General features: G+C 35.8%; 9 protein-coding genes, 2 non-coding genes and 2 pseudogenes across 11 annotated transcripts; 8 read left to right on the top strand and 5 right to left on the bottom strand.

The window, feature by feature from the left end:
• The first annotated feature begins 1,339 nt into the window (after positions 1-1,339).
• Positions 1,340-4,054, top strand: LOC130501409 (glycosyltransferase BC10-like). Its single transcript, XM_056996322.1, has 10 exons — positions 1,340-1,539; positions 1,919-2,319; positions 2,399-2,598; positions 2,682-2,753; positions 2,833-2,923; positions 3,003-3,083; positions 3,159-3,221; positions 3,333-3,455; positions 3,537-3,575; positions 3,656-4,054. The coding sequence occupies exons 2-10, from the start codon at positions 1,996-1,998 to the stop codon at positions 3,791-3,793; spliced, it is 1,131 nt and encodes a 376-aa protein (XP_056852302.1). The 5' UTR covers positions 1,340-1,539; positions 1,919-1,995; the 3' UTR covers positions 3,794-4,054.
• Positions 4,055-4,131: 77 nt separating this feature from the next.
• LOC130501410 ((DL)-glycerol-3-phosphatase 2-like) lies at positions 4,132-5,917 on the bottom strand. Its single transcript, XM_056996323.1, has 6 exons — positions 5,637-5,917; positions 5,169-5,393; positions 5,025-5,085; positions 4,765-4,912; positions 4,585-4,664; positions 4,132-4,464 (listed from the first exon to the last, which is right to left on the bottom strand). The coding sequence occupies exons 1-6, from the start codon at positions 5,887-5,889 to the stop codon at positions 4,332-4,334; spliced, it is 900 nt and encodes a 299-aa protein (XP_056852303.1). The 5' UTR covers positions 5,890-5,917; the 3' UTR covers positions 4,132-4,331.
• A 1,048-nt stretch (positions 5,918-6,965) lies between these two features.
• LOC108852449 (xyloglucan endotransglucosylase/hydrolase protein 14-like) lies at positions 6,966-8,545 on the bottom strand. The gene is made up of 3 exons (XM_018625955.2): positions 8,216-8,545; positions 7,913-8,106; positions 6,966-7,551 (listed from the first exon to the last, which is right to left on the bottom strand). Exons 1-3 carry the CDS (start codon positions 8,492-8,494, stop codon positions 7,164-7,166), a joined length of 861 nt encoding a protein of 286 aa, XP_018481457.1. The 5' UTR covers positions 8,495-8,545; the 3' UTR covers positions 6,966-7,163.
• Positions 8,546-19,711: 11,166 nt separating this feature from the next.
• LOC108849436 (40S ribosomal protein S10-1) lies at positions 19,712-20,939 on the top strand. The gene is made up of 5 exons (XM_018622991.2): positions 19,712-19,825; positions 19,892-19,940; positions 20,092-20,374; positions 20,455-20,584; positions 20,718-20,939. The coding sequence occupies exons 1-5, from the start codon at positions 19,823-19,825 to the stop codon at positions 20,796-20,798; spliced, it is 546 nt and encodes a 181-aa protein (XP_018478493.2). The 5' UTR covers positions 19,712-19,822; the 3' UTR covers positions 20,799-20,939.
• A 520-nt stretch (positions 20,940-21,459) lies between these two features.
• On the top strand, positions 21,460-25,553 carry LOC108854704 (uncharacterized). Its single transcript, XM_018628328.2, has 11 exons — positions 21,460-22,011; positions 22,095-22,142; positions 22,221-22,379; positions 22,466-22,512; positions 22,591-22,747; positions 22,836-22,897; positions 23,093-23,279; positions 23,651-23,734; positions 23,884-24,023; positions 24,145-24,262; positions 24,350-25,553. Exons 1-11 carry the CDS (start codon positions 21,532-21,534, stop codon positions 25,328-25,330), a joined length of 2,463 nt encoding a protein of 820 aa, XP_018483830.2. The 5' UTR covers positions 21,460-21,531; the 3' UTR covers positions 25,331-25,553.
• Positions 25,554-27,511: 1,958 nt separating this feature from the next.
• On the top strand, positions 27,512-29,858 carry LOC108849036 (beta-carotene 3-hydroxylase 1, chloroplastic). The gene is made up of 7 exons (XM_018622533.2): positions 27,512-27,986; positions 28,330-28,389; positions 28,485-28,556; positions 28,643-28,777; positions 29,158-29,283; positions 29,521-29,577; positions 29,652-29,858. Exons 1-7 carry the CDS (start codon positions 27,612-27,614, stop codon positions 29,748-29,750), a joined length of 924 nt encoding a protein of 307 aa, XP_018478035.1. The 5' UTR covers positions 27,512-27,611; the 3' UTR covers positions 29,751-29,858.
• A 6,292-nt stretch (positions 29,859-36,150) lies between these two features.
• LOC108835623 (uncharacterized) lies at positions 36,151-37,196 on the top strand (annotated as a pseudogene).
• Positions 37,197-40,362: 3,166 nt separating this feature from the next.
• On the top strand, positions 40,363-42,843 carry LOC130501408 (protein DETOXIFICATION 35-like). Its single transcript, XM_056996321.1, has 7 exons — positions 40,363-40,761; positions 40,991-41,616; positions 41,688-41,744; positions 41,820-42,058; positions 42,143-42,261; positions 42,351-42,437; positions 42,539-42,843. The coding sequence occupies exons 1-7, from the start codon at positions 40,489-40,491 to the stop codon at positions 42,608-42,610; spliced, it is 1,473 nt and encodes a 490-aa protein (XP_056852301.1). The 5' UTR covers positions 40,363-40,488; the 3' UTR covers positions 42,611-42,843.
• A 198-nt stretch (positions 42,844-43,041) lies between these two features.
• On the top strand, positions 43,042-43,125 carry TRNAL-CAA (transfer RNA leucine (anticodon CAA)). The gene has a single exon. It is a non-coding gene; the product is annotated as a tRNA-Leu (tRNA).
• Positions 43,126-43,662: 537 nt separating this feature from the next.
• LOC108852843 (rRNA 2'-O-methyltransferase fibrillarin 2) lies at positions 43,663-45,903 on the bottom strand. Its single transcript, XM_018626322.2, has 7 exons — positions 45,783-45,903; positions 45,305-45,597; positions 45,127-45,222; positions 44,963-45,040; positions 44,704-44,880; positions 44,113-44,181; positions 43,663-44,020 (listed from the first exon to the last, which is right to left on the bottom strand). Exons 1-7 carry the CDS (start codon positions 45,802-45,804, stop codon positions 43,838-43,840), a joined length of 918 nt encoding a protein of 305 aa, XP_018481824.2. The 5' UTR covers positions 45,805-45,903; the 3' UTR covers positions 43,663-43,837.
• On the bottom strand, positions 44,510-44,582 carry LOC130501412 (small nucleolar RNA snoR60). The gene has a single exon (XR_008939656.1). It is a non-coding gene; the product is annotated as a small nucleolar RNA snoR60 (small nucleolar RNA).
• Positions 45,904-50,177: 4,274 nt separating the features above from the next.
• On the top strand, positions 50,178-52,017 carry LOC130494339 (uncharacterized). Its single transcript, XM_056996324.1, has 2 exons — positions 50,178-50,388; positions 50,604-52,017. Exons 1-2 carry the CDS (start codon positions 50,299-50,301, stop codon positions 51,837-51,839), a joined length of 1,326 nt encoding a protein of 441 aa, XP_056852304.1. The 5' UTR covers positions 50,178-50,298; the 3' UTR covers positions 51,840-52,017.
• LOC130501411 (uncharacterized) lies at positions 52,012-54,072 on the bottom strand (annotated as a pseudogene).
• Between the last annotated feature and the right edge of the window lie 473 nt (positions 54,073-54,545).

Genomic DNA, 54,545 nt, shown 5'->3' with positions numbered 1-54,545 from the left:
TGAATTCGAGAAGAAAAATAATTAAACAAGGAAATCCACACAAGCCATACAAACTACAAAATATCTCTCACATTTTCTTGATTTGCAGGAAGGTGATGTCAATTTGAAACCTGAGACGTGACGAGTCGGCTAATCTCGTTTCGGTGTAAAACTGGTTTTAGATTACTGGTGACTTTTAATACTAGCTACTTCTTAACCTTCCTTTCGGATTTTTTTTTCATGATTTCATAAAATTTCAATGATGCTAACAGATAAGAGACATCTACTAGGCTGTAAAGCGCACAATTAAATTAAGCTTAGAACTAATTTATAAAAAAAAACATATTTGCCCTGATATAGTTTATTACAAGTACATGTTTGGTAAGAATTGACGAGATTCATGAGAAATGGGAAATGAAATATGACGGGAAAAAAAAAGAAGTATGACAGAAAATTTTGATAGGAAACAAGATAATATTTAGGATTCTAAAAAAGGGCTTCCAATACCATATATATAACCCATATAACTAAATAATTTTTTTTCTTTAATTAAGAAAATGCATAATGTGGGAGTATATACAAACCCAATCACATAACCAAAGCTTTAAACCAAAACAAAAAGACTCAAATTACACTGATTTACTACTTTTTTTTGGGTCAAACACTGATTTACTACTATATCACAATGACAAAGCCTATACACATGACTCTCTCGTACATGACTAAAGTTATATACATGACTCCACATCACAATATATCGATTATAAATATCATCATATTCACTTGCGTCTCGTATGTTGTTGGGCAGAGTCAAAAGCTCTACATGTAGTATGGTCGTATGGACCATCCATCACCTTCCAGAGAGAGAGAGAGAGAGAGNGAGTGCGGCTCATGATCTCAGGTTCGAGTTTAGCTGCTAATAAAACAAAACAAAATCAAATCAATTAATTAGTGTCCGTAAGCAAGCAGGTCTTCCGGCGTCGTGGTAGGACTGTCCTAAGTGCGATGACAGAACTTAATTCGTTATTTAGACCATCCACTTGGAAACATTTATGTTCCATTACCGATTCAGAAAAGGGCCAAGAGTCGTGAAGCCAACTCAAATCCAACCCAAAGTAGAAATGTAGATCCTTTTGAACTAAATTTATAATCTAATAACAAAACAATAAGAGAAATTATTGGAGTCAGTGACAAAAAAAAAAAGAAGAGAAATTACTGGAGAAAATGGAATCCCTGTATTTAAAAATATGTTTTCAAACCCAATAGAGAGGAAGTGAATCAAGTATAAAAAGAAATGAAAAAGGCTCTGAAATCGTCTTTCAGTTTACTTGTATGCATGGTTTTAGAAACTTAAAGAATCTTAAAGAAGAAAAAAAAGCTCTCCTTTTCTCTCTCTCTCTCTCTTTCGACCTTATAATCGCAGAATCACTCTTCTGTTTGTTGACCTAGATCTTGAGGATCAAAGTTGAATTTTTGAGATCTGGGTTTTGGACAAAGACTCTGTCTTTCTTCATTCATTCTACCGTTTTTGTTTCAGCTCAGCTCGAAATTTTATTTAAGGTAAATATGCAACTTTGACTCGCTACAGTGTCTCTTTTTAAAGTCTTTGTAACTGCTGGAAAGCGAATCTGAGATTTGTAGCTTTTTGGACTTTAGTTTGGTCGGAGGGGAATGAATGCTCACGAGACTTTCACTTACTTAAAAGGCTTTAAGTTATGTTCCTACGTGTGTGCTTGCTAGAGAGTGATAGTGAGGAACAACGTGCATTTTTTTTTTTTTTTTTTTGCGGTTTTCACAATTCTCCATTTTGCTGATTGGATTCTTCTTCTTTTAAAAGATTAGTTTCGAAACGTTACTTAAATATCTCCGTGTTTTCCGGTCTGAATCCGACTTTTGTTTGTGTTCTCAATTTATAAAACCTCAAATCTTTCTTCTTCAGGCAATGGCTAGTATGAAATAAAGATTCCATCTTTTGTATGCGTTTCAACTAGAAGGGAGGCGTGATTCGGTTTCCAAATGGTTGAGGCGCAGCAGAAGAGTTATCAAGTGCCACGTCACCACACATCTCTCAAGAAGCCCTTATGGCTCGTCTTGGCAGTTTCAGTGCTCAGCATGCTTCTCATCTGTACTCACATGATGTCTCCACGACACAGCAAGACCTCCTCCTCGTGGCTACCTATTCACGTCAGGAAACTCACTGACGAAGAGGTAGCAGCACGAGCAGTGGCCAGAGACATACTCAAAACGCCTCCCTCCCTAACCGAAAACTCCAAAATCGCTTTCTTGTTCTTGACTCCTGGTACTTTGCCGTTTGAGAAGCTCTGGGATGACTTCTTCACGGTAAACAAACACACACCTCAACGAAAGAGTGTTCACATATTTATATTCACTAATATGTTTGTGGTTTTAATCTGAAAAGGGTCATGAAGGGAAGTTCTCTATCTACATCCACCCCTCCAAGGAAAGGCCAGTTCATATCAGTAGTCACTTTTCTGATCGAGAGATCCATAGTGATGAGGTCACTTGGGGTAGGATCTCTATGGTTGATGCTGAGAAGAGGCTACTGGTTAGTGCTCTTGAAGATCCTGATAACCAACACTTTGTTCTTCTTTCAGAGAGGTAATGGTTTCAATCTTGCTTTTCAAGTGTCCCAAACTAAGATCTTCTTCTGCACTATGAACTTTTATTTTCTCTATATGCAGTTGTATACCGTTGCATAATTTTGACTACACCTATAGATATTTGATGTACTCCAACGTCAGCTTCATTGAGAGGTAAATGAATCTCTTTAATCAAAAGAATCTTTATTAATGTTCATTGACACAAGCTTCAATTATATTTATGTCTCTCAAGTTTTGTGGATCCTGGTCCTCATGGAACTGGTAGACACATGGAACACATGTTACCTGAGATTGCGAGGGTAGATTTTAGAAAGGGTGCCCAGGTAAAGACAAGCTTTTAGTCTCTAAGAGACTGTCTTAAGTAGTTACTGCTGTTGACTGTTGTTACTTCTTCTGGGCCAGTGGTTCACAATGAAGCGACAACACGCGGTTATAGTGATGGCTGATGGTCTCTACTACTCAAAGTTCCGCCAATATTGTGGAGTAAGTTTGTCCTGCAGCTGAAATAGTTTTGGTTTTTAGTTTTGATTATGACAAGAAAGTTTATATAAATTTCAGCCAGGGATAGAGGCTGACAAGAACTGCATTGCAGATGAACATTACTTGCCAACATTCTTCAGTGTGAGGAGGATATGCTTCTTAACACACACACACACACACACCCCATCTTCTGCAGTCTTCTTAGATGCTGAAACAATTTTTGTTTGTTTGTTTTGCTGGATCTTCTTTCAGATGATTGATCCTATGGGGATCTCTAACTGGTCAGTGACTTATGTTGATTGGTCTGAACGACAGTGGCATCCCAAGACTTACACAGCAAATGAGATATCATTAGATTTCATGAAAAATGTCACAGTACGGTTTCAAACACACAACTCTTGCAAACTGTCATAATTAGCTTCTTATTCTACTTTTTTTTCGTTTCTCCCTTTTCAGACCGAAGAGATGAGTACACATGTCACAAGTGTGGGAGAGGTATATGCTCTAGCAGATCTTTTCTATTGTGGCCTATCTACATCTCTTTGTTTATACTTTTGGACTTGTGGTTTTTGAAGCATGGAGATGAGCTGCATTGGCCATGTACGTGGAACGGGATTACACGGCCTTGTTATCTGTTTGCAAGGAAGTTTCATCCTGATACTCTCGACACATTGGTCAACCTCTTCCCAAACTACACAAGCACACTGGTCTAACCAAGGATTCTTGAGCTGAAACAAGCAATTCTTGAACCAATTTTTTTGTTCCAGATATGGATCTTTTAGATACTGTAAATCTTCTGAAAACCAAAAACTGAAATGACTCGTTGAAGTTGATGTTTCTCGATGAAACTGAAAGCCGTTTATACGAAGTTAGAGCAGAAACTCTTTTTTTATTAATCTAAAAGATCTTTCATATCAATAAGTTACATACCATTGTAACTTATTGACATACCATTCTCTTTGGCCAGGTCTCTCTATCAATAAGTTACATACCATTGTACTAACTTAGGCTAGCATCAATACAAGGGTTTTGGTAATGTCAGAGTCACTCATTACCAATAAAGTATTAGAAATTTATTATCAAATCATAACATATAACAAAAAGACCCCAATAAGAATCAAATCATTTTATTGTCAGTCAAGTGTATGATGAACACAAACATTATTTCCCATACAGCCAGAGTACAGGTCTTCTTCAATCATAAAAGAATCTTATAGCTTGAGGATACTGTTAAACTGAAGCTTTGTGGTCTTAGTTTTGTGAATCCTCGAACGGAGGTAAGCCCCATTCCTCTGGTTTGAAATCTAGAAGAGAGGCTAGAACTTGATCGGCAACACCACAGTAGGACTTGTCCAATCTCGGATCCGGTACCATTATTACATTCCTGGTTGAAAGAAAACACACACACACACACACACATGTTAGCCTTTTAGGGACTCTCAAACTCAACCACAAACTAACTAGCTCATCCTTTGAGAGAATTTGGAACCAGGAACCAACTTACATTCCAGCGTTTTTAGCTGCCATGACACCGGAAGGAGCATCTTCAAACACCAGAGCTTTGCGTGGATCTACAGGCCCGTCCTATGAAATCCGCATACATTATTAGTTTGTTTTACAAGCTCGTAGGTAGCATCAGTGTTTTTTCAATTCTAGAGTATTATGTATAGATAGTATGAACGACCTCAAATCTCCTAGCAGCAGCAAGAAAACCGTCAGGAGCAGGCTTCCCTTGCTTCACCTCTGGATCATCTCCCCGCACTATGTGATGCATCAAGGAGAAAAGCTCCCGGTGTCTTTGCGTTTTCAGATCAAAATGTCGTGTGTGTGTACTGCATTAACATCATTAGCGTCATTACATAACAGATCAGATATGTGCAAAACGATTGAATGCACTATCAGTGTTGTATTATTGATGTGCTGATGCAGAAGAAACAGATATACCCTGTGGCTACACAAATTGGGATTCCTTTCCCATGGAGATGTCTGAGAAGTCTGCTAGCTCCTTGCATTAGAGAAAAGAGATCAATCATGTCAGCAAAAAGTTATAATTTCTAACAATTTGTAATCTCATTGTATTGTTGTAACCTGGCATAAGGTCACTTGTAGGGAAGAGGTCTTGCAGCATTGACTCTCTCTCTACAATGAAGGCTTCTGGTGAAAGAGAGTCGCTGATTCCACATTCTTCGACGAAAAGCGTGGCAGCTTCTATGGCTTTCCTACCCATCATCTTGGCTTTCAAAGACCAGTCAAACGTTTTATTGTATCTAGCAAGTATCTTCTCCTGTACCTCCGTGTAAAACTTCTCAGTGTCTACAAAAAAAAAACAGTACACAGAACATAAATCAACATAAAGCTATACACTCAATAGTGAGAGTTTAGGACCAGCAACACACATCCTTTAAGTAAAGTTTATGTCATACCACTGAAACGAGAGAACACAAATAGCATAAAGTTTACAACTTTAAACACAACTTCTTACAAAACAGCCTCACAGTGACAATAACGCACGAACTACATTAAAGAACCACAGAAGCCAAAAAAAAACGAAGTTACCTAGAAGGAGCCCGTCCATGTCGAATATGACGTGAGTGATGTTACCTCTGCCGGCGTCTGTGACGGCGTTGACGGCGGTGGTGGTGGTGGTGGTCGACATAGCTGCTACGATTCGAGCGTTTAGTGAAGCTTTGGTCAACGATCTCTGCGGGAAACCTCTGGGAAAGGGAGGAAGGAAGATTGTCGGAATCGTATTAGATGGTCGGAATGAGATTCTTTGAGCAACGAATCTAGTTGGAGATGCTGATAACATAGTTCGACAACCAACTAAACTCTCGACCTGTGAGAGCTATATATAAGCGTCACCATTAATTGGGCTTTAATTTTTTTATCGGGTCTTCTTTACAGTGCTTTACTTTAATCATGGGCTGTGGCTGGGTTTAGAACTACGTCGTTTCATGAGCTTTGAGCAACCGAACAGAAAGTTGTGTGTTGAAAAGCAAGGGATGAACCAGCCAAGTCTTAAATGGAGCAGTTCACCGTCAGATACTCTTAAGTATAGTATAGACAGTCTTTTGGTATATTGGTCCGGATTGATGTCGCATAGGATGGGTCCATCAAATGATAAGTTATCTTATCTTACCTTCCAAGGTAGACAAGCCAACTCTTGTTTTACGTTGTATCATTGTGTGTACTTTGCAACCTTCTAATGTAAGTGGAGAACCTTCATGTAAGTTCTCAAGTACTAGTAAGGAAAAGAAAAAGTATGAGTCCAGGTCAGATAAAAATATAATGAAAATTCAAATGAAAGAAAACAAAATGGACCTTATATAAATGTTAATCTAAATTTTTGTTATACGACAAAAGTATATCTTCATACATTTTGAAATTGTATTATATGCAAACCAGATTTAATAATATTTAAATTAAAATAGTTATGTGAAAAACAAAAAAAAACTTATGCTAAATACATTCAAAAATTTTATACTTTTTGTTTAGTAAAAGACATATTTTACATTAAGAAAAATATAGATTTGTCAGATTTGGAATATGTAATAACAAAAATAAATGTAATATTTTTCTTTTGTTGGTGATTAAATCAAGAATATTGAAATAATATGTAAATATTCATGGATGTACATGGCGGTCCATTCATCCTAATGTATCTAAAGAGGTAGACGCTACTCCATTGTCCAATCGTCTGTTTCTCTCATGTCATACGCTGCATACTAAATCTAACAAGTTCAAAGTTGTCTGTTACTATATTTCGGTGTGTATCTTATAGAACATTGATGTTGCGTACACACTGGACGCCAAAAAAACAATCACTGCCAAACATATTAATAAACAGTCAGACCATATATACCTTCGAGATAGAATGAATTATGAATTATCAAGTACAACTTTTTATTTTCTCAGTAACATTATATATGCGTGTATGTATTATCGCATCTCAGAAACACTTGAATAAAAGAGAATAAATCAAAGTAACATCACAAGAATGAAATAACACGAAAGGGAAATAAAATAAAAATTATTGAGGAAAATGCTCGAAAATTCTCAATGTAGGAGGATCAACCAAAGTTTTCAAAGGTAACACTCCTTGGCAAAACCCTGAGGGAACCTCTTGTAATCGGTACAATAGTTGTAGATCATGAATTCTTTTTGCACCCAGTTCATCTGACCGATCTGGCGGTCATTGAGAGTGGTCCACATCCACGAGTTCTTGTTTCCGTCACAAGTCACCCATGTCAAGTTTGATGTCCTGCTACATGAGCTTTTGTCGTCGAAGTTCCTGTAATGTGCTCTGAATGGTGCGTTGCTCCAGTCTGTCTTCACGCGACCGCCCTGCGTGGCCCAGTCATCAGCTTCCCAAAGGCTTGAGTATATCTTCATGGGTTGGGACGTAGGGTATGCCACTCCATTTTTCTCGTTGTTCTTGAACACCCGAATTGGGATCCCATCCACAAGGAAGCTTCAGACACAAGAGAGTTTGTAAGAAAAACATGACAAGTGATTCTAGACGTTTTAAATGCCAAACATCCTTCTTCGTTTTTGTCTCCGTATGTTTAAAACACGATTTGGTCGGTAAAAAAAGTTTATACCAAATAAACAATTCTATCCGACCATGTCTAGTTTACATAGAAAAAACATTACAATGCGAAACATTCTTATTGTCCGCTTATATAACAATAAAATGTGATTAGACGTGTCAAAGCGATCGTAAGCTTTTATATCAAATTAACCAGTAGACTAACTAATATTGCCCGTTGTTATCAATGTAGCATTTCCTAATAGACCTTTTTTTTGTCAGCCCTAGTAGACTATATACTCACATGATGTTAAGAGGGTTCCAGTGGACGGTGTAGGTGTGGAAACCAGCGGTGGGATCGAACCAGAGGCGGAACTGCATCTCGCGGTCACCTTTACCACCGGTGAAGACATTGGTGTGGATAGTGTAAGGCTGTCCTGTGAGATTTCCCAAGAACTCAAAGTCAATCTCATCCCATGTCGCACCTTTAGACGAAAGCTGCCACAAAATGTACAATATTAGGCGACATTTTCATTTATTACCTGACTGGTTTTCATATGAGAAAGAACCCTAATTATCAAATCATTTTCACAAGGAGATCCCTTACGTAGTAGGCGGTTACGGTTCCAGCTGAGTTTCCAGCGACGAGCTTGAGCTTCATGTCGATCTTACCGTACAAGTACTCCCTCTTGGACTGAAACCCTGAGCCGGAGACCTTGTCAAGAGTGCAAGTGAGAAGCTGTCCACTCTCGTATATGTCGGCACGACCATCTCCCCAAGTGATATCAAAGCTCTCGTAGAAGCTTCCGGCAGATGCAACGAGAACAAAGAAGCCAAAGCCGAGGAAAGACAACAACAGAGGCTTTTTTGTCGCGGGAACCGCCATTTTTTGCCAGGTACTCTGTTGTTTCTTGCCTTGGAAGATAAGTGTCGGTCGATGGATTTAGGTGAGTTGCAAATGAGAGTTTATATAAAGAGAGAGTTTCATCATTCGTGGAGGCACAATATCGACCGACGTGGTAGTCTTAAACTTTGTATTTAGTAGTATTTAAATTAAGAATTATTCGACCTTACACGGTTCAACGTTATAGGCAAGTTCATGGACTATTGTCTATCTGTCACAAAAAAAAAAAATTCTTGCATTTTCAAAATATTAGTTTAGATCAACATGCCGTTTTTAAATAGTAGGGTTGAAGAATTCTACCGTTATAGGATTAATTAATAGTCAAATAGCGTTTAAGTTTTTAACTTTTTTTTCCTAAAACTTTTTTTTTTAATTTAACTTATATTTTTTTGCTTGAGGAATCAAAAAGGAATCTAAGAAAACGAGCTTCGGTAACTTTCTAAATTTTTGACTTTTCATATCCAACCAAAATGAAATACGATACTTCTCTAACTAGATATGAAACATCGTTATTGATTAATGGCTAAAGACCATCAGATATCATATAATTATTATTGGGTATATATAGAAAAATGGCGAACCACTTTTAATATAGTGGTTGTGAAATTGAAGAAAATATTGACTGAAGCAGGGTGAAGGGTTGAAACTTGAACTAAGTCAGAACCAAATATATAACAGGATGAAAGGTTGATCAATAACACTTGTCGATAAAAAGTGACATTCCCGCGTTGGATCACGCACAAGCTACATCCAATTAGACACAGTTGTTCTTGTTTAGCAGCTTGCAACGAGGTTCCTGGCCATGCATGAGGCTTTTGAAGGGTTAAGGTCTCAGATCTTCTGTTCTTTTTTTTCAGATTTATTCAATTTTGGACTTGCGATAATCACGGACATTATTCTCTAATAGGACATAACATCTTAGTTTATTCTATCATAACCCACGTTATTCTCTATGACTCTCTTTGAATAAAATATCTAATTTGCCCTTAGTGAATTTATTCTTGAGAAATTGCCAAAAATACCATTTTCATAGTACCACTTTTCATGTTTACACTAACCACTTTTACCACTACTTTTAATGAAGGGTTTAGATTTGAATGTTTAGGATTTAGGGTTTAGATTTTATGTTTTAGGGTTTAGATTTGATGTTTTAGGGTTTAGAGTATAAAGTTTAGGGTTTAGAGTTGATGATTTAGGGTTTATAGTTGAGGTTTCAGGGTTTAGGGTTTAGGATATTGAATTTAGGGTATATAGTTTAAGGTTTAGGGTTTAGAGTTGAAGATTTAGGGTTTATGGTTTAGAATTGGGGGTTTAGGATTTAGAATTTTGGATTAAAATTTTGAAAAGCATATAAAAACAAAGATATAAGAGTCTTTAACATTTTAATAAATAAGGTATTTTTGAAAATGTGTACTTAGTGGTGGTAAAGATGAATAATGGTACCTTTAAAGTGGTATTTTTGAAAATTCCCCTTTATTCTTTTTGTTTTATCTTTTATTTTCCAGCAATCAATTAAAAAAAAATCGGTCTCTTTGTCTTCTTCCGTCTTCTTCACCGTCTTATGTTCGTACTCCTCCAACAGTGCGCGACGTCTCCGATCTTCAACTTTGACGGCAGCACACGGTGTCTCCAGTGTTCTCTGTGAGTCACGACCATCTTCTCCTCTTCAAACTTCGAACACGTCATGGTTTATTGCTCCAACATTCATCAATGTTGTGTTCTATAACTCGTAGGCGAGTACCATCGACTCCACCAAATTGCCATCATCGTTGTAACCTTAGACCCTTACCGCCAACGCCAAGCTTCGATTTCAGTCTACTATGGATGACGATATATATTGAGAAGATCTCAATCAACCATGGATGAGCGATAGATTGAATCTGGTGGAGAAACCAACTTTTCATTATTTGTGTTTTTGGTCTTCAGATTTTTGTTTCTCTTCATTTTGGTTCCAAACTTTCTAATTCACCAGTTTTTTCTGATTTCAGCTTAAACTTTTCAATTACGCACTTTAAACCTTGTTACCTCTACAAATGGACAAATAAATACAATATATATACACCTAAATACGTTTAAGAAGATTAAAATAAGCTAAAACTAATTGCATCATAATTAAAATCATGAAATTGCTAAAGGAGCGGATTGAAGAAGATGTACAACAAGTACAACTCATATAACTAAACATATAACTCATATACTATACATGTAATACTGGTTTAATTAGTACAACTTCATATTAAATACCAGACATGTAATAATGGTACTACTAGTTAAATTTCTTCATTATAGAAGTTTTAAAATTCTATTTGGTTTTCCATACGAAGAAAACAATCAACTAACCAAATTGGTGTATTTATAATGGTCTCTCCTAACTAATTTATTTATTTTTTAAAATTTTGTTAGCAATTATTACACTATCTCATAAGTTTTTATGTTCCACCTTATACTTTAAAGGTTTGTTTACTTGTTTGTCCACTATATTTTTGAAAAACAAACATCGAATGCATTTTAACAAAATTAATGATTCAATTATACGTGATATCAACTAAGTAAACATATAGAAGTAGTACAACTGGAGTATATTTATTTTTTTATGTGGTACAACTAACTTTTTCAATTTTCTTACCAAAATACAACTATGTACAAACTTGTACAACCCAAAATTTGGTACAACTACGTGTTATTAAAAGAATATAGTTGTACCGGTTAAACCAGTAATACATATTTTTCTCGTAGTTATATTAGTTGTACTAATTATACTGGTCATATTAATTTACTTTTCTCTTAATTTTGTGTCTTTAGGCTTTCATTTTCTTGATGTAAGTATATTTCTATTCATAACACAAATACATTTTCATTAATCAAAGGTGTTATGATAATTTGAGATGGCTTTACTAATTTGCAAAACATAAGAATAAAAAGCTATTTGAAATCAAATACGAAAATACAACTAACATTAGTATGCCATTTTTAATATTGAAACATTGGTACTATTACCATAGTTAAAATAAGTGCACAAGCTTGACTATTATTGTTGTAGTACAACTAGCATAACTACTTTATATATACCAGATATAAAATACTGGTGCAACCTGTACAACTTTTTCAATCAATTTTTTTTAAAAATTTCATTTGGCTTTTCATAAGAAAATAACAGAAGACTAGACAAGTCGAAAGACCCTTAGAATCGTCCATCCTATTATTTGAAGTTTAACCAATTTTTTCCGAAATTATTACACAATCGCATAAGTTTCTATGATCTACCTTATACTTTAAAGGTTTGTTTACTTGTTTACTTACTATATTTTTGAAAAACATACAATGACTATATTTTAACAAATTTAATGATTTCATAGTATATGATTCTAGGTATGTAAATATATAAAAGTAGTACAACTGATGTATATTTATTTACTAATTGGTACAACTACATATTTCAATTTCTAGACCAAAATACAACTATCTACAAATTTGTACAACCCAAAAATCGGTACAACTATGTATGTGATTGTACAACTAAAATACTGGTACAACTACATGTTAATAAGTTTATTACGTGGGAAATATTTCTCTTATTTATGTGTTGTGGAACTTATTTATGTGTTAGAGACGCTATTTATGTGTTTTTAAACTTTGTAATAAACAAAATTCGTAATGTTTTTTTTTTGTCAGTATTGGTAAATTTTCATATGATATATCAGTTATATTTCTGTGTTGTAATACTGGTACAACTAGTATAAGTATATATTGTAATACTAGTTCAATTAGTACAACTGCTTTATATATATCAGGCAGGAAATACAAGTACAATGAGTACAAATTTTTTAATTAAGAAATTTAAAACTTCATTTGTCTTTCCATATGAAAAAAAAATCAGAGTGTAGATCAGTTGGGAAGTCTTTAGAATGCTCTCTCCTAATTATTTAAAATTTTACCAAACTTTTTCTACAGTTATTACACAATCACGTAAGTTTCATTATCTACCTTATACTTTAAAGGTTTCTTTACTTGTTTGTTCACTATATTTTTATAAAACACAAACCAAATATATTTTTACAAAATTTATGATTCACAATATGTAAGACAAAGTATGAACACGTAAAAAATGGTACAACTGATGCATTTATATTTTTCATGTAGTAAAACTAAGGAAATTATTTTTTATAGCCAACTATATCAGTCCTATAGCATGTTCGGAACTACGCTAGGCGCTAGTCGGGCGGCGAGTCCAGGCCTAGCGAGTTACCAAAAAATCATGGATTACGTGGGACCTAGTTTTAAGTACAATTTAATATATTTATAATATGTTTAATCAATTTTAACATGATGCACAAGTTCTTAGACATAATTATATAATTTCTAGATACTTTTTTAAACAGACTCCTTTTGATTTGTCGAACATTTTAATTAGGGTGTTTTTGATACGAAAAAAACCCTAAATTCAATATGCATGTGTTTGTTTTGGCTTTGATAATTAATTGTAATTATTTAAAAATAAATAATTATACTAAATCTGTCAATAATTAGTAAAAATAATCAACCGTATTTCAACTTTACGAGAAAAAAAAATTTAGACAGTCAACTCGAAAATTAGGCGGTCAACGTGAGAATTAGGCGGTCAAACACGGATCAACGCGGTTCAACACCTGGATTCACTGATTTGATCAAACTCGCCGTGGTCAACCTCCGAACAGCGCCTAGAGGGCTAGGCGGCCGCGTTTTCAAATAGGGGTCCTATATGATCCAACTTTTTCTCTTTGTTCTACTAATTGTACCAATTATATCAGTCATATATGGTCTATTTTTATAATTTTATGTCTTATATGCTTCATTCCTTTGATGGAAATACAACAAACATATACAAGTTTCACCATATTTTTCTTGTATATGGGTTTACAGTTGGTCTATCTATTATTTTATTTCACGTCTATATAATAAAATGGACACTTGGAGAAGATTAAGACCCAATGTTAAAACAACACAACTTGTCCGGCTCCGCAGCTGTCTTCTTCGGGCTTCAGGAGCAAAAAAATGAAGATGGATTTTTTTTCATAAATGGTACAACTAGTATAACTATTACATTTCATAAAAAAATCATTATCCAAATCAAATATTATTGAAAACAAAGTATTTATGTATTTTGAAAAAGGCAAGCGGGAAAAGATTAGGCCAACATGTCTCATTGGTTATATATCATTTTATTGATAGCATCATTCATACAATGAAAACAAAAACCAAATGTCACCATATTAATTGTAAAGTTGTACTTTTTATACACGTTCTAGTTGTACTAGTTATATTCAACCTAGTTAGACTAGTTAAATTGGTTATACTTAATCTAGTTGTACTAGTTGTACTGGTTCGAGTAGTACTAGTTGTACTAGTTTGAGTTATACTAGTTGTACTAGTAATACTTTGTATTCTTCAATGTCGCGAAATTTTTACAGTGAAGCTAAAATTCGATCCAGATAAAAGGAAATCGATTAAGGAAGATAATAAGTTGATCGACTTGGGATTAGAACAAAAAAATAAGTATAAATCTGGGTTAAGAACAAGAACAACAAAATTGGATTGTGGGAGGTGAAGGAGATTGCTTGATTTGGGGATTTAGGGTTATAAATAGGTTGGGGGTTCTGGATAAAAAAACGGGTCGGATTTTGGGTGGATATTAGTGGCACGGGTTGTAAATAATTTAATGTTTTCTGGTTTTTTAGTTATTTACTTTTATTTTGTATTTAAAATTTAATGTAAACTAAATTTAAATAAGGAGAGGGTTATATTAGAATTTTTGAAACCCAAGTGTGTCACGAGAGAATTTGTTTCGATAATCACTTAATTCGTCTGAGATAAAAGAGATTCCGTTTAATGTGTTCTCATAGTGGTAAGACTTTAATTTGTCTAGGTCTGCATTCCTAAAATTTCTCAAGTAATATATAAAACCCATACGTTTCCTCCACTTATCCAATCAATATTTGAATTGAAAATTTTATATTTAATTATCACTTACATTGTATACATGTACTTACTTACTCCCTCCGTTCCTGAAAATAGAATTTTCTGGATTTTATTTTTGTTCCACAAAGAAAGATTTTCTATATTTTTAAGGTACTTTTGTATACTTTTGAGGTACTTTTGTATACTTTTGAGGATCATTAATTATGAATATTTGAATTGATTAAATTTTATTGGTTGATAGTTATTGGAAATTGTATAAAACATAAATAGTAAACTAAAGTTGGCAAATATTTATTGTAGTCTTAATAAACGTGAAAACTCTAGAAAATCTTACTTTCAGGAACGGAGGGAGTACATAAAAGGAATATAAAATTTGTGACCAAACACAAGATACCTTAGGGCATCAGCATCAGTGAACCTGCAAGGGAGGTTCAAAAATATATTTTTTATTATTATTTTTTCCTATTTGATTTTCTTTTTCTAAAAAAAAAAAATTGAACCAATCGTAGATTGCCACGTGTCGTGGGGCCCACGAAACAGTTATGATATCGTTCCTTTCCAGTTAACTTTAACGACACATGTTCACCAGATATATATTTTTTATTATTTTTTTTTTCTGGAAAAACGTGTAAACCCCTTCCAAGATCTTTCAATGCGGTTGCTGTTATATGATGTTACAAAGAACTAAGTATTATTTTGGATTATTTGGTTTTAAAGCTTCACACAGCTAGACACTCACGTGGAAGACGTCTTACCGCCTGTTCAGTAATTATAGATCATGTAGTTACGCTGCACACATCTCATCCGTTCTTAACCTGTGGATCTTACTCCTGCGCGCGACAACCACGAACCACTACTACTCCCTTGCCTTGATATGAAGCTGTGAAAGGGAGCTGTTTATCCTGAAAGTTTATTAATTTTGTTTTTAGTCAAATAAAGGCTAAATAAATCTAAAGAATATTGTGACAAATTCTTAGTATTAGACTATTAGAGCATCCGCATTAGCGGATCTAAGAGGTTCATGGGCCCGAATTCTTAGGGCTAAATTAATAAAATAAAATAAAAAATGCATTTAATTTGGTGAACCGATCCTTCGGCGTGAACCTGAAGAAAAGAGTTCAAGCCACGCGTCATGTTCTCAGTCGCCTTCTCCTCCAAAAGCACCTCACCCTCTCGCCAGTCTCTCCTTCGTCATCTCCGATCTGTAAGTCACTGCAAATTTGTTTCTCCCTCCCACTGACTTGCTGGATCTCTGGTGTCTCCAATAAACTCCGGCGGAGTAAAACCCTAAATCGGCTCTTTACTTTTTTCGCCTCCGACCAAAGGGAATGAAGGTGTTCCATCTCGACCGCGAAAACACTCTCTCTGTTTCTCTCTTCTCCGATGTCACCAACTCCAAGTACTCTCTCTCTCTTCCTTGCTTCCGTACAAATACTTATGAGAATCTCTGTTTAGTTTAATCTATATTTTAGCTATAAAACCTGCTCAGAAAGCACTTGTCTCCAGTGGGGGTCTAGTTCGGTGGTCTAGATTATTGATTTATAACTGTTGTGAGTTAGGACTGGAGAACAGTTAGTTATGTCTTGAGAGAATGAGAAAAGTATCTCGGCACTAATCTGGCATCTCTGGTTTGGTGAATTGTAATAAGAATAGATATATACAAACAACTTTTCTAATATTGTTCGTTTATTGCTCCAAACTAGATTACAGAATCATTGAAACGATGTGGGATATCTCAAAGCTCTACTTACATTCTAGCTGCCTGGTTCAATGCTTCTCCCCTTGAGGTCATCATCATCATCTAAATAATTCATGTTCTTGCTTTTTTTTAGATTCTGTTTTCTTGGAGATACCAGATCCGAAAACTCGTTTCCCCCTCCTAAGCGTTACAATTATTGTATAAGTTTAGCTTAGGGAGATAAATAGACTTTGTTTCTCAAACTGGCCTTTTCAACTAATGCTTATACGCTTAGGAATATGTGTTTGTGTTTGTAGCTTACTCGGACAGAGCAAGAACGTTTGATTCTTCTTAGTGTTTCCTTCACGGCTTCAACCTCTTTGCAACCTTTTCTTTTAATGTCGTTATTGGCTTTACAAATAGTTTGGCTACGTAGGTGGACATTTAAGTTACTTTCGTTAACAATGCTCATAGATTTCACAAAGTTCTATAAACTTCAGATCGTTAATATATGTAACAGAAGTTAAGTGGGCACTGTTTTTGACTTGAGATCTTGCGTTAGGACTATAGTCTTCTACATGAAAGTTATGAACTCCAATTTCAGGTTTACCAATGGGAGAACACAATTGATAGAGGTTCATCACTATTTATGGTCCCATCATAAAATTATTAAAAAATATCTATGAACCCCAAGAGGGAGTTTACTAATGAGGATGTTCTTAGTCTATCAGATTTAAGAAAAAGTACAAGAGACAAGTTTTTTCGTAGTTGGCATTTAGTCTGTTGTTTATTGGGTCTTTAATTAATAGACGCATATCAATAAATACAGTAATGAGCTTTATAGGCCCACTGTGACGTCAAGGTGCAGCTTGAGGAAGACCCCATTGTCCCTAGCATCTCTCTTCTACATGTGAAGCAATATGCTGGATCCTCAGTAATCTTCAGCAAATTTTCATAATCCGTCTCAAGTCTATCTGAAGATATTATCTTCCCTCTTAGGTTGGAGATAGCCAAAGAAAACCGTCCAGCTCCACGTAAATTACAAAAAGGCTTTTACAACATCATATGTTGTCCTTAAAACATCATCCCATGATCTACTAACTGACACATGATCAATCTAAGAAACACCGATATGATATATCGGCATATCGGGTGAAGGAGCCAAAAGGAAACCCTCACGTCTTTTTAATGCAAGGGATCTTCCACTTCCTATTCACATTCATAATAGTTTGTAATTTTTCAATTTTCTGCTTTAAAGGGATTCTAAAAAAGATAGAGAGTAATCAACTAGTGATATTTTTTCCTCTGTTCCAGACATTTGTGTTTCTTAGTTTGATATTAAATGATCAATGTAAAAATATTTTTTGTGGGTCAGAAAAATCTGTATCATTTGAATTATATTGATATAAAGATGTAGTAGAGAAACAACAAGAAGAACGGACTTTTCACAATTATGGTTGTTTTCCGTTTAATTTACGCTCGTTTGGGATCACGATTGACACATATGTTCACATAAAATGGAAAAAATACTAGGAAGGCAAATGACGTACAGATTTGCCACAACCATTGCCCACTTGTCTTACATTAAAACAGTCCAGTCGCTGTAGTCACTATTCACATTGTACTGATTTATCCAAAAGATAATAAATAAAAAGAATGTCTATTAAAAAGAAATGATGTCAAAATGATGTTTTTATTAACTTTAAGGAGATGAAAGTACAGTAATTGTAGTGATTCCATATACACAGGTATCATATAACACGTAGATTAATAGAAACAAGGAGTAAAGATATAAAAAGACTGAGCGGTATATAAGAATATTTTGTTTATTTTCTGATATTGTATAGGTCTTTGTTATGTTTTTCCTTTTAATTTGTAATGACATGATTCGTGTAGAAGCTGTAAAAATGGAGAAATAAAAGAGGTGTTTCATTGTGAGAGAGAATATATGCAAGACGGTTGTGACCGGGGACCAGCCGTTGTGGGTCACGCACGAGGAGGGTGGTTCAGCTTTTCGTGGAGAGGTCCTTATCGTCCAGCACCCTGGCCTGGTCCATCTCCATCCATCGTCGACCCTCATTGGACACCATTAATGAAATAATTCGTGCATTCAGATATTTTCGGTTTTGAGTATTAGCTAATAACATTATTCACCTGAGTGCTGCGGACTGGCTTAAGCCGTTTGAGGAACACTGTTTTTGTATTATTTAGCAAAATAACATTTTGATTTCTAGGCAGCCCTATGCATGTACTATGAGTGCAGTTGCACATGGTTCGTCTATTTTTATTCTGTCCTTCTGATATGAAACCACAGAAACAGATAAATCATGTTAAATGCGTACCTATTTCCTAAAAATTGGTAAAACATTTTTTTTTTGTTTGGTCATTTTTGTTTTTCAGCTCATGCATGACCTTCCAAATCTTTGAGTCAGACTTGGTTTTAGGTGCTGTACCGGTCTACGCTTCTGAACCCCTCACAAATATATCAGATGCTGATCTTGAATCTACAAAGACTATAGACCAAAGACCCAAACGTTTTAGCTTACAACAATTTTTGCCATTAAGATATGTTGCTTTCTCTACTTTGCTTGAGATTATCTCGTGAAAATTGTATTATTATGTAGGGGATGGACGAAGGCCTTGGCCCAATTAATAACATTTTTTCACAACATCTCGTTTGTTTAAAGTTCATGTTATTATTTGTTTTATAAACTTTATCGGCGATCCGATCGGTTACGAGAGGAACACTTAGTGCTACTGGACTAATACGAAACATACTATAATGCCTAATACAAATTTATAATACCTTCCGGCTAATACCCAAAGAATGGACTGATCTTATGTTACGGTCCATCATATAAATCATTTGGACCGAATTCTAAACCTATACTAGCAGAGTAGTGAATTTAATTCCCATAAAAAATTGAACCCATGACTAATGTACACACCAAACTCCAAGAAATTGTCACTAGATTATCACTATTTTGTTTTAAAAAGGAATGTATTTCAAGTCGTGAACAAGGTTTTTTTTTTATGCTGATTCTTGTTCCAGAAGAAACTTAATTAGCTAATGCTTTAGAATGAACTGAATATCAAAATGTTTGATTGAAACTTAGAATGCTTTTTAATTAATATTAGGGGATAACTGAATCTTTTGTTACCAGACTAGCATATAAATTGTATGGACCGATGTCCCAAATTTTAAATACAATTGTGACTTTATTTCAAAATGGATTCAAAGTTTCAAACCATATAATAATTGTTAACATAACACCACTATAGGCAAGGCAGGTCTCTCTTCTCACTTTGCTCGTTCATTTTGTACTGGATCATATTTTCCTTTTCAAATCTCTAATACAATTTGGAGTTCTACAATTTGTCAGCCATGAATTATATAATCTAAATCGAGTTGTATTGATGAGATTCAGAAATCTAATTTGGAACCGGTTAGACCTATTTCGACTATCCAAAGGCCAGCCTTTGCAGAACTATGACCCATACACAGTGGAAGCTCTGCTCGCAAACAATGTTCGGCCCAATAAAAGCCCATGTCATGTTTTATCAAAAGAAAACCCTACTTTTACCTTAGCTAAAGCTCTCTGCCTCTTTTGACCAAAAAAAATAAAAACAAAGAAGCTCTGTTCCTCGTTGCAGCGAAAGCTCTTACCAACAAGACGATGGTATAGACTCTGCTTTTGTTCTGTTTCTCTATTTTTACACTATGTAATGTACTGATTGTTCAACAGATTATCTCAGAGACCAACCGCAGAGAGATCTGCAAGTACCTCTTCAAAGGTTTGTAAGCTTATTAACTGAGTAATGTAGATGCTAGATCTAGTGAACTTTCGAGGGTCGTTCACAAAGTTTGAATCTTTAAGATTATGAGGTAGCTATTGCAATGATTTGTGTGTGAAATGATCTATATCACTACCTGGGGTTTCTACAGAAGGAGTATTGTTTGCGAAGAAGGATTTCAACCTCGCAAAGCATCCGTTGATTGAGTCAGTACCAAACTTGCAAGTGATCAAGCTCATGCAGAGTTTCAAGTCCAAGGAGTACGTTAGGGAGACGTTCGCATGGATGCACTATTATTGGTTTTTGACCAATGAAGGCATTGAGTTTTTGAGAACTTATCTTAACCTTCCGTCTGATGTTGTTCCTGCGACCTTGAAGAAGTCTGCTAAGCTCATTGGCCGTCCTTTTGGTGGCCCACCTGGTGATCGCCCAAGGTAGTTTGGTTTCTGTCTTGGAATCTGTATAATATTTGTCTGATTCGGTAACATTGGGGGTGGTTTGTTGTTTGTTTCAGAGGACCACCTCGCTTTGAGGGAGACCGTCCCAGATATGGTGACCGTGATGGGTACCGTGCAGGGCCACGTGGTGGTGATGTTGGAGGTGAAAAGGGTGGAGCTCCTGCTGATTACCAACCCTCTTTCCAAGTAAATCTCTCTCTCTCTAACCATCCCTAACAGTTTTACCAAAAAGCAAATGAGATTTTTTTACAAATGATCTACTTTGTCAGTAGTTGATGAGTTTTAACATTGCATATGTGATTGCTGTTTGTGTTGACAGGGAAGTGGTGGTAGGCCTGGATTTGGCCGTGGTGCTGGTGGTTACAGCGCTGCAGCTCCATCTGGTTCCGGTTTACCCTGAAAGAGCTGTTCTTATCGTTAAGCAATTGAAAGACATTTTCAGTTTTGGCTTTAGTTTTGTTTTTGTAATCCAAATCCGGAATCTATAATCTATCTATTTCTCTCACTTTTGGTTTAAAGAAACAAATCCTATAATTTTCCAGTGTCAGTGTTAAATTCCACGTTTTTCTTACTATTTTCTGACATGAGTAAAACGGGTGCTTTGTCCAAATGAGATATTAACACGTTTCTTTGGTATACCCGAACTATACTCGTGTGCGTGTTTTTATGTCCAATATATACTAGTCTATCTGATTGAGAGGAACATGTTTTGGAGTGTCAACTAAAATCTTAAAACTTTTTAGTAATCCATGATGGTTAATATTACATTGAGTTCTGTAAGAATCGAATCATTACTTTTTGGGAGTTGTATACGTATCATTATGGACTCTGTGTGTGACAAAATTATCAATTCAATTCAATTCAATTCAAACCGCAATTCTTTGGGGGGGGGGGGGGGGTGAGTGGTTAAGCCCATCAAAAAGAGAAACTAAAGGCCCGTGAGAGGCCCATCACAGAAAGAAGTAACGAAACCCATTAAAAATAAAGACTAATGGGCTTACAGTTGAAAGAACGGCGCGCGTAGTAAACCCTAAACCCTAGCTTATATACACTTCATCATCATCATCATCAGCTGCTCCTTCGAAACCCAAAACTCAACAACCCTAGGAGAGAAAAAATCTCAGTATCTCAGAATGGGTAAGGGTAAGGTCAAGGGAAAGCATCGTTTAGACAAGTACTACCGCCTCGCCAAGGAGCGCGGCTTCCGCTCTCGAGCCTCCTACAAGCTCATCCAGCTCGACGCCAAGTACTCCTTCCTCCACAAATCCCGAGCCATCCTCGATCTCTGCGCCGCCCCCGGGGGTTGGATGCAGGTCGCCGTCCAGAAAGCCCCCGTCGGCAGCCTCGTCCTCGGTATCGATCTCGTCCCCATCGGCGCCATCAAAGACTGCGTCGCGATCCAGCAGGACATCACGCGCCCCGAGTGCAGGTCCAAGATCAAGCAGGTGCTCGAGAAGCACGGCGTCAAGGCCTTCGATCTGGTTATCCACGACGGGTCTCCCAACGTCGGTGGGGCTTGGTCTCAGGAGGCGATGAGCCAGAACGCTTTGGTTATCGATTCGGTGAAATTGGCTACTGAGTTTTTGGTTCGCGGTGGGAATTTCATCACCAAGGTCTGAGCTTTGAGGTTTAGGGATTTGATTCGTTAATTTGTTTTTTTTTTCTTAACCATTTGTTTTCTCTTCTCTGTGTGTAGGTTTTCAGGTCTAGAGATTACAGCAATGTACAGTTTTGTCTTAAGAAGGTATTTTGTTTTACTTGTTATATGAGATAAGGATTTGTTTGTTGTTGTTGTTTTCTTACTGTTTTATTTTTGGTGCAGCTGTTTGAGAAGGTTGAAGTGTTTAAGCCGCCGGCTAGTCGTTCAGCGTCTGCTGAGACGTATCTTTTGGGTTTGAATTACAAAGCTCCTGGCAAGATTGATCCTCGTCTTCTTGATTTTAGATATCTCTTTAAGGAGCAAGAGGAGACAACTAGAAAGGTGTGATTACTCTTTCTTATTTAGTGTTTGGGTGTTTTTTTCTTCTTGTGTGTAAGTTATTATTATTATACATGTTGTGTTTGTAGGTTGTGGATGTGCTTGGAAAAAATAAACAGAAGAGGAACCGTGATGGGTATGCAAATATCAAACATCTTGGTTTTGTTTTTGTACTGTTTATTAGAAGTTTGAATAACTGGGGATAATATCTTAGGTATCAAGATGGAGAGTCCATTTTGAGAAAAGTTGCATCTGCTGCTGATTTCATTTGGTCTGAGAATCCTCTTGAGGTTCTTGGCACAGTTACTTTGATATCCTTTGACGATGAAGCCTCTCTGCCCATAAAGGAACATGAATTGACTTCAGATGAGGTACTGCCTCTCTAATTTGCCATATTGTAACTAAGCCACGATATATTTACCTGTACCTGCTGGTAATCTTTGCTTTTTCTGGAAGCAGATTAAAATTCTTTGCGAAGATCTTCCGGTTTTGGGGAAAAATGACTTCAAGTACATCTTAAAGTAAGAACTGCGTTGCTAGTCAGAATAATACCTTACATACTCAATCAGATAAATCATTGTGCGTGGATCTTTGGATTGTCGTGAGGGAAATATTGTTTTGTTATGACTTTTTCTATCCATTTGTGGTCAGCCATTAACTCGTTGAGAAATTGTATTAGTTTTGTAGCAAATATTGAACTCCCTTTTTTCTTGTAGATGGCGAATGCAAATGAGGAAAGCTTTGACTCCTGAGAAAAAGGAAGTCGCTAAAAAGGAGCCTGAGGCGGAGAAGGAAGAGGAAAATGAAGATGATAAACTGCTCAATGAATTAGAAGAGCTGACAAACGCAGTAGATCGCAAGAAGAAACAGGCAAAGAAGCTTCTCGCAAAACGACGGGCTAAGGTTAGTTTTCATTTTAAATCGTCATTTCTGTCGGCAAATTTGATAATGTTTATGTTACGGTTGTTAGGACTTCCTAATCAGTTTCTTTGCTCTAGGAAATTACACAGAAATAAAAATTCCTTAGGTAATACAGGATTAGTTTAAGTACGTGTTCATTTGCAAAAACAATATTCAGATTTATATGTTTGCCTAAGAAAAACTGTTGCCATTTACTTCCTGAATCATTTTAGCTTAGTGACGAAGTTAGATATTAGTATTCCGAACCACGATTCTCTTAATTGAGAGCTCTTCTTTATGCTGTCGTCACTGGTCTTAAATATGAATCTTCTCGACCTTATACTTCTTTTGCTTAATTCGATATAATTTGTCAGGATAAGACGCGGACCAATCCACAGATAGATGCACTTGAAGATGGTTATGTCGACCATGATTTGTTCTCTCTTGCTGCTATCAAGGTACTCTATTTTGTATCCAGTCTCTGCGTTAGTTTTGTTTAATATGACTGACTGGCATCGAGAGAGCTTGTATTGCTAATTGTTTAATGTTTCTACTCCCAATTAGCTTTGTATATACGTTAAAATCTTCATTTATTTATCCATTCCAGGGAAAGAAAGATCTTATGGCTGTTGACAATGATGAAGATGATAATGTTCACGCCAATGACATTGAGAACGAAGACCGTGTTGTTGAAGCTTCAGATGACTCCGAGGACAGTGGTCTAGATTCTGATGAAGAACGTCAGAGGTCAGGCCGTTGACCCCTTACCTTTTCTGTAGATTTAAGAATGATGTTTCAAGATTGTCATACATTGCTCAAGTTTGTGTTGTGCTGTTATTTCATCTTATAGTCTTTTTTAACATTACAGATACACTGAACAAATGGAAGAGGCTTTTGATGAGGCATATGACCGGTACATGGTGAAGAGAGAAGGAAGCGCAAAGCAAAGGAAGCGTGCTAGACAGGCACACGCTGAAAAGCTGGAGGTAACTATTAACCATTGCTTGCCCCTCCTCCATTTTCATGGATGCTACAGATTTTTGGAATGAGACATATTTTGGTTGGCTGTGCAGGAGGAAGGTGATGGAGATGAAGAAATGAAAGTAGATTACGACTCAGATATGAATGTAGAGATGGATGAGGCGAACCCTCTTGTGGTACCACTTGATGATGGAGAGATCCAAACTAAAGAGGAAATATCCAACCAATGGTTCAGTCAGGACATATTTGCAGAAGCCGTGGAAGAAGGAGACTTGGGACAAGATGACAGTGACGACGACATGCCAACTAAGAAGAACCTGTCTAAAGCCGAGAAGACAAAGAAGAAGAAGGCGGCGAAAGCAATGGGGACGTCTGATAAGACTTCACTCGCTAACTCTAAGAAGGAAGACGATTTCGAGATAGTCCCTGCACCAGTCACAGATTCTGACTCTGATTCATCCTCAGATGATGACAACGTTCATACAAAAGCAGAGATATTGGCCTGCGCCAAGAAAATGCTAAGGAAGAAGCAGAGAGAAGAGATGCTCGACGATGCTTATAACAAGTACATGTATGGCGACGAAGGTTTTTTGCCCAAATGGTTTTTGGATGACGAGAAGCAGCACAGACAACCGATGAAACCCGTCACTAAAGAAGAAATCAATGCAATGAAAGCTCAGTTCAGAGAAATCAACGCTCGCCCGGCCAAAAAGGTGGCAGAGGCCAAGGCAAGGAAGAAGAGAGCCGCGGCGAAAAGATTGGAGAAGGTGAGGAAGAAGGCAAATGTAATATCCGACACACCGGATATTGCCGACCGTTCTAAGGACAAGATGATAGACAAGCTATACAAGAAAGCAGCTGAGCCGAGGAAGCCGAGGAAAGAACTGGTTGTGTCAAAGAAAGGAGTTGGGGTTAAGGTAGGGAAAGGACAGAAGAGAGTGGATAGGAGGATGAAGAGTGACGCTAGGCAACGTGGAGGAGGCAAGCCTGGTAGGAAGGGGAAGAAGAGTGCTGCTGGTAATAAACCAGGCCAGAAAAAACCGAGGGGTAAAAGACCCATGGGCGGCGGGTAAGTCCTCAATGGTTCCGTTGTGTCGCAAAAGGATGTTTTGTTATCGTGTCCCACCGTAGTCTGATATATTTAATTTGAGCACACCTCTCGACTTTGTTTTTAAATTCTTGAATCAGTACTTTGTGTTTTTCTATCGAGTCCCAAGTTAACTAACTGGAACTCTTATCTTGTTTATGAAGAGGTACCGTAATGGTTATGCTTTCAATATGTACCTTTGTTATGTGTGCTGGTTACAAACTGAGAGGAGCTTGTTCTATGAAAGTTCTAAAATTCAATTTCGTTTCTTGATCAGCTAAATCACAGAACCATAAGAGAAGAGTGTCCAAAATGTCGTTTGTACTTTTGCCTTGAATATCCATCAAGACAGTAGTTCCATGAAAGTTCTTGATGATGATTCCTCTTGCTCTCTTAACCGGCGCTTCACCAGCGTCATTTCCTCTGCTGAATTCCTCATGACCCAGACGAGTTTACTCGGGGACTTGTTTACGCAGGAGATGATACACTGTTTGAAATGATCTTTAGTAACGCTTTTTCACTTGTTATTTACCCTTGTCCTGCACTCTAGGGTATTGATCTGTTGAATGGCATTGCAAACAGCGATAAGCAACGCCTCTTTGGTAATAAATCTCTTATCATATGACATTTTTGAGTCTCGGGTTACGCAGTAACGTGGGAAACTGTGGCTGGAGACTGACCAAATCAAAAGCTAAAACAGGCATCAGAACAAAGTGGGAAACAGATCGCATCACAATGCTTGATATAAAAAGGGAAAACAAGATACAGATCGTAATGGTACTTTGTGCTCCTAACCTTGAGGTCAAGGTCCATCTCAATGGCCCAAGTTGGCATATTTACTAGTTCGGTATCTTTCTTTTTTCTTTACTCTTTTCTTGAGCAAGCTTGGTATCTTTCTCTATTACATTTTTGGAGTGGTCCAAAAAAATGAAATAAATAAATATACCAAAAGACAAAGATACTACGAGGAATTCTGTGAACCAATGGAAATATGACACGTAGAGGAGACCCATATGCCCAACACTATCTAGGCATCAGCCTCATATTAAATGGATGTAGCTTGTAAGTAACTTGTTGCTTTCCTTTCTGTTTATTTTTTTGCCTTTCCTTCCCACCTTTTATACTAATTTATAGGGGCTGGGCATTTTATCCGTTAAATTTGATTCGATTCGTTATCCGTTGCTATTCGATTCGAAAATTCCGAATATCCGTAAGCTTTCGAAGCAAAGCAAATACTAAAATTCAATATCCGTCAAAATCGAAGCAAATCACAAATATTAAAATTTTGGGAAGCGAATATCCGATCCGATCCGTCAATATATAAATACATGTATATTTTGATTATATTTAAAGTTTTAAATGTATAAAATTATATAATTATTATTCTAATATATTATTTGATAGATTCTATTCATATTATTACTTATATAAAAGTATTACATAAAAGGAAGAGAAAATATTTACGATAATTATAATTTTTTTTTAAGTTTTGTGTTATTATAATTTTAACTAAGTTTAAAAATTTATAAAATATGAAGATTCATTGCTTTTTTTAATTTTTATCTTTTATATCATGCAAAAAATATATTTTACAAAACAAATTTGTATCAATTTTTTTAAGATTATTTGTATTAATCAAAACAAATGAGAGATCCGTAAGTATCCGCGAATATCCGCAAATATCTATTTATTTTCCGGATATCCGTTTTTCCGAATATCCGTATTTTTCCGAAGCAAAGCAAATCGAAAAATCAGATATCCGTAACATTCGAAGCAAATCACAAATACCTTCAAAAACCCGAATATCCGATCCGTGCCCAGGCCTACTAATTTACCCACAGATTTCATTACATTTACGTATACATATTACATAGAAACATAATCTTTTGATTGACTATTAAAACAAGAATATCTGTACAATTAATTAGACATTAAGACTGTTAAAATTTACAAGATTTTAAATTTATGCTTATTCTTGATATTTTGCCTAATGGCGGAAAATGTAATTAAAATAAAGTAGAAGGGTGGGGTAGATTTGTGGAGGACAAAGACTTTATTAGGGGTAAATTTCATTACACGAAACTAAACCGTCCTTCACTTGTATTAATTAAATTTCAAAGTGTGTTTTTGTTTTTTCTTTTTAAATAAGAAAGCCAAACAAAATCCTAGGCCTGATTGCATTTACACCACATCTCTCTCTTCTCTCTCGCATAAAAGGTGAACCACCAGTCAATCACCAAGTACTCTCTCGGAGCTCCTTCTTCACCATGGCGGCAGGTCTCTCAACCACCACCGTAACATTCAACCCCCTCCACCGCTCTTTCTCATCCTCCTCCTCCTCAAACTTCCGCTTGCACCACCCAAAATCCTTAGCCGGACTCCCTTCCTCTCTCCGGTTCAGAGGCTTTTCGGTCTGCTACGTCGTTGAACCGCGGAGGCAGAGCTCTCCCGTCGATAACGATGAGAGAACCGAGAGCACAAACGCCATAGATCCCGAGCTCTTGGCCTTGCGTTTGGCTGAGAAACTGGAGAGGAAGGAGTCCGAGAGGTTCACTTATCTAATAGCTGCAGTGATGTCGAGCTTCGGTATCACTTCCATGGCCGTTATGGCCGTTTACTACAGATTCTCTTGGCAAATGGAGGTAATAACCAAAAATAATACTCAATCCGTTTAAAAACAGATACATATCCTAAGACTTTTCACATATGTTAAGAAAAACACATAAATTTAATTTAGTAAATTTAATTTGATTGTAAATACATTATGTTTTGTGAATAACAATTTTCTATAGTTTTAACCAATATAAATCTAATAAACACTATTAATTTTTTTGAAGTTAACAATTTTTTATTAAATAATCATTGAAAAAATAAAAAATGTATTTTTTAAAAACAAAATTTTCTCTTGTAATGTGGATTTTTTTATGAAACGGAGGGGAATATATTCACAATTGTTTTTCGTTTTGGTTACAAAATATGAATCAGGGAGGTGTGATCCCAATGTCAGAGATGTTTGGTACATTTGCTCTCTCTGTTGGTGCTGCTGTAAGTTCTCAAACCAACTCTAATTAATCTTCTTAAAACACACACACACACACACACAGAGTTTGTCTTGAACTCACTGAATATCTGTCTATCAGGTAGGGATGGAGTTTTGGGCGAGATGGGCTCATAGAGCTCTCTGGCACGCTTCTCTTTGGAACATGCATGAGGTTAGCTCCAACTCTCATCCTGACTGAATATTCTATCTCTAGCTCTGCTTAATTTGATTTTTTTCCCTCTTTTTTATTGGGAGCAGTCACATCACAAACCAAGAGAAGGGCCGTTTGAGCTGAACGATGTATTTGCAATTATAAACGCTGTTCCTGCGATCGGTCTGCTCTCTTATGGTTTCTTTAATAAAGGACTCGTCCCTGGTCTTTGCTTTGGCGCCGTATGTCATCTCTCTCTCTCTCTCTCTATTAATCTTCAACTCTGTGGTTTAGGCCATTTAAAATTAAAATTAAACAACGGTTTAGTACATTTCGGTGGCTTTTTATCGCTGCTAAAGGTCAAAACAATTAGTATTTTATTCTCTGTGGACATATGGGCTCAAAGAAACGTAACTCTCTTGCAAGATTTTCTGTCTATATGTATATGTATTTTTATAAAGACATTGAGATCTTCGGTTCATGTGATCACAAAATAGATTCGCTGGCTACCCATGAGACTAGTGGTGGCTTACTTTGCCTTTTTTTTTGGATCAAAACGCCGTTATGTCGCGTTCGTGTCTGCGTTTTGTGGGTCTAAATGCTGTGTCTCTCCTCGTTACAGGGACTAGGAATAACGGTGTTTGGGATCGCCTACATGTTTGTCCACGATGGTTTGGTGCACAAGCGTTTCCCTGTCGGTCCTATCGCTGACGTCCCTTATCTCCGGAAGGTCGCCGCCGCTCACCAGGTATAACTCATTGACTTGATCGGTCAACGACAAAAGTATAAACAGTTTCTTTCCCAAAATGGAAAGGCATTTCGTTTAAGTTCTGGTCCTGAATGAATAGTATTTTATTCTATTCGTTTTTAACTTTTTATCAATGCGCTTTGTATAGTTTTGTGACGTTAAAAATATAAAACACTGTTTAGCATTCCTATCCTAGTTATAGATTTGAAAATTTATACGCTCGTTTTTGTTTTTCAGCTACATCACACTGACAAGTTCGATGGTGTGCCATACGGGTTGTTTCTTGGACCGAAGGTAAGTTTTTGTATATGCTTATATTCTTAATCTTCTAAGTTATGTAACCTTTAATCACTTAATTTTTACTCTAGGAATTGGAAGAAGTTGGAGGAGATGAGGAGTTAGAGAAGGAGATTAGTCGGAGAATCAAATTATACAAAAAAGGTTCTGGTTCCGAGTCGAGCTCTTGACTAAATTAAAAACAAATTATTAATCTCTTCTTTTAGTTTTTGGTCTTTTGTCATGATCTGAAATACGGTCTTTGTTGATAAATCGTATATGCCGATTTTGATTTTTAATTATTAAAAGTAGAAATATTAGGCTAATCATACTATATAACATACCAATCCTCTCAGCAAAATAAATAAATAAATATAAAGATACCAATCCGACTTGATAATCTTTTTACACATACCGAGTCACGACCAATTACAATGATTCAGTGAATATGAACAAGGCGAGACATTATATTATATATCTTATACATATCTGGAATAAACTGGAACATATTTCGACTTGCACTAGATTTTTTTTTTGCTTATGCATGCAAGTTTGCAACCAACAAGTTAATCTTCATCATCTACCTAAATTGATGTTTTTGGATGTTTCTTTGTCACGTAAGTTAATATAAGCTTACGTTCATAGTATGGCCCGCTTCTTCGCGCGATCTCCTGGAAGATGGCGCCATCGAACGTTGCCTATAACGCACGATTCAAAAAAGTTCAAAATAAAATAAAAGTTGAAATCAATTGCTGCATGCCTGCATGCAATCACTCTTATCTTTCTTTCAACGAAATGTGAGTAGAACATCAAAGATAGAAGATGAATAAGGAGACCCCTAAACGCTCAGTAATTAATATGCAAAATGAAGGTAGGATATAAAGATCATTAGTGGAAATGGAATAAAATGTTCTTACACTTCAAACACTGAAGCATTTGCGAGTGAATACATGGTATGATTATACTTTAGAAGGCACGTACAGTCTAGAAGTCGTAACCACTGTACAGTCAAAGATTATATTAGTGCTATCTCTTCATTACTTAGCGGGTGAGATCATAAAAAAGGGAAATGACTTTAGATAAAAGTTATGGATACGTGTTACATGCTTAGTCTGTTCCATTAGAACTAACTCACTTTAGTTTCACTAAGTGGGGTACATCAGAGTATTTTCTCACCATGCTCAACGATTGTAAGTGGAAGTTATTATGTACACTCCCACGACTCTATCCAATTAAATCCCAAGAGATAAGAGGGAGAACAAACTATTTGATTATTCGTAATTTAGATGGTGAAAAGTAGAGAGGATGAGGTGGCGTGGACGCATAATTAGATAATGACATAAAACGTGCAATATAAAAAAACGACGATAGTTTCATTTTACACAAAAAGGAAGTTCGGTCTACAGCTTTTGACTAAGAAGCTCCAAAATAACCAATAACGCACTAATCAATAATCAAATCCTAAATATTGCACATTTTGTTAGAAAGATCTTGTGCTTTATACGTTGTTGTAAAGTTTAAGATTCATTCGTGGACGAATGTTATGCCTTGTGGCCACTCCACTGACCGACATGACGATCATAATTTTTAAACCTAACGAAAATGTGGAAAACGCGTTTAAGAGCATCCAATGGGGAGTTATAGCCAAAAAGTTTTTTAAATACATATCCATGTATTACATGTACTAGATACTTTCGGTTAAATTTTCAGTAGAATTTAAAAACCCAGAATTAAATACTAATGTGAATATATAAAGATTTAAAGATTTTTTGTCTAGCACTTCTCATCGGAGGTGCTCTAAGTGTTCATTTTCCTATCCACAGCAATCTAACTAAGGTGTCCAACTTCGCTACGTGTCTTAGTGACACTTAAGCTAACTTAAAGTTAATAAATAAGGACAGGACTTGGGTTCACCTCCTATGGTGAACCTTTAAATTCACCACCTCTTTAATAACTAATCAAAATGCTAACTAGATTAATGATTAAAAATATTAAATAATTTTTTCAAAAACTAAAATAATTAAAAAAATAAATAGTATCAACTTTAATAATACTAGTGTCACTATCTAATCCCTAAACTCAAACTCTATACCATAAATCCAAATTCTAAACCCTAAATTCTAAATTATAAACTCAAATTATATACCCTAAACCCAAATCTTAAACCCTAAACTCAAACCATAAATCATAAACCCAAAAACCTGAACTATAAACCCAAACCTATACCTTAAACCCAAATCCTAGATTCTAAACCCAAAACGTAAATAGTAAACCCAAACCCTATGCCCTAAATGTGCTATAGGTTTGAATTTATGGTTTGGATTTAAAGTCTAGGGTTTGGGTTTAGGGTATAGAGTTTGAGTTTAGGGTATAATTTTGGGTTTAGAGTTTAGATTTTTTGGTTTATGATTTATGGTTTGGGTTTAAGGTTTAAAACTTGGGTTTAGGGTATAAAATTTGGGTTTATAATTTAAAATTTAGGATTTAGAATTTGGATTTAGGGTATAAGTTTGAGTTTAGGGATTAGATAATGACATTAGCATTATTGAAATTGATATTATTTATTTATTTAATTATTTTATCATTAATTTAATTGACATTTTGATTGGTTATTAGAGAGGTGGTGAATTTAAAAGTTCACCATAGGGGATGAAGCCAAGTCCTATCCAATAAATAATATAGTTATAACTCTTATTCATCAAAATGTTCAAAGTTTTTCATCAGGAAAAATGTTAAGCCTGAGTGAAAGTTACTCATGCAAATAGGTTTAACCCAACACCGGATGAAACCATATCAAACTAATTAAACCTAACAAACTGGATGAAGCCATTGGTTGATATATACTAACCAAAAATAACCTTTTACAGTACAAGCATGACGAAGACCATACTTTATGAAACTTGTTGCTTTCATCTTTGCAACGTTGTTGGCAGAGGAAGCATAAATGAAAATCTTGTTTTCTCAGAAAAGGTACCGCAATATTTAGAGAATTCTTTCAAGATTGTTTAATGATCTCAATCTCACAAAAGCTTCCAAGGAAAGGAATTGAATCCGTTTTGAATCCAGCATCAATGAATCTCAGTTCACGTTGTTAATTAGAAAGCCTTATGATCCGCTTTCAAGGGAATGCCGCTTGCTTCCATAAGCGCGGGAAGTCCACCTATCATCTCTATGGTAAACACACTCGTGGACCATGATAAAAAAAGTTAAACATAGGGTGCTTATTTTCTTCACATTGCCTTAACTAAGACAATCTAGCCAGTGTTCATTTTAGAAATATAATCCTGCTTCCAAGATTGATCTATTTTTTTCACTTTGAAGTAGTGCTGATGGGGTAAAAAGCCTTCCAAAGAACAATAAAAAGGGAAATTAAGCAATATATCTATATCAAACTCCAGAATCTAAGCTAAAATTGATTGCATCTCTGGGAGATGATGATACAGATTAGTGTAGCACAATGATACGTCTAGGAACTGTTAGCGCTTCAGAAAATCAATAGAGAGAATGGGAAAATAACCTGCAGCGATGAACAGGGAGATGATGACGAATGATTGCAGCAAAGCCGGAGAGTAATGAGGCGCCGCAATGGTACAAGTATAAACCGTTAAACGGTGGATCTTCCACGACTCAGCAGAAGATGAAAAATGGGATTGCGAAGAGTGAGATTTCCACATTAGCTTTCTACAAATAAAAAACGATGTGTTCGACTCAACCTAATAGAATTATTAATATTAATTATTCCAGATGCTCATTTTTAATAGGTTTAAAGGCATAGTAGACTTGTGAGAAAATGGGAGAGGACTACATATTATATTCAGACACACAATTACGGTATAATTTCTTTAAATTAATACTCGATAAATTAATATACACTAAAAATCTCTATAAATTAATATAATTTTATAGTTTCAAATTGGGTTTTTTGATTCAATTAGTACTAGGTGGTTGCCCACGAATTCGTAGATATAAATATTATATGTAAATATATGTTATGTATAGAATGTTGCAAAGTTTTCAGAATTTGATAAAGAATAACTGATGAAGATTTAGTAATAAAAATACTTGTAAAATTATATATGTAATTATCACATTAACTTTCTCAACACATATTTTGCATCTTTTTCGACCTTTTTTATTTTTTTTTTGTTATTATTTTGTTCTTTTTATTAAATGTTTTGCTAAAGTTTTCCTAATTTTTACATATTTTCTGCTAAATATTTAATTTTATTTAAATAGTAATAAATGAACCAAAAATCAATTTTATAATTGTTTTCAATCATGACATTAACTTATTCATTTTATTATTTGATTTAAACAACCAATAATTACAATGACCCAATAAATAATCTAGTTATCAAAATGGGTTTATAATAGCAAATATGACCCAATTCTATAGTAACAATTAAATTATATAAGCCAAAGATAGATGTTATCTTTCTGTCCAAACAACATTTTAATTTTTTTTTAACTCTGCAATTCATGTTGCCAAACAAAACTAAAAGATACTTCTATTTTAATAAGATAGATATCGATAAACTAATAATCTCTATAAATTGATAAATATTTATAGTTTTGATGTAGTCCCAACATTATTAATTTATAAAGGTTTCACTGTATAATATTTTTTAACATTAGAAATAATTAAAAGTTGAAAATTGATCAATTACATCATATGCCCAAAGTTGCAAATTGATCAATTACATCATGCCAGCAGATAAACCCAGAAAAAAACATATTTAGTAGAAAAACCTAAACAGAAAGTTGTAAACATATTTAGTAGAAAAATCCAGAAGAAAGTTGCATATTCAGTAGATGCCAGAGATAAACTCAGCCATTGCCTCAGCACTGTCATAGAAAATCACCCTGCCATTGATAGGTACAGCAACCGAGCAGCAATCAAGAACCTCCATTGCATCATCAATCCAACGAACATATACCATCACACCAGAACCAACTTCAATTTTTCCCCCTTGGGTAAAGATTTTTCATTATGACCATCATCTATGGCATACCTTTGATAACCAGTACGCGTCGTAAGGAAAGTTGAAAACAAACCCAACTACTCCAAGAGGCATATCATCTAGGATAAAAAATATATATACACAAAGAATCATCAATCAAACATACAAAAAACATCAGATTAATAGTCACTTTTATATAATCTATACTATTAAAACAGAAGTACACATAAAAAATACATTTTTAAATTGCACAATATTTACGATTCAATGCCATTAGAAATTTAATTAACTTATAGTTAAAAAATATTTGTTTTTCCAGCTATTAAATTTTCCTAAAATGATTAATCCTACCTAAAATGACAGAAACAAAAAAGAAAAGAATTATTTACCTTTCCCACCAAATTGTTAGTCCTCCAAAATCAACACCGCGAAGCATAGTTCTTCCTTTTATTTTATTTAACCTGCACCAACATCAAATGAATGTTAATTACACGAGTAAATTAACACATTGAAAAATGTTTTTTTTAAATAAAGGTACTTTCTTAGTATTACGTTTTATTTAAGTAAAATATTAATATGCATGACTCAAGTCTATTTATTTCTACCTCGGATACCTGATATATAACATAATTAACACAAATAATTAGTTGATTTCAATAAAATATAAATTAATATGTAAATGTACTATTTTATGTATATTTAATAAAAATAATAACCCAATACAAATATAATATGATAAATATGTATGAATATAAAATATATACCAGACTTTAAAAAGTATATAAAATTTTTCATTATACATTAAATTTTTGATTAATACAAAAATAAAAACCCACTTGTGGAGATGTCATATTAGAAAAGTGTGGATGCTATAATTGATGGTTCAACATAAAACAAAACTGTTTAATATAAATTATAAAATTAATATGTTTTAAAATTTGACATCAAACAATTATTTAAACATTAAAATTATAACAAATATACTACCACTTATAGAAGATAAATATTTTAAAAAATAAAAATCCGTGCGGATCAATTTCTAGTAGTGATTTTTTTTTTGTCACTGAAATATAATAGTGATTACTTTGCACTTTTGCAGTAAACACTCTTTGGACTCATGTAGGGGTCGTTACGAAGATTCTTAGCCCAAAAACAAAAACCGTTCCAATCCGGTTAGATCCGGTCCGGTCGGGAATCAGTAAAAGAAATCAAACAATCGCATTAAACATCATTCTTCATTTTTACGTTGCAATCACATCCAAGACTCAACCAAATTTTCCGAACCCACTCTCTTATGATTCATACATCCATTGATGAGAAGCGTTCAAGATTAATTCTTCATTAACCGAATAATCTATGTTTAGTTTACCGGCTCGATTTCTACTTGACCAAATTGACAAAGAATACATAAACTTTATTCATCCACTAAACCAGCAACAGTTATATTGCTTGCCGGACTGGAAGGAATTTATTCGATTTTTTTGGCTAGGAATTTTCGTAGGGCCACTTGTCCTAGAGGACTTGACCTAGCTTATACCATCTTGACGATGAAAGGCTAAAGCATCTGGTGAGAAGAATTGAGAGAGCTTAGCCATAAGAAAGTTTATGTTTGTGTGGGTGTGTGTTTTTTGCTTCATGTAAATGCTATTGTGTGTTTGGCTTAGTAAAACTATGCTTCTGCTTTTAACATTGATGTTATTTGCATAGGCTTCTCTGTGTGTTCTTCTTTGCTGCAGATTTTAAACTAATCAATTAATAATATTTGCCAATGCAGAAAATGGGCGAGTTTAAGGGGGCATGGGGGAAAGGAGGACTAGTGATTCCAAATGTTACGTCTGCAAACTCTTACAACGTCTCTCTTCAGTTTTCTCCTGTTATTTCTTTTTGGGATTGTATTGTTCGAGCGATGAGGTATTCCTATACACCAGAGTGGGTGTAGTAGTTCTTGAGTTCCTCTACGAGTTTATTTAGTTAGCACTATAGATATATATATTTAGAGGAAGCAATTATGGATCACTGTGTGTGCAAGCAAGTTCAGTCAGTAGCTAGAAAAAGAAGTCACATGGTAAAGATGAGTTCGATCGTGTCAAACAAGCTGAGAAGAAAAAGAGACGTCTTGAGAAAGCCCTTGCTACTTCTGCAGCCATCAGGGCCGAGTTCGAGAAGAAGAAGCAGAAGAAACTTAAAGAACAGCAGAGGCTAGATGAAGAAGGTGCTGCTATTGCTGGAGCTGTTGCTCTTCACGTCCTGCTGGGAGAAGATTCTGACGATGATGATTCATCTCGAGTCATGCTTGGTGAAGAAAAGGGTTTCAAGATGGATATGTTTAGAGGTGAAAGCTATGCGGTGAAAGGGATTGGGTTTGTGTCAAACGGTTGTGGATTAGGAGATAGTAACTGGTCGCCATTCACTAGTGATGCTTGGGATGATGACAACATGGGAACATCAGCTGATTTGATTACTGCTCAGGCTGTCTCGTCTCTACAGATATCTGAAAACAGTGACGGGGACACATTTGTGTTCAATGGGCTGTTCCGGGGGTGATGAATACCATGATTCCAGAATTGGTTTGCTAATAGAACCATGAATGTGTTATGGTGTAAGTTACTGTGTTGTTTATTTGTAGCCCTTTTGGTTCTTTTGGTGTGAGATTGCTTTGTTGCTTCTTACCTTGCAATATTTTATGGACGCATTGCGAGTTGTTGTCATATACATGTTAAAAACTCCTTATATCTGAATTGCAGCTATCTTTTATCACAGTTTCTTCACAGAAAACTTTTAACTATATGATTCTACGTTCTTATTTGTGTTCATATATGTTTAAATCATTCGAACCCTGACTATAGAAAATAGGAGGTGAAATAAGATACAGAAAGAAACAACTGGTATTATGAAAGCTCATTTGCAAAATCTTGGCCCATCTAATGTCACTTCAAAAGCACAATATGATTAGGTACATTTCTTCCTAGCCAGGATTGGCCTTTGGTGAACTGGATGGGCCGGTTCGCAAGTTAAGATGATGATGATGTACTGTATCTTTGGGTTTATGACAAAAAAGGTTTTAAAATTCTGAAAACTGAGAATTAAACACAGTAGGGACAACGAAGACCAAAACAAGAGAGCTGGACCATGGGACCATAGTAGTAGTTTCCGTAGAAACACCCGAAAGGAAAAAAGAAAGTTTCTTTGTCGGACTCTTCTTCCAATATTATTGACCAATGCATCCGACGACCCATACGTTACGTAATTCATTTCTTCGGCTTCTAGAAGGACTAAGCAACTTTCCTACCTTATATATATGCTTTTCATTGTTATTGGCTACTAAAGGCCTGTTCGTTTCATTGTCGCGGAGGTTGCCTGTCGCCGCGTTACAGAAACGAACAGGGCATAAGTCTTATGGTGCTTCCTTGTTTTTATTTCTTTCTGCCTTGGTAGCATTCATCTTGGAATGAAACTCTTGTATTCTTTTTTTTTTTTTTTTTTTGAAAAAGGAACTCTTGTATTCTTCCTCTTTTCATTTTATGAAATTAACATTCTTAGCAAAAAGGAAAAAGAAAAAGAATGAAAGTGGAGCTATGTCTTAACCTTTTGGAAGTTAAAATTGAATGGACAACTGTAACATCCGATTTCAAGTATAAGATGATGTACATGGAAGTTGCTCAAAAAAAAAAAAGATGATGTACGTGGAAATGTTTACTACAATAATTGATTTGGTTTCAAATTTAAGCAAAAAAAAAATTGATTTGGTTACTCACATTAATAAAATATATTTATTTTTTGGTAACATCAAAAGTTTCAAATTAAATACATTTAACCTGGAATAATTCAAACATGAGTGTTCTAACAAAAAATGATTTTCAATATTGTGGAAAAGTAAGACCAAAGCATATAAAAATTTCACATAGTGATTGTATAAATAGTAACAAGACTTTTTCGAACCTTTAAATAGGGTGGACACTTTACCCGATACCCGAAGTGGCACCCGAACACGACCCGAAAAACCCGAACCGAAATTCAAACTGAAGTAGCAAAATATCCGAACGGATATTAAGTTAGGAAATATTGGATATCCGAACCCGAACGGGTAATATCCGAACCCGAATGGATATCCGAAGATAACCGAACATATGTATACTTACCCTTATTTTTCTAGTTTACATCTCTCATTTTATTTAAAATATTTATATTGATGTTACACATACTTCAAGATCATATAGTATAATATATAATTATGAATTTTTCTTTTGATATTTATTTAAAATGCATGTTAAATTTTTGTTTCATGTAAGTTACATCCAAAGTTTAAAAATAATAGCCAAATTAATATTTTTATTTTTGAAATGTTATCTCTAAATCTATTAATCATTCAATCTATAATAAATAGAAAAATCAGTTAAGTAAAATCTATATTTTTTAAATACAAGAAACTTAAAAACTGAAGAATTTATTTCTATTTCTTTTAAAATCTAAATATCCGAACCCAATCCAAAATAATCGAACCCGAACTAAAAATACCCGAACCCAACTCAAAATACAGAAATACCCGAACGAATTCTATATCCTTATATCGAAATACCCGAAAATCCGAAATATCCGATCCGAACCCGAACGAGTACCCGAACGTCCACCCCTACCTTTAAAAGATAACAACATCCCTACCGTCTGACAACGTAAAACCCACGTGCTGAGTGAATGAACATGGAAGTCATCGCGGCCGGGACACTACAAGGACTTGCTAAATACTATCACTACCCAAAGAGTGGTAAATGTATTATTCATTTCGTTTAAATGATTCATTATTAATAAAAAATATATTTCAGATATATACATTTTTTACATTTTAAATATATCTTTATTAGATAATGATAAATTGTAAATTTTAAATAAATTAATTATGTTTATTATATTTTTATTAAGTAAAAGTTATGAGAAGTAATTAATTACATAATAATATATTTATAATTAAAATTATAAATATTTTAATATATATTAAAACTATTAAAAAAAGTTTCAAACTGAGAGAATATTAACAACTTTCGTGTGATTTTTTTTACCATGATTAATCCGGGATTTTTAGAGTGTATGAAATATAAAAAACAATTTTTTATATTCCGATAAAAAAATCCACCTCAGAAACCCTGGATTAATCATGATCTTATATTCCAAACTTCTTATCACTAGGTCTCTCCCTCCATAGTAAATGTTTTCTGTCGTTTTCCGGGAAAGAGGCATTAAAGGGAGGTACAACGCCAACATGTCTCTCTCATTTCAAAGTTCATCTGGCTGCTTCTTTTATGAATTTTTGATTCATATGCCAAACGTCGCCAGCCTCACTTACCCAATCCCACATTTCGAAGTAAGTTTCTCCAACACTTTCTTTACTTTTCTCTCTCTTTTCTATAACTATTATCCTTTCTTCCAAAACTCTAAACGTACTACCAAAAAAATAAAAAATTCTGCTCTATACTTATGGATAAATATGATTTTATCCTTTTTTAGACTATATTAATAGGTAATAAAAGTTATTCTCCCCCTTTTTATGCGAGAATAAAAACTCGCTGTTTGGTATAATATCAAATTTAGAGGCTAGCATGCAACCCAATGCAGTCAGAACACTAGATTTCAAATCTTCAATTTTTTTTCTTGGCAAAAAATGTTATTTTTAGTTGCAAAAAAATGATATTTTCCATAAACTGAGTCACATATAAATTGACCAGTTGTGATAATAATTTATATATTTTTTTTGGTTAGTAAAATATGATTTTGTTTTTCTTGTCAACGATAATAAAATATGATTGGTATATGCAAAAAACGAAGGGTGGAGAGAAGTGTGTGATCCAACGTCTTTGTTATATAAAACCAAACCTATTATTTCGCAACAGATATTGACTCTAAAAGAGATAGAAAGACTTAAAGAGGCTAGTGAGCCAGCGAGCGTAGGTTTAACGTTTGAGACTCTGAGGAGGAGATGGAACCAACGACGCCGCTTCTTGAGCACGGTGGTGGTGATGAGGTAAAGGAGGATTACTCGCCGGCGAGGACGTTGAGCGACGTGAAGCGAGTCTTTTCTATGGAGTCGGCCAAGCTGTGGAAGATCGCTGCTCCCATTGGTTTCAACATCATCTGCCAGTACGGCGTCACCTCCTTCACCAACATCTTCGTCGGCCATATCGGCGAGATAGAGCTCTCCGCCGTCTCCATCTCTCTGTCGGTCATCGGCACCTTCTCCTTCGGCTTCTTGGTACTCTCTCTTTGGGTTCTTTATCTCCTGGCCGGTCATGAACAGAGACAAAAAAATATTAGCTTATAGTCTCTAACATTTTTAAAATAATTTACATAGACCCCAAATTTATTTAAAATTTTATTAAATTTTTGACTAAATTGTCTTTAGATCCTAAAATTTCAGGACCAACATGCTTATATATGTTCAAATATTTACTTGAAGCTTGATGAAACTTGCTTGGGTGCAGCTTGGCATGGGAAGTGCACTTGAAACACTCTGTGGACAAGCCTTTGGAGCAGGTCAAGTTCACATGTTAGGAGTCTACATGCAGAGATCATGGATCATCTTATTCGTTTCATGCATCTTCCTCCTTCCTATCTACATCTTCGCCACACCCGTCTTGAGATTTCTCGGCCAAGCAGAGGAGATCGCTGTTGCAGCTGGAGAGTTCACACTTCTAACCATCCCTCAGCTCTTCTCGATGGCCTTCACTTTCCCCACCTCAAAGTTCCTTCAAGCGCAGAGCAAAGTCATCGCCATTGCTTGGATCGGTTTCGTCGCTCTTATCATGCACGTTGCTATGCTCTGGCTGTTCATCGTTGTGTTTGGTTGGGGCACAAACGGTGCCGCTTTGGCGTTTAGTATTACGAACTGGGGAACGGCGATCTCTCAGATTGTGTATGTGATTGGTTGGTGCAACGAAGGATGGACTGGCTTGACTTGGTTGGCTTTTAAAGAGATTTGGGCTTTTGTTAGACTCTCTATCGCATCTGCTGTTATGCTTTGTCTTGAGCTTTGGTATATGATGAGTATCATTGTCCTTACCGGTCGCCTTGACAACGCTGTCATCGCTGTTGATTCTCTTTCTATATGGTGAGTCGCTTTCACCAACTATGCCTTGTATCCCTCCTCACGGCTTGATTTGAAATCTTTTGGCATTTCAGCATGAATGTTAATGGCCTGGAGGCTATGTTGTTCATTGGAATAAACGCTGCTATAAGGTAACCACAAGACATTGTTTTAGCTGGCTATATATTAGACTTATGGAAACTCATGTGTTGTCTACTTGGTGTTAGTGTCCGTGTCTCTAATGAGCTTGGGTTAGGCCGTCCACGAGCAGCTAAATACTCTGTTTATGTCGCGGTGTTACAGTCTCTACTGATCGGTCTTGTCTTTATGGTGGCTATCATCATAGCCAGAGACCGTTTTGCTATCATTTACACAAGCAGCGAAGTTCTACAACGCGCAGTGTCTAAGCTAGCTTATCTTCTTGGTATAACCATGGTTCTCAACAGCGTGCAGCCAGTTATTTCCGGTAACACAATAATATATCTTCTCTTCCAGAGGTTTTCATCACATCATAGATAACCGTCTCTTGGATTTTATTCATCTTGTTTAGGTGTGGCTATTGGAGGTGGTTGGCAAGGTTTAGTGGCTTATATCAACTTGGGTTGTTACTACATTTTTGGCCTTCCCTTTGGGTATCTTCTTGGTTACAAAGCAAACTTGGGAGTGATGGTAAGTAAAAACATGCTTAAAATCCACTGAAGTAGTGAAACCTTTTAAGTCCATTAATAGTGATTATTTTTTTTTTATAATGTTTTCAGGGACTTTGGGCTGGAATGATAGCAGGAACAACTCTTCAAACATTGTTACTAATGGTTGTTCTGTACAAGACAAACTGGAATAAAGAGGTAAGAAACTAAACTAAGACACAAAACCATATCCATATACACTTGTTGATTGAGATCCATTAAACTATCTATATAGTAACAAAAATAACTGTGATGAACAGGTGGAGGAGACTATGGAACGCATGAAGAAGTGGGGAGGGAGTGAAACTACATCAAAGGATGTAATTGCATGATTATGTGGTTTCTGTTTTGTTTAGCTTTGAAAATGAATACGTAGCTTATCTTCTTTTTTTGTTTGTCTTCTCTCATTGATTTGGTAACTTTATTAGGCTCTAGGAAACTGTTCAACTAGTGAAGTAACAAAACGGTGGTTTTGTTATTTTCTTCCAAATGAAAAGAAAATGCAACTGAAACCATACCAACTTTATGAATGTATTCCAAATGTCAAGTACATTTGCTCTTGTGACTTAAAATGTACTATCAACCAACTTATTTAAAATGTTCACAAGAATTCAAGCGGCCCTGTACTAACATTCAAGACTTGTACAGTTGTACTTTTCCAACAAATGATTTGCTTACGGAATCGTTTAATTTTCCTTTTGCTTATTGTTGTGTGAAATAATTCAAGTAGATAATATATGTTTCAACTATCATGTAACAAGAAGTCAGGATGGCCGAGTGGTCTAAGGCGCCAGACTCAAGTTCTGGTCTTCGAAAGAGGGCGTGGGTTCAAATCCCACTTCTGACAGTATTTTGAATTTTTAAATTAAGTTTGAAAACTAGTGCTAAAACATCCTTAACTAATGCCAACATAATAGTTTACATGTAGGTAGAGCATGTAGAGAACTGCAGCTGCTGCAAGAAAGCTCACAAATATCTCAATGCCCTTGAGACAACTTGAGAGTACTTTCCGTCTGGAGTCTTGTACTGTTTTGGTGTTTGCAACAATTGTCATAGGTTGTCGACGATCTCAGCTGCAGATAACTCACCAGCCCTCTTGAAGTAATCTCGTATATGTTACGGAGTAATAATGGCCGAGGCGAAGCAAATCCTAATGTCTTTTATGTGGCGAGAACGGAGCGGAGCTCAAGTCGACTTGTAGTATTTAGTGAATTTTAGCAATCAACAAAATCAGAGCTCATGGAGACTTTGTATTGTTTCCAAATTCAAGAATCTCTCACTCATATTTTGCCAGATATTTTTCAATCTTACCCATGACATTCATCACCAAGAGGATGAAAGTTGGGTTAACATCATACATTTATAATTAATATTTTCAAACTAAAGAGCTTTGTAAGTTGAGACATTGAAGTAAACAAGATTCAAAATGATTACATACTTAAATAAAACCTAAAAAGCCTTTGGAGATTATAAAGAGAAGAAGAGAGAGGCAAAATCTGAGGAACTGTGAAAAGAGTAAAACAAATCCAAAAACAAAACAAGGAATGTTCTGAATTTTTCTAAGCAGCAGTAACAGCCTTGGCCTTCTTAGGCGCACGGTAGGTACCAACGACACAGGCATGGTCACGCTCAAATGGCTCAAGCGTCACCTGCTCTGCTGGCTTGAACTGCTCCTGTTGCAGCTTCTTCACTTCGCTCTGAAACACTGCTTCTGCTGGAACTGTTGAGTCAATACAGTTAGCCTGCCAAAAAAAAAAAACATGTTTACTAAAATCTTTGGTGTGAATGAACGTTCGAAGTTTTACATAAATGAATGTCTTGGAATGCTACTAACCTTGATTGAGATAACAAAGTGACCTCCTGTTTTGAGGAAGAAGCTTGAGTTCAAAGCCACGATCCTAGCCTATTTAAGAGGTTTTTTTAAGAACACAACACACACATGTAAATATATTAATTATGTTAGAACTCTTGAAATAAAAAAAAATGACATTACAAACTTTGAACAAGAAAAGCTGAATGGCAACAGAAATTTGGCGCTCCAATCAAATTATCAAATCAAAATACTAATATGCTAAAATATGTTTGATTTAGTCACAACAGGAAAAAAACAAAACCGATTTTGAATTTGTATTTTTCAAAAAAATATAGATATTTTGTTTGAAAAACAAAAATGGAATATGCATAATGCACAAAAACTAAATTCTGAAGAATAGAGAAACAAGATGTTCTTAAGCATCAGAAACTTGGAGTTTGCATCATCCATGATGATCTGAAGGGGAATCCAAGTAAGCTCATCATTTGCTATCATCAGAACACCGTTTTAAAAAGCAATGCACAAATACAATGCGATATAGCAAAAGTTTTTAAAGCAAATTTTAAAGAGCATCAGATCATTCCGAGTGTAATATATAATAAAGAAGCAAACCTGATCTGGCTGAGCAACATCAGCGAAGATAACATCAACCATGCCAACGATCATTCTGTATTTAGCAGGGTGTCTAGCATCTTCAATGATAGGAATAATATTAGTTCTCTTCTTAGCCATGTTCACCAAGTCTCTACCACTTCTGTGAGAAAACTCAACAGCGTAAACGCATCCCTCCTACAAAATTACAAAGCCAGCAGTAAAGCAACACATCTAGACATGTAAGAATTAATACTTCTAAAGGCTAAATTTTTCTTACAGATCCAACAAGATCAGATACATGGGATACTGTAGTTCCAGAAGCAGCACCAAGGTATAGAACTTTAGCACCAGGTTTCTACATTGAAACATAAACAACCAATACATGACAACACTTCCCACAGGCATCAGGATAGATAAGATTTAAACAAGAATGAGACTTACAATATAAATGTTATCAACACCACCTAGAATAGCAGCGGCCAACTTAGAACGGAAAGGATTCCACACTCTGTATTCAGTCTTAGTTCCATCTTCATTCTGTAGATTCAATGACAAGCCAATTAAGACTTTCATCTAAAAGAGGTAAACAAACAAACAAACAAAATTCAAGTCAATCTACCTGAACAGAGATTCTCTTCTCGTTGTAAACAGCTTCACCAGGGACCAAGTTCTTAGTGACAAGAGCTTCTTCTTTACCCTTTGCAATGAACACTCCAGCGTGTCTGTGTGGCTCCACAATCACTTTGCTGCCTCCCTTCATTCCTCCACGTCCTCTAGGTGCTCCTCTTCCGCGAGGACGCTCTGCTCTACCTCTTCCTCTCATGCCTCTGCCGCGTCCACGGTCTCCAAAACCTCTTCCTCCTCCTCCTCTACCTCCACCTCCACCACTGAACCCACCACCACCACCACGTCCTGAACACAAAACAACATTAAAGCAGAGACTCAATATCCTCAATACCCAATAGATATTAGAGCTAAAGGTAACAACATTGATATTCAGTTTAGCTAAACACAATAAGTTCCAACAAAACTAACAGATAACTAGCTGTTGTTACGATGGAGACCAAACATAAAAAGCGGCGGCTAGGGTTTCTTACCACCAGTTAGAGGAGGTCTCATGTTTGCTTGAGAAGGAAGAAATGGCGACTTAGCGAGAAGAGTTTCAAGGAGAGTTAAAGACGTCGTAAGCAATTAAGCTGTCGCATGCGAGTGTTTTTATAAAAGTGCGCCTAGGGTTTTAGATGAGGGTTTACTTGCTGCAGTTGATTATTGTTATTTACGCATATACCCTTACACCATGTTTGGGCCTTGCCTTAAGCTCATTATATTTGGGCCTTAATCTCATAGTTCAGGCCTTAATATGAAGCAGCTTCCAGTATTGGACCAATGGATTTCTTTGCAAGGTTTGTTCCACTATAAAACTATATCAAAGATTTTACGATAGTCCAGTAATTTTATGTTCCGAGATGCTTAAACTAAATTTCTAAAAAGAAAAACTTCGAACCCCATCTTACATAACGATAAACTCGAATGATCTGTGATGACTCAGCATGTTCACAATCAGTGTAAAGATCATATAAGTATTATCACAATCAATATTAGAAGTTTAGAACATTAGTTTCCTTTTCACCTATATATGTATGGACCAATGCCTAAATAATTTTCCAGTAGACTGAAACTGACGAGTCGATCAACTCTTAAATTTTAAAAAATAGGTGTAAACCAGGGTTCCATTTCACCTAGTCAAACAAATGGTAATTTAGTTTCTAACAGAACTAGAATTTAGAAATGACAGATTTACTTTATATCCCAGTTTTGTTCTTTTACCACCGGCTATGGTCGCTTGGTTTACTAGAATAGTAGGTATAGCGTTAAAACTAATATTCCTTCTGTTTTATCGTTCTAGGTTTATACACATAGATTAAGAGAACATGTGATTTTGTATATTTTAAAAATAAAAATATAATTATTTATATATTTAATCATATTTCAACTAATAAAAAAATATTTTAAGGAATTTTATTGATATTTTCTATTAAAATAATAAAAAGTATCTGATATTTGTTTTGAAACCAAAAAAAATAAGAGAAATTGTATTACATACACTAAACTTTTACTCTAATTAAGCTAATACCCAAAATCTCACACTATGATACCTTACTTCAGATACAAATTTGTTTCATTTCATTGTTCTTTTGGATCAAACCAATTCACTCGAAAAATAATACATTAATAAGTTAGTGAGATTGTGAAATACGGGATGAAAGAGAATGGAGAGAAGAAGTGCATGTGGGGATGTCGGAGAAGAAATAGGGCCCATTGGCTGGCCCCAATCTATTTTTTCTCGAGTCCTCTCCCTACCAACCATATTACTATAACTTTCCACAACTTTTAAATTACTTATATAAACTTCTTTTACATATGTAATGGAGTAGCTATAGCTAGATCATATGCTCGAAATGTTTATTTATTTATTTAGGGATGTGAATGAAGATTCCCATTGATTATTCCACATATTTGTCACTTTATATCATGTTCAATGTCTACTAGATATCCATGTGAGTGACTGCTAGTGGATGACCGACCACCTTTGGATGTAAATTTTTGTCAATAATGGTACCATTTTTAGTTTATGCTTTGTATCTATGTACTTTTCCATTCCGTATTTACACGTAGCGGGACTTTTATTGTTCAAATGTATTAACTAGAGCCAGAGGTGTGGATAAGTGGATTTTATTTAGTTGGCTTCTTGATTAACTGTCTAAGCAGATTTTTCGAGCATAGTATATATAATCACACAAGTGTAATTTCAGGTCACATGATGTATTGGTATCACTGATTTGGTTGTCATGTATTTTTTACATGACTAGAGAGGATAGTGAAAATGTTCGAAAGAGAACGCATTTTTTATTAATTTTGTTTACTTACACAAAAAGATTTACTGCCATTTTTTTCTAAGTTTTTATCATTGTTTGTCAAAATAGTAGTATACTCTAAATAGTGGATAACTTTCTTATCAAGAGAGAAAGGTAAAGGGTTGCATTCTTACGCACGCACGTAAAGGGCATTTACACCACTATGAACACGTGAGCCCTCTAGTTAGCCCCATAAGCACAAAGCCTTCTGTTCTATCTTTCTTCTTTAGACCGACTAATCAACCAACCCCTCTCATATCTTGTTTGTCGCATTAGTTTAGTTTAACCATTCACAAAACATTTGAATCATAAATTCATACATCTTCGAAGATCATTCCATGCCAAAAGTATGGCGGCTAAAACCAGTAACATGTCCATCTGTTTCTAGATTTAACCAAATAACAATTTAAAACGACAACTACCTTTTTTTTTAAAACTAACAACTACCACTTATCACATAAACTAATATACTTGTTAACCAGTTGTTGCTTACAAGGCTGTGAATCGATTTGGTTCTGAAGAATCTCTTTATGACAATCTTTTTTTAATTGTCTATCAAAAGACTTCAAAGTAATTATCGAATCCTTTTAAAAGAATCTTGGTAAAAGACTTTCTTTTCTGTGGACCAAGAGAAGTAGTCTTATATATAGCTAACTTTGTATATATATTTTTATCAGGACGCTTTATAACCAAATGCATAATTGATTGTGACAAAAAAATCATAAGATAATACAAATCTGCCAAACACACCAACTTACATGCAGGATCCGATTCGAAGACCGATTTTGTTTAGATATTCACATTGAAAAGGATCCAGCTCATGGGCGAATCTACGTTATACAGCATGGGGGCAGCTGCCCCCAGTAAAATTTATAGTTAAATTTTAATACCTTGGAACCAGTGTATTCTGCAGCCCAGTTAGTCAAAACCCTTTCTTTGCCCCCACTAGACCTCCGTTCGAACCCATCTGCCACCTTAAATCTACTTGATTTTTTTTTCTAAATCTTTTGTTTAATTTCCTGGTTTCCTCTTTTTGGCCACGTTTCATTATTTTCTTAACGTTCTTTTTTTCCTTAGTCTTTCTTGTTTCTAAGTTCGTTTCATTCAAAAAAAAATTTCTTAAATATTTTGAGTTCAAGTACGTTTTTATAACATTTTGTTAGTATATTCACTCTTTTTCTTCACTTGGTTTTTACTTATATTATTTCACTAATTTATTTTTCTTTTAAATGTTATTCTTATTGAAAAATGTGAAGACAAATTGAAGTTATATTATTAAATAAAAATTTATCAATTAATTAATTTATGCCCCCAGCCTATATATTTTCTAGATTCGCCAGTGATCCAGCTTTTTCTGACGTATATGCTATCATATCTATCATTCCAGGCCACAAGATTAACTGGTATTAGTTGACCAAACCATTCATCTTCGTGTAATTTATGTTTATGCTCCAATGCCTACTAATTTTTTTATATAACCGATGTGTTATCCCAAAAAATTTATAGGTCCAAGAAGGACTAATTAATCACCACGAAACTTACAAAATCCACGTTTTCTTACTACATAAGACGTCCTGGATGGATGACAGTATTCACGGCTGTGAGCTGTAAGCATAAGATATTTCAAAGTGTTAGGTTTTCAAAATTTTGAGACTGCCAAAACTAGCAACTAAAAAAAAAAAAAAGAAATCAATCTCGTAGAGACTATAAAACAATAAACGAGTACTTAGCAGCTAGCGAATAACTGAACGAACAAAATGTACGTAGTTTAATTACTTGGTTAAATAATCAAAATGCAAATATTGCACGTACATGAAGTGTGGATACTAAGCGTGAATCGGTGTCCAAACATCAGTCACATAATCATATCAAAAAGATTAAAAGGATCAAATTAGTACAATAAAAGGTGTAATATCCTTACTTAAAACTTTAAAGATAAAAGTGTTATTCTTATGAGAAAGTGATGTATTATACTCAAGAGAAAAAGTGACATGATAATAGCACAAAAAAAAAAGAAAACCATTTAATAGATTCATTCATTCCATACACGAACGCGACCGTAGCAATAACTCTATATTTGAATGGTTGGTGGTAATAAATACTATACCTGGAAGGAAACTAAATTTGTGTAAGTCAGGTCACGAGATTATCGCGAACCAACGAAAGACAAACAGGGATCCGACCAAAACTCACGAGTTTCGCGACGCCCACCATAATGACACCCTCAGTGGCATCTCCTGTAATTACGATTGGGTTATCTTGATATCACAATTTTTTTTTCGTTGTCTTTAGCTTAGCCACTCAAAGTTTCCTTTTAGAGGAAAATATCAAAATACCAAAGGAAGCCATTTGTCGGCATCGGGGGACTCACTCACTATTATGCGCTACTCTCCCTTTTTAGTCTTTTTATTTCACAATTATTTTTAGCATGAATAATTTTTTAATAAGTAAATTAAAAAAAGGGAAGCGTGTGGGTCCAAACCGTCAATTTGGATGACGTGGCAATATCTCGTGGGAAATTGAATGAAAAACTGCAAGAGATAACGACCGGTGAGGTGAAAGAGAGAGAAGGCATATCAGTTCATAAGAATCAGTAGCCTTTATGCTTATTTATAGATACTCCTTCGTGTTCGGTTTCACATTTTCTTTTACTTAAAGAGTTGTGCAAAATCTTGGATGTCAAACAAGTCTTGAAATTATGAGAAACGTGAACAATAACGTTGATACGGTGAGCGCCGCTGCTTCTGCCATCTTCTCCGAGTCAAGACTACAATCATCGACGGTTCAGGTAACTTATAAGCTCTTCTTTTTTTTTTCTCTTCTCGTGGGTGATAATAACCATATCTCAGTATTGTTGTTTCTTGATTTGCCAAACTTTTCCGACAATGGATCGTTATTACAGTTTTATGTCTGTTTGAAGTGTTAGTGAAGTTATATATATAGCCTTTGGTTCTGTCTGTAGCTGATCAAGAATCTTGTTTTTAATTTTCTTTTTTAATTCAGAAGAAAAAATGGGGAAGCTGTTGGAGCTTGTACTGGTGTTTTGGATCACAAAAGAACAAGAAGCGTATTGGCCACGCGGTTCTTGTACCCGAACCGGTTGCATCCGGATCAGCTCCGGTGGCTCAAGTCCAAAGCTCTTCGAGCAACTCAACTTCTACTTTTCTTCCCTTTATAGCTCCTCCTTCATCTCCAGCATCGTTTCTTCATTCAGGTCCTTCATCTGCGTCGCACACTCCTCATGGTCTACTTTGCTTTCCCGTCAATACATATTCCCTAAACGAGCCGTCTTCAGCCTTTGAGATTGGACCTTACGCTCACGAAACTCAGCCCGTAACTCCTCCTGTAGACTCTGCTTACACAACAAGACCGTCCACTGCGCCGTTCACGCCACCTCCAGAGTCAGGTCAGATGAGTTCTGCAACACCTTCTTCCCCTGAAGTTCCCTTTGCTCAGTTACTTACATCTTCGCTCGAACGAGCTCGGAGAAACAGCGGCGGAATGGATGAAACGTTTTCAGCTGCTGCGCACTATGAGTTTCAGACGCATCAAGTGTATCCAGGAAGTCCAGGTGGTAACCTAATCTCTCCTGGTTCAGGTACATCTTCTCCTTACCCGGGTAAATGCTCCATCATTGAGTTTTGTATAGGAGAACCTCCAAAGTTCTTGGGTTTTGAGCACTTCACAGCTCGTAAATGGGGGTCGAGATTCGGTTCTGGGTCCATCACACCTGCTGGTCATGGTTCCAGGCTAGGTTCAGGTGCTCTGACTCCGGACGGTGGTGGAGGCCTTGGCTCAATGCTTGCTTCTGGTGCTGTGACACCAAATGGGAATCTGAGGTCACTTGAAGGCAGTGTTTTTGGATATTCTGATCACGTGTCGTCATGGACGGTTGGTCATAGAGTTTCGTTCGAGGTGACTGGTGAAGACTTAGCACGTTGTTTTGCAAACAAGCTAAACCGAGTTGGTTTAGATGATCAAACTTATGCTAATGAGGCGGTTTCGCCTACAAACAGATGGAGTGACAAAACGTTGGGAGAAACAGAGAGCGAACTGAGTCAGAAGTTGAGAACGTTTTCTCTAGGGTCGAGCAAAGAGTTTAAGTTTGATAACAGAGAAGAAGTTGTGAGATCGGAGTGGTGGTCGAATGAGAAGGTCGCCCGAGAAGGTGATGACAACAACAGTTCGGGAAACAGTTGGAGTTTCTTTCCGGTGTTACGATCTGGAGGATTCAGTTGACTTAACTGAGAAAGAAAAAAAGGGTTTCTGTCTTCTTTATGACCAGAACTAAAACCCTCTAACATTGGAAGCAGTTCAGTGATTTGGTAAGATATTGGGGTCTAACAACTAAACATATATTGTAGGAATCTATGTTGTACTGATATGTTATTATAATATGGTAGACTTCACATTTGGCTAAATATCAATTTCATATCAAATTTTCAAAAACCCTCGCAATGGAGAAAGGTCAACAAGATAACAAATCTATGTCTTTCTATCTAGAAAAAGAAGAAGAAAAAGAGAAAGAATGATGACACATAAAATCAAGAAAAATCTCTCTAAAAGCACCCAAAAAAACGATGTCTCTCTCGCTAATACTGCACTTTTGGTATACCTAAAAAATGATACTCTGGTCCAAAATCAAGCTCATTTTTAAGGAATCCTCTGTTTTGGAACATACTTTACCTTCGTGCCCTGTTCGGGTTTCTTCCTGCGCTTTGGTCTTGCAGTGTTTATAACACCATTTGAGGATTCGTGACTGTTGTTGTTACCTGACATGTCTGTTTCCCGAGACAGAACTAACGTCACGTGTTCTTCGGTGGTTGCCTCTTTCCATCCTGACATGCCATTTCAGATTTTGAGGTAAACAACCTTAACAGACATTGAAATAAAACGATATGGAGATTTTTTTTAAAAAAAAAAGTAAAGAGAAGTTAAACGAAGTTTTACTCTTTGCAAGAAACGCCTTCGCTTCGTGCAAGCTTATGTGATGACCGGTTTTAACTTCAGGTACAGTTGAGCTTGAGTTCTTATCCTTGTTGTCTGTGTTTTCATCGATCCTTTCCTGACTGCTCACTGGCCTCCATACTTTTACAGTTGATTGCTCTGATGACGGTTTCGCCTCAACAGTCTTCTTTCTTCGCTCCTCTTCACTGCATTTTGTTTGGTTATGTTCTCCGGTGCTTCGGATTGTTACACTTACCGATCCAATCAGAACTTCACTGTTCTTTGCTTGATCCTGTTCATTCACTGCCGCATCTGGTAATATCGTTTTGGGGTTATTGGCTTTTCGGCTCCAAACTTTAGTAGCATTGCCTCTTACGTCTCTGTTAGTTCCATTCTTTCGGATGCCTCCAAGTTTTGGCGCATGATTACCGTGGAACCCATTCGGCATTCCATGCTGTGATCTTTTCTCCATTTGCCTTCGCCCACTTCGCGGCCTTTCCATGTTTTGGCCATTACCAAAACCATCATCATCAACCATTGGCGCTTGAGTTTCAGCGTTTCTCCCATTGTCCATTTCCAAAACTTGAGGTTCCTCGAGGGATGAAGAATCCTCAATCGGTATGGAATCTGATCTCTGCGCCTCGGAATCTGAAGCTACATATAACGGGCTTGATGACTCAGCTGGGGAATGTTGTTCTTCTGATGTGGTACTTTCGTCTTCTTTAACATCTTTTTTCTGGTCCTTTACTCTTTGTTCTTTCTGTCTCAGCTTCTTCCTCTTCTTTCTCTCCAAGAGCTCGGCTTGTCTGCTCCAGACATAATACCGGTGAATAAGACTTAACAGTTAGAAACTTAGAGAATCGTGGATCTTGTAACGTTATAAGACCAGCATTGCAATTGATAAGAACGCACCTTCTTTGAGCAGCTTCTTCCTCTTCAACCAGTAAATTTTGGCACCTCAGGGCTTCCGCATCTTTGTCAGCAAGCCATGCTTTGATCTTTACATTAAGAATACAAAGATTAATCACATGTAACGGATACATGCAAAGCAAAGTCCTAGTATTGACACTTTGCATTGCCAACTAGAGAGGAATGGTGAAACCTTGAATGAAAAAAGTTACCAATCGCTGTTCCAGAAGAAAGCTTGCGCTAGCAACGACATTTTTTGCCTCCAGTACATTTTTTCCAATTTCCCCGTCAAATATGTATTTTTGCAGTTGTGCAGCTTCGTTACACAGGAAAGTCTTTTCACTTGCTTCATCGAAAATGCTAAAAAGTTTCTGCGAAGAAATTTTAAACCTAGGTGTTCTAGCCTGGATAATATCCTGGAGAAACAGGAGCATGTATCACTATATCAGCATGAGGTTGAATATTGAGGATACTCTTTATCCAGAAAGATAAAAGGGGAAATTCATACCAAAAGGTCAGAACCAGCTCTTAGATAATATTGTGGCAGAGCAGTATATCCTGGTTTTTCGATAAGTGAAATTAGTCCGGACTCAACTGATTCCCCAGCAACATCCTACAAGAGTCAAAACAAAGCACCATTAAGCTGGAAACGTCTGCAAAGCATATTGATTAGCCAAAAAGGTCCAGGATGCAGAAATAGAATGCCAGAGAACGGACAGCATGTATCAGGTAGGCATACTCATCAGACGTGCGAGAGTATGTATACGAATTAAGTACGCTATACTCTTTTTTTTTTTAACTAAAACGTATTTATTGGAGAATTAATCATGTAAAACGTGATGAAGTCATATGGCATTCTAGGAAACATATATATAACAATGTAAATACTGTATCACACCTTGCACAAATGAAAAGCAAATGAAATTAGGCCTCCATAAAAAAGTCAAAACCCTAAATAACAATGAAATGAGTCATTGAGAAGACAGAAGAAGATGCAATAGAACACTCATATCCGATGCTCACCGGTCAGAGTCACCATGCACAACTTTAAATGACTGAAGATAAAGAAATTATTTTGTGCAAAATAAA

This window comes from Raphanus sativus, unplaced genomic scaffold (assembly GCF_000801105.2).
Source record: "Raphanus sativus cultivar WK10039 unplaced genomic scaffold, ASM80110v3 Scaffold0187, whole genome shotgun sequence".
In the NCBI taxonomy this organism is placed as follows: domain Eukaryota; kingdom Viridiplantae; phylum Streptophyta; class Magnoliopsida; order Brassicales; family Brassicaceae; genus Raphanus; species Raphanus sativus.
Note: the sequence above shows the minus strand (reverse complement) of the source record. Positions and strands in the feature narration are given on the sequence as shown.

What these genes read in the sequence shown, in the direction of transcription:
- LOC130501410 (XM_056996323.1), bottom strand. Translation starts at nt 5,889, where the DNA reads ATGTTATCAGCATCTCCAACTAGATTCGTTGCTCAAAGAATCTCATTC. An exon ending in TACAAGTGACCTTATGCCAG is followed by an intron (nt 5,086 to 5,168) that starts GTTACAACAATA and finishes CTCTAATGCAAG; the next exon opens with GAGCTAGCAGACTTCTCAGA. An exon ending in GCAGCTAAAAACGCTGGAAT is followed by an intron (nt 4,465 to 4,584) that starts GTAAGTTGGTTC and finishes TCTTTCAACCAG; the next exon opens with GAATGTAATAATGGTACCGG.
- LOC130501408 (XM_056996321.1), top strand. Translation starts at nt 40,489, where the DNA reads ATGGAACCAACGACGCCGCTTCTTGAGCACGGTGGTGGTGATGAGGTA. An exon ending in CCTTCTCCTTCGGCTTCTTG is followed by an intron (nt 40,762 to 40,990) that starts GTACTCTCTCTT and finishes GCTTGGGTGCAG; the next exon opens with CTTGGCATGGGAAGTGCACT. An exon ending in CGTGCAGCCAGTTATTTCCG is followed by an intron (nt 42,059 to 42,142) that starts GTAACACAATAA and finishes CATCTTGTTTAG; the next exon opens with GTGTGGCTATTGGAGGTGGT.
- LOC108849436 (XM_018622991.2), top strand. An exon ending in CTGCAAGTACCTCTTCAAAG is followed by an intron (nt 19,941 to 20,091) that starts GTTTGTAAGCTT and finishes GGGTTTCTACAG; the next exon opens with AAGGAGTATTGTTTGCGAAG. An exon ending in CCACCTGGTGATCGCCCAAG is followed by an intron (nt 20,375 to 20,454) that starts GTAGTTTGGTTT and finishes TGTTTGTTTCAG; the next exon opens with AGGACCACCTCGCTTTGAGG.
- LOC108849036 (XM_018622533.2), top strand. Translation starts at nt 27,612, where the DNA reads ATGGCGGCAGGTCTCTCAACCACCACCGTAACATTCAACCCCCTCCAC. An exon ending in CTCTCTCTGTTGGTGCTGCT is followed by an intron (nt 28,390 to 28,484) that starts GTAAGTTCTCAA and finishes TCTGTCTATCAG; the next exon opens with GTAGGGATGGAGTTTTGGGC. An exon ending in CTGGTCTTTGCTTTGGCGCC is followed by an intron (nt 28,778 to 29,157) that starts GTATGTCATCTC and finishes TCCTCGTTACAG; the next exon opens with GGACTAGGAATAACGGTGTT.
- LOC130494339 (XM_056996324.1), top strand. Translation starts at nt 50,299, where the DNA reads ATGAGAAACGTGAACAATAACGTTGATACGGTGAGCGCCGCTGCTTCT. An exon ending in TACAATCATCGACGGTTCAG is followed by an intron (nt 50,389 to 50,603) that starts GTAACTTATAAG and finishes TTTTTAATTCAG; the next exon opens with AAGAAAAAATGGGGAAGCTG.
- LOC108852449 (XM_018625955.2), bottom strand. Translation starts at nt 8,494, where the DNA reads ATGGCGGTTCCCGCGACAAAAAAGCCTCTGTTGTTGTCTTTCCTCGGC. An exon ending in GAACCGTAACCGCCTACTAC is followed by an intron (nt 8,107 to 8,215) that starts GTAAGGGATCTC and finishes ATTTTGTGGCAG; the next exon opens with CTTTCGTCTAAAGGTGCGAC. An exon ending in TGGAACCCTCTTAACATCAT is followed by an intron (nt 7,552 to 7,912) that starts GTGAGTATATAG and finishes TTGTGTCTGAAG; the next exon opens with CTTCCTTGTGGATGGGATCC.
- LOC108854704 (XM_018628328.2), top strand. Translation starts at nt 21,532, where the DNA reads ATGGGTAAGGGTAAGGTCAAGGGAAAGCATCGTTTAGACAAGTACTAC. An exon ending in TACAGTTTTGTCTTAAGAAG is followed by an intron (nt 22,143 to 22,220) that starts GTATTTTGTTTT and finishes TTTTTGGTGCAG; the next exon opens with CTGTTTGAGAAGGTTGAAGT. An exon ending in AAGAGGAGACAACTAGAAAG is followed by an intron (nt 22,380 to 22,465) that starts GTGTGATTACTC and finishes TTGTGTTTGTAG; the next exon opens with GTTGTGGATGTGCTTGGAAA.
- LOC108852843 (XM_018626322.2), bottom strand. Translation starts at nt 45,804, where the DNA reads ATGAGACCTCCTCTAACTGGTG. An exon ending in AGAAGAGAATCTCTGTTCAG is followed by an intron (nt 45,223 to 45,304) that starts GTAGATTGACTT and finishes TTGAATCTACAG; the next exon opens with AATGAAGATGGAACTAAGAC. An exon ending in GTGTTGATAACATTTATATT is followed by an intron (nt 45,041 to 45,126) that starts GTAAGTCTCATT and finishes GTTTCAATGTAG; the next exon opens with AAACCTGGTGCTAAAGTTCT.
- LOC130501409 (XM_056996322.1), top strand. Translation starts at nt 1,996, where the DNA reads ATGGTTGAGGCGCAGCAGAAGAGTTATCAAGTGCCACGTCACCACACA. An exon ending in TCTGGGATGACTTCTTCACG is followed by an intron (nt 2,320 to 2,398) that starts GTAAACAAACAC and finishes TAATCTGAAAAG; the next exon opens with GGTCATGAAGGGAAGTTCTC. An exon ending in AGTTCCGCCAATATTGTGGA is followed by an intron (nt 3,084 to 3,158) that starts GTAAGTTTGTCC and finishes TATAAATTTCAG; the next exon opens with CCAGGGATAGAGGCTGACAA.